Genomic DNA, 72,089 nt, shown 5'->3' with positions numbered 1-72,089 from the left:
AGACCGCTTTGAAATAGACAATAATGCCATCAATGGATATCAATTTTGAAATACTTATAGACATCATTTTAAATTCGTGTTTTAGTAAACACACAGAAAAGGTATATGCTAGAAAGAAATAATAGTATTGAATTGCTTTACATCAAAATATCAAGTGTATACTATAGTATTGGTAACGATAAGCAGTTCGTATGTAGTTAAAAATAACTTATGTAAAGCCAACATCTATCGTTGATGTGTGAAAATAGTTAAATACATAGTGCACATCTTTATAAACAATTCACACGAACACTAGTTGGGAGAACAACAGTTTTATGTTTGTTTACCATACCAACTTACTAACTTCGTGGATGCATATTTGACTTGACGGTTTTACTGTGATGCGTTTTATCTTTTTCACAATATACACTCAGTACACACAATATCAAGTACCCGATGCTGGAAACAGATACGAAATGCATGTGGTGAAATGTCCCGCTTCTAAAATCGAACCATGAAAAGACCCAGTAGTAACCATCAAGTATCATTATGTGTTTTAGAGCAGAGTATATTGGGTGAAAGTGTTCTAACGCAGAGTGTCCTAGCGTAGAATAATATAAATGAGTGACCTTAAGCAGAGTGTACCCTGGAGTAGAGTAATTTATAGTAGAGTTTCCCAAAGCATTTTCTTCTATAGCAGAGTGTGTTCTACATTGCTATGGAATCATTTTGATTCCGGGGGGGGGGGGGGGCCAATGTTCGTGGGAAAGCAAAATTTTGCTGGTTCGTCAGGACGTAATTTCGTGGTAAGCGATACAATGTCACTAAGAAAGATAACTCTACTTGGTTTAAAAAATGTTCTTGGACTTATAAATTCGTGGGTAACAGTGACCCACGAAATCCACGAACATTAACCCCCCACGAACAATGATTCCACAGTAATAATTTGTTTGTTTTTCGTCGCGTCGACAATTTTCCCCTCATATTGTGACGTCACCAGCTCTAAGTGAAGAACCACACATTTATACCCATGCTTAGCGCTCAGGGACGTGGCAGTGAGGGTTTTCTTTAATGTGCCAACGCCTGTCGCAACACGTGGCCTTCGTTTTCAAGTTCATATAAAAAAGACGAAAGATTCTAACTTCCAAATGTCGACCGTTTGGCGAAGGAGCAGTCACTGGCTTTGTTAATATAGGTTTGGAGTGTTCTAGAAGAGTATGTAGAATTGCAGAGTGTTTCAGAGCAGAGCATTCAATTGTATAGTAGACTGCTCTAGAGCAGAATACTATGGAGCAGAGTGTTGTATAGCAGAGTATAGGATTTCAGAATACTGTAAAGTGCCATATGACAGAGTGCTCTAGAGCAGAGTGCTCTAGAACAGTTAGTGTTGGTGCTTTCATATGTCACATGTGTATTGCTGTGACAAGGTCGTTCCAACTCTGCTGTGTGCTGTTCTTGGTCATCAAAATCAAGCCGTAGCACACATTGTTCATATTTTCTACAAAACAGAAAATCGGCCATACAATAATGAATTGAAAGGGCACAGTCCAGCGAAAGTCAATTACAGCCAGGAAAAGTTTTCTTTTTTTTTTAAATTTTTATTAAATCCTAAACTGTTCCTTGTATTAATGAGAAAATCATCGTGTAAATCCGAGAGAGAAATTTTTTCCTTGATGCTAATCAGCCCTAAACATCCAGAGTGTTTGTTTGTTTTTTTTTAAAATAACTGGTTCTAGATCCTATCTTGCACTAACTTAACGAGAAAGAAAAAAAATTCTTCCTTGATTTTAATCGGCTTTCGTACATGTAAGTACATAACAGGTCGTTGCGTGATTGTTTACATGATGAAGCACACGGCTCCTGATCTAACAGGAAACTCCTGGTAAATGTGAATACAATGTATATCGAAACAGAACCCTGCGGCCACCTTCATCATCAGTTATACATGTTTACTATCGCCATAACCAACAATAACAGATAAAGGAGTTTATAAAAATCCTAACCCGATAAATGCCAATAAACAACATTAACTCACCAAAAAACAACAAAAACAACAACAAATAAAAAGACAATGGCGCCATATAAGTATAAAGAACAGTATGCGGGAGTTCCTTAATGACAATATCTTCTTAGTCTTCAGTGACCATGTCTTCAAACAGTGTGTTAGATTTCCCATTGTGAACCTTTGATAGCTGACTTGTTTTTATATTCTTATCAATCAGAGTGTATTCAAAAGCTTCTACCCTAGAAGAAAAATATCTTGGTGTGGCCTTCAATAAGACATTTAGATTCTGGTATATCGACAACGTTTTAACTATTTGCGATAATGATTTTCATTCATATGTCGATTTGATATATATCCCTATAAACTCGATGTAAAAACACCACACAGTCCCCTACAGCAGCGTCTTACTTAGATATTTGATTGAGAATAAATATTAACGGCAAACTAACAACTCAACTTCATGACAAACGGGACAATATCATCCTCTCCATCTTCAACTTCCAATATCCCATTATCACCTGCAGATAGTGTTTCTATCTCTCAACTGATTCGATATGAAAGAGCTTCCTGTGAACATGGTCAGTTTTTAGATACAGGCGGGTTACTGATAAACACGTTGATGTTGCAGGGGTTCCAAAAGTCTCGTTTCACGTCAGCATTTCGCAAATCCTATGGTCGTTATAACGATCTAGCTTGCCAATACAACCTACCATTGGATAAAATGTTTTCTGATGTGTTTCATACCGATTATTAGGCCGTTCTTGGCACACTGAGTTTGACTACGGACTATTCCGGTTACCTGATCAAGATATAGGGCTCACTGCGGATGTGACCGGTCGACAGGGGGTGCTTACACCCCTGGTGTATCCAGGGATCCCTGTTTGCCCACCTTTCTATATTGTGTTCATTATTTTGATAGGAGTTATGAGATTGATCACTGTTCGTTATCTTTACCTTTTATGAACAATAAGAAATAGAAATCTACTGCCACCTTCTAAAATAACAGATAAAAAACTAGTTTCCCTTTCACCAACAATAAGAATTAAAGATCTACTACCACCTTCATAAACAATAGGAAATAGAAAACTACATTTACCTACACCATCACTGGGAATTAGAAGTCTATTATCACCTTTATCAACAATTATAAATAGAAATGTACTGTCACTTTCTCGTTTGTCTTTTTTGGGCATGTTTTAATAGGTATTTGTGTATCAGTTTTCAGTATCTTTTATGCTAAGACTAATGTATTTTCTATAAAGTGCTATATAAATATTATTATTATTAGCATCCTTATGTCTGTAACTCTGACCTCCTAATCCAGTAAATTGGTAGGATTCTTTCATTAACTGCTCCCCAGTGCAGAAAAAGAACTAGTCTAGAGTGTCGGTATTCACTGCGCCATACTTCAGAGGTGGGTTGAACCGCCCCTCGCTCGGTACAAAGAAGTTAATTACATGTCAATCTAATTAAAATCAAATCATTTGATCCGCTCAAGCACATCACTACACAAGGTGTACATGAGTAGATCGAATGATATAATATTGATTGAATTTATTACAGGTGTAAAATGTAAAAGAAGAACAGTGATAAATCAGTATTATAGCAAGGCTAAACCAATTGTAACTGCTGTCTACGGTATAATGCCTTTGCATGATCTTTTTCTTCAGTTTTTTGAAAATGAAATTTTAGATTTTTAGAAAACGTCCATTTAGACAGGTATGCTACCTGTGACGTAATCTCCAGTTACCCTAACCAGATTAAGGGGCGGATTAGATAAGAAAGGTAAAACGTCAAGTCGTCAGTGGTGCTCAAAATCAATGACTAGGCTATCCGTATTATAAAACAATAGATGTATGAAATGATGTGTATACATTTATGAAAATTGTGTTACCTTTAATCTAGTGTTTTATGTTGCATTCTAAATATACAGAATCCACAACATATTTTTTCAATGGTGCGTGTTTTATAGTCAAAGTAAACAGCGATAATTAAACAATAACCAAAGAACGAAGTTTGGCTTTTAGTGTATATGAGTTACAAAATTAGATAGATATGGCGAAAATCAACTCAGTTAGCCTTATTTCTACAGTTCTGGTGCGGGTTCCGGGGGTGTGGCAAGAGAGGATGGTCTCTCAGCGGTCCCTATTCACAATCCCAGTCGGCCAAGCTTCATAAACTAACTATTTATTCAGACCACTATTGTAATCCAAAAATGCTGTTAGCGAAGCTTTGTCAGCTGTCTATTGATTCTGACGATCGTTACATTCTGGGTTTGGATTTTGAATGATGTGGTTTTATAACTCCTCATTAGTACATGTATATAGTCTTTTCTGTGTTACACAGAGTAGAGTCCTGGTGGTAGGGTTCTTTCACCCTTTCAGTAGCCCAGTGTATTTCCCGCTGTCAGAGGATTGTCTGGGAGAGCTGGACATGTTCTAGCACTCACTGTCCGATCTCTTGATGGGTTTGTCAAGTTGTCTGTTATCTTTTGCGGTTTCTCTATTATTAACAAAATGAAAAACAAAGTAAATAGCCCTAGATTCCTCCCCTATGCAAAGTTTAACCACTGCAATTCCAGTTTTGCAATGAAAAATGCTGACTTCTCCAGAACTCTCGGTTTGTTAATTAACTATCAACGGAGTGCGCGTGCATCAATAAAAAAAGAAGATAACGAGCAGTGATTAATCCCAAAACATCAGCCAAGAATGCAAAATTGAGAGTAGGGCAAATACAGACCCCTGGAAATACCAGAAGTGGGATAGGGTACTTAGGGGGATTATGCATCCTCTGTTGACCGACCACACCCGCCGTAAGACCTACATCGTGTATATTTATTAGGTGACGGAGTGATCCGTAGCCAAAACCAGTATACATGCAAAGAGAGGACTAAAAATTGGTAGAAAACAAGTCAGACAGCATGTGACCTAATATCGAGTTGTATTTGAAAATTAGATCATATAATGACCACAGAATTTGCAAAATGCTGACTTTAAACGAGACCGTAGAAATCACTGTAAAATCGACTTATCTGTCTGTAGCTTAAGAATTAATCATTTGCAGAACATGATATCGTGTATGATGAAAAATAATCTTATAGTCTGTATGAGAAAAGAATACATTAAAGACATATATTCTTGCCCGTATTCTTTACTGATTTCTTGAATATGATCTTATAAATCTATTCCAAATTATCTTTATGTAAGTGTAAGACTTTTTATGTTGCACGAAGATATAACGGTGTGAGATATCAATGCACAAAATATAATGGCACGAGGTATCAATGTACGAGATAGACTCCGCCTGGATTGTTTACATTTATCAATACGAAATTACTCCACCCGGATTGTTTACATTCATAAATACGAAATTACTCCGCCCGGATTGTTTACATATATAAATACGAAATTACTCCGCCCGGATTGTTTACATTTATATATACGAAATTACTCCGCCCGGATGATTTACATTTATATACGAAATTACTCCGCCCGGATTGTTTACGTTAGTATACGAGATTACACCAACAATGCTGACGTCTCCATTTGAGTGAAAGATTCTCGAGAGGAACGCTAAACAATATACAATCAATCAAATTACACTACTAGTTAAGTGATTTAATCACTGAGTTAAGGTGATCATTACCTGAAGTATAATAATATTCCTGCAACAAATTTTAAAATCTATTACAGAAATGATATAAGAACTGTTACATGTACATGTAATATTGAGAAGTGAAAAGGATTAATTTCACAACATCGCGTATGACTCTAAAAGGGATTTCCTTTCAATTAACAATGTAATCGGTTATATATCATTTTTTATTTTGTTTCATGAATTTGAAATTGTTGAATTTCCACACATGGCTAATTATATTTTTAGTTGAAAACGCAGGTAATGCTGAGAATTCTACATGCACAGTATGATATCTATATAAGTATTCTTTGTACAGTATTTCTATGTGATTATTCTGCGTACAGTTTATCTATATAATTATTCTGTGTACAATATTTCTATATAATTATTCTATGTTCAGTATATTTATATAATTATTCTATGTACAATATTTCTATATAATTATTCTATGTACAGTATATCTATATAATTATTCTATGTACAATATTTGTATATAATTATTCTATGTACAATGTTTCTAGATAATTATTCTGGGTACAGTATTTCTACATGTATATCATTATTTTCCATACGGTATTTCTATATAATTATTCTGTGTACAGTATTTCTATATAATTATTCTATGTGCAGTATTTGTATATAATTATTTTGTGTTCAATATTTTTATATAATTATTCTATGTACAATATTTGTATATAATTATTATATGTACAATGTTTCTATATAATTATTCTATGTACAGTATTTCTATATAATTATTTTATGTACAGTATTTGTATATACTTATTCTGTGTACATTATTTCTATATAATTATTCTATGTACAGTATATCTATACAATATTCTCTGTACAGTATTTCTATATAGTTATTCTATGTACAGTATTTCTATATAACTATTCTATGTACAATATTTCTATATAATTATTCTGTGTTCAGTATATCTATATAATTATTCAGTGTTCAGTATATATATATAATTATTCTATGTACAGTATTTCTATAATATTATTCTCTGTACAGTATTTGTATATAATTATTCTATATACAATATTTCTATATAATTATTCTATGTACAGTATATCTATATAATTATTCTATGTACAGTATATCTATATAATTATTTTATGTACAATATTTATATATAATTATTCTCTGTACAGTATTTGTATATAATTATTTTGTGTTCAGTATTTCTATATAATTATTCTATGTACAGTATTTGTATATAATTATTCTCTGTACAATATTTCTATATAATTATCTTATGTACAGTATATCTATATAATTATTCTCTGTACAGTATTTCTATATAATTATTCTATGTACAGTATTTCTATATAATTATTCTATGTACAATATTTCTATATAATTATTCTGTGTTCAGTATATCTAATTGATTATTCTGTGTTCAGTATATCTATATAGTTATTCTATGTACAGTATTTGTATATAATTATTCTCTGTACAGCATTTGTATATAATTATTCTATGTACAACATTTCTATATAATTATTCTATGTACAGTGTATCTATAGAATTATTTTATGTACAGTATATCTATATAATTATTCTATGTACAGTATATCTATATAATTATTCTGTATACAGTATTTCTATATAATTATTCTATGTACAATATATATATATATATATATATATATATATATATATATATATATATATATATATATATATATATATATATATATATATATATAATATTCTATGTACAGTATTTTTATATAACTATTCTACGTACAGTATATGTATATAATTATTCTATATACAGTATATCTATATAATTATCTTATGTACAGTATTTCTATATAATTATTCTCTGTACAGTATTTCCATATAATTATTCTATGTACAGTATATCTACATGTATATAACTATTCTATGTACAATATATCTATATAATTTTTTATGTGCAATATATCTATATAATTTTTCTATGTACAGTATATCTATATAATTATGCTATATACAGTATATCTATGTAATTATTCTATGTACTGTATATCTATATAATTAATCTATGTACAGTATATTTATATAATTATTCTATGTACAGTATATCTATATAATTATTCTATGTACAATATTTCTATATAATTGTTTTCTATACATTATTTCTTTATGATTATTCTATGTACAGTATTTCTATATAATTATTATATGTATAGTATATCTATATAATTATTCTATGTACAGTATATCTATATAATTATTCTCTGTACAGTATTTCTATATAATTATTCTATGTACAGTATATCTATATAATTATTCTATGTACAGTATATCTATATAATTATTCTATGTACAGTATTTCTATATAATGATTCTGAGTACAGTATTTCTATATACATGTAATCATTTTTTATACGGTATTTTCATATCATTAAAATACGCACATGCCGTATAATCATTATTTCGTGATCAGGTGTGCTATCATTATTTCGTGATTAGGTGTGCTATCATTATTTCGTGATTAGGTGTGCTATCATTATTTAGGTGTGCAATCATTATTTAGGTGTGCTATCATTATTTCATGATTAGGTGTGCTATAATTATTTCGTGATTAGGTGTGCTATAATTATTTCGTGATTAGGTGTGCTATCATTATTTCGTGATTAGGTGTGCTATCCTCATTTCGTGATTAGGTGTGCTATCACGTGATTAGGTGTGCTATCATTATTTCGTGATTAGGTGTGGTATCATTATTTCGTGATTAGGTGTGCAATCATTATTTAGGTGTACTATCATTATTTCATGATTAGGTGTGCTATCATTATTTTGTGATTAGGTGTGCTATCATTATTTCGTCATTAGGTGTGCTATCATTATTTCGTGATTAGGTGTGGTATCATTATTTCATGATTAGGTGTGCTATCATTATTTAGGTGTGCTATCATTATTTCGTGATTAGGTGTGCTATCATTATTTCGTGATTAGGTGTGTTATCATTATTTCGTGATTAGGTGTGTTATCATTATTTTATGATTAGGTGTGTTATCATTATTTCGTGATTATGTGTGCTATCATTATTTAGGTGTGCTATCATTATTTCGTGATTAGGTGTGTTATCATTATTTCGTGATTAGGTGTGGTATCATTATTTCATGATTAGGTGTGCTATCATTATTTAGGTGTGCTATCATTATTTCGTGATTAGGTGTGCTATCATTATTTAGATGTGCTATCATTATTTAGGTGTGCTATCATTATTTCGTGATTAGGTGTGCTATCATTATTTAGGTGTGCTATCATCATTTCATGATTAGGTGTGCTATCATTATTTAGGTGTGCTATCATCATTTCATGATTAGGTGTGCACTCATTATTTTATGATTAGGTGTGTTATCATTATTTCGTGATTAGGTGTGCTATCATCATTTCGTGATTAGGTGTGCTATCATTATTTAGGTGTGCTATCATTATTTCGTGATTAGGTGTGCTATCATCATTAGCTCTAATCGACAAACCCTAAGGAACAGAAGAAACCATCTGCACGTGTTTTATAGTTTTTATTAACTGTCTAATGTTTCACTATAAGAGTACATGTACATTCTTCCTATCATCTCAAATAGTATACACTGTTCGATGTACATTATATCAGAAATTCAGAAGTTAGATCGACACAGCATTTATTCATTTAATTTTTAGCTTTTTTATTATTTATTTGATTATTTATTTTATATAGGGTCGCCCATGTGCAAATTCATTTATCTTTGTAGTTGCGCAGAGGATTAAAGGAAACAGTTTTTAAATAGATTTCTCAGGTCACTTCTCGGTATGGTGCCTGACTGGACAATCACAGCTTTTCGTGAGCTATGGACCCTAATCTATTTTAAAGTTTTGTAAGATATGCTACTAATCTGGTGTGTCCCAATGACTTAAAATAAAAGTGCGGGCGCGTGCGTGCATGTGTCTGTGCGTTAGTGCATGTATGCGTGCATGAGTGCATGTGTGGAGAGAGAGAGAAAGAGAGAGTAGTAAGAAAATGAAAAGAAAAAATAACGGTAGAAGGAGCCGACTGTCTATCAGCAACTATCAATGTTTCTTATCATATCCTTGCCATTGTCATGCGTGGATGAAACTTCTGGACGCTTCGTAGATGTAACTGCCGCAGGTTAGAGGTCAAATGAATAAGCAAATTACAGTTGCATGTGATTTATGCATTAATGTTCCGAATGCAGTTTACACCAAAGAAAAAAATGATGATCTATCTAATTACACAGTAGCATTCACACGACGACACCCCGCCGTGATCGATCAGGTCTGCTCAGTTAAAGGCGGATTAAACACAGGTAAATATAAACTTACCTGTACTGAATCACACCCCTTAGAATACCCATCCGCGGTACAACACTGAGCCCATTGTGCGACCGGCCATTGTCATCTGATTATTTATCGGTAGCCTTTCGAGGTCCAGGTAGGTACTGCGGTTTGACCTTCGCGGCGTGAATGCTCAGAACTGACTGACCCGCGGGGTCCTGATGTGTAAGCCGATTACATATACTTTCCGTCCTTTGCTTTTTTGTGCGGCGGAATACCACTTATTTTAAAAGAAAGTTTCTACTGAATGAAGGTCTTTTTTTTTTCTTTTTTTTTTTTTTTTTTGCTAAGATGAATTGAATGATGTAAATTGTAATTTTTATTATCATTTTGTTTTACTTTAATTTATTTATTTTGGTGTTTTCTGGTTTAGAAGAAATGTGCACATTTATTAGACAATATGCGAAAGCGACAGCTAACATGGGTTTTGCATTTTTACCCGCAATAGTTATAAATTTGTCCGCAATATCTGAGACCTTCAAATCCCGCTAACAAACCAGAGATTCACATTTTTCTGCATTCGTTTTTTCTTTTCTTTTTAAAATATAAATACTTTCAAGTACGTAAGGTGTAGAGGTTATTGACTTACAAGTAAGTAATTAAACATAACAGCTGAAAATCACATGATTTTCGCCTGTCTCCATATTTGGTATTGTCTTCCATATTTGAATAATGTTAAAGGGAAATAGTCAAAGATGGACAGACTTTAAACACATGAAATAAAGATCATATAACATAGCTAAGCGTTATTCATTGTACTTATTCAAATAGAACGTAAAAAAAAAAGTAGAACAGAAAATATGCTTTCGAACGATTTCAACATGACCGTGAGGTAGGTCGCTGAGTGGAATGCATATATTTACACTCGGACAGACGACGCTAAAAACCCGACACGCGGACAGACGACGCTAAAAACCCGATTTAACTAGACTAAAACACAGTTTATCTTCATATAGTTGCAAATTCCATGCAATGGATATTCAACAGAAATTAAACGGAAAACGCACATTGACTGTAAATATTCAAGAAATAGATTTTCATTTTTGCGAATGCATGAGTGTATCAACTGCGGCGCTTAGCGCCGGTATACTTCATGTATCGAGTTAGTGCATCGTGAAAAATATACCGGCGTGAAATGTTACAGTTCATAATCTCATGTATTTTCATGATTGAAGTTTTTTCTATTTTATTTTTGCATTCTGCTTCATTTCTCCTTTATTATACATGTACTATATGTATCAAGATTCCTACGCCGCGCATTATTTACAACTGCAACGCATTCGTGAGGCAATGGCTATCATATGGTTAAGATATCAAAGCAAAAAACATTGGAAATGTAAATATAGAACAATGATGCTGAAGCAAATATGTAAAAATGAAAAGTAAAACTCGATGAAATAAGAAGTAAGCATCAAGCAAAATGGATCAGACTGGGAATACCTGTTGCTGCTTGTGACCTGTAATGCTGATTTAACAAACGCAAATATCCATTTTTATCGACATAGGGGGAGAGGAAGAAGAGGATATATGAAGATTTGTCGGAGTCGGATCTTGTTCTGCGTCCAGTGGCGGCATTATATGGGGACGCACCCGGCGGCCTCCATCCACTATTTTTTTTAAAGGGTAAACCATGGTCTTTTGTATAGAAAAAAGCGATAAAAGAAGCAATCATTTTCCTTCACTCTCAGAGAAATAAATCAGAGGATCTTTTGATTTATTTTTGCTTTTATTGGGAAAATGATATTTTACTATTTCTAAACTTAAAATTCGTGTGATTTTATCAATATTACCTCATTAACAATGAAAGAAATAGTAAAAAATGATTTTGTAGGAGACATATGTCAAGCCCTATAGACATAATGTCCTGAAGCATCTGGGGATTCGCCCTGGACTGACTGTGCGCCTCAAGGCGGCCTCCAGACCCTGTACTTCAAGCAGTTACGCCCCCTCCCAATTTCAATCCCTGGATCCGCCCTGGCTTTATATCATCACAACAAACACCTGTCATAAAGTGCCTGTGATCCCAATTGAACTCTTGGTGTAGCAGATTTTCTAGCTTTCCGCTGATTTACCCAATATACAACAATACCCCTCCCCCTCAACCGAAAAAATAAATCTAAAGAAAACACCAAAATACAAATAAATAACTGAATGAAAAAAGAAAATCACACACACAAACAAACATACACACATACACACACATTTTTTTAATTTTTGGAATCCCATGCACTACACAGCGAAGAAAATATATCTAATGCATCCCCGGGTATGTTCGTCCAACTAGAAATTATCGTGAATTCAAATTGCAATGATCTTTCTAAAATCCGTACTGTAGTTACATGTATTTAAAAGTCAGTGGTCATCTTGTGTAATTTTTTAAAGGAACAGCAGTCCTTGTCCTGAGCGGATCAGGGGATATTAATTGTTTGATGGTTTCAGCATTCCTAAATCTGCATCAGATTCACATTCCGGACCATGGATTTAGAACGCTTTGATTTTTATCTACTTTAAAATGTAGTCCACCACCCCATGCTTATATTTCATACCTCCCGGATTTTTGTCCCCAATAGTTTGAGTATTGATATCGCAACTTTCATATTTTTAGTTAAACACTTAACAAAAAAACAAGCAGGATTTAAAAAAAAAACCCAAAACAAACAAACAAAACTTAAATACCAATACCCCGTGTTACATGCATATTTTTTTGTACAGGGGTACATCTCAGGTAAGGGATGGACCTTATTTTACAAGTATGATACTCTGTTGATTTCATACTATTCCACCATTGCAAGGGTCTGGAAGACTAACACTTTCACCCCCCCCCCTCTTTTTTTTTTTTTTTTTTTACATCAATCAATCGTATATATCATTGTACTTCTGGAACACCAATAAAGAACAATTATATGTAGGTTTAGGATGACTGAATTGAATTGCTATCTTCACGGACTTTCAATATTAGGTTTAAGATGACTGAATTGAACTGTTATCTTCACGGACTTTCAATATTAGGTTTACGATGACTGAATTGAATTGCTATCTTCACGGACTTTCAATATTAGGTTTAAGATGACTGAATTGAATTGCTCTCTTCACGGACTTTCAATATTAGGTTTAAGATGAGACTGAATTGAATTGCTATCTTCACGGACAGTCAATATTAGGTTTAAGATGAGACTGAATTGAATTGCTATCTTCACGGACTGTCAATATTAGGTTTAAGATGACTGAATTGAATTGCTATCTTCACGGACTTTCAATATTAGGTTTAAGATGACTGAATTGCTTGCTATCTTCATGGACTTTCAATTCCACGTTTTGCTGAATAAATGGAATCTACTTCTTCGGAAATCAAATTTAAAATGATGACGTCAGATGATGAATATTACATTATCAAAGACTAGAATTCCACTCTGTCATTGGATAAGCACTGTAGTCGATCTGCGGTGGAAACATAGACGACAGTGCGTTTGGTTTCTCATTTAAATTCATTTTACACTGCATTGATGCATTCGTAATAGTCATAGCTATGTTTCATAACATATAGTTTTTAATCTAACGTGATTTCAGTTTCCTTCATGACGTCATTTATGTGTTTGTAAACAATTTCATCCAATCATGAAATGAGTACGGTGGGTTTTTTCCGGCTGCGTGCACATGCAGTGGGCGAGGTCTAGGGTGAAATAGGACTCAATAAAAAAAAAAACAAACAGCTTATGTCACCACCTATCGCCTTGATTGTTCCCTATATGTTTGTCAGAAACAGACCTGTCAAATCTAATGACTATTGCTGATTGCTTAACCCTGATCACGTGATACATATAAACAATGGCACAGGTAGTGGTAGATGGGGGAAAAAATGTCGGTACGTACCAGACGAGATTGTAAAAATATATTTATACTTCTTCAAACGTTTGTTTATTTCATATATGATATCTATATTTCCAATGTTTTTGCCTACCATATCGCTACAAATTTCAGTGATAGCCATTTCCTCCTGAATGCGCTGCAGTTCTGAAGAATGTGCGCATGAATCTGGATAAATGTAGTACGTCTATTTTACCGACTGGAGACTCTGGTAGAAAGGGAAAGTAGAATGTATTTGAAAATAGATTTCAGTTTAAAAAATACACGAACGTAAGAACTGCGACGTACCTTTCAGTAAGCGCTAACGTTCTCAATGAAGCACGTGTCACAGTGTACATCATCATGTACATGTATTTTCAAAAAAGAAATTAATTTCCTAAGTGAAACTTTTGGCATTTTCATTAACTATTGAAAATAATATGATACTTTGACTTCTTTGAATAACTATGTAGGACGATAAGTCAACGGCTTCTCCAGTCAATACACATTTCACAGAAAGACGACAGGAATGCATCATTGTTTAAAAATATGTATTTCAACGATTTCATAAATATCAAGAAATTAAGCAACGATATGACACATTTATATAAATAAATAGACGAATAAATTAAATAGCATTGCACATCTGTTTCAAATAGCTGTCACCCTGATAAATTACTAGCACAACGACACACAGAAAAAAGCAACACTTACACACAATGAATGGAACACAGGTAAACTATCTGGTAAAAATAATATCATAAATACATAGCATCATCCTGCATCCTAGCAAGCATCAATTCTCATTGTAAGCACTATCATACACATAGATAATTTTCCTTATAAGCACTGGCACATACACAGATAATTTTCCTTACAAGCACAGGCATATACATATATAATTTTTCTTACCAACAAATGATACATACACAGACAATTTTCCTTACCAACAAATGACACGTCACAGATAATTTTTCTTACAAGCACTGGTACACACATAGATAATTTTCCTTACAAGCACTGGTACACACATAGATAATTTTTCTTACAGGCACCGGCACATACATACATGTAAATGATTTTCCTTACAAGCACCGGCACATACATAGATAATTTTTCTTACAGGCACATACATAAATGCTTTCCTTACAAGCACTGGCACATACCCATATAATTATTCTTACAATGATTGCATAAACATGGATAATTCTCATCAGAAGCATCAACAGATACAGAAATAGTTTTCAGTTTAGTATAATTGTGCGCCATAAAATTTTTGAGTTTATATAATTAAGATCGTATTGAACAAGTTATCTGACGAAAGGAAATGGGGATATATGTGTTGCATTTTTACATAAAATCTACTCGCGTTGTTCATTACTTGAAATACTCGCTGTTCATACGACAAAAAATGTTTCAATACATGTATAGGAGATTGGTGTCCGGAATAAACTTGTTTAACCTTCACTGAAAATAGCACTGAGCTCCATCATAATGCAATTATTTTCCCGCATCTAAACAATTGCAAAAGTCGACTCCATTTATTTGAAACCATAATTGTTTTTACTTGTGAATGTTCGTATAGAATTCAAGTTATCTCGCTTTCATTAGAAAATAAGCATTTAAAAACGTGTATTACTAAAATATAATAAAACTCACGTTAAAACAAAAATAATTAGCGCATGAAATTAAAATAGCAGAAAAGTAGCCGCGGGAAATATGCTGCTAAAAGAAATAGTGACAATGATATTTTCTTTAGAAAATAGAGGATAATAATTTGGAAAGGAAGAAATACTGACAGGTATAGGCGACTGTGATCTGATGAGAAGCATAATGATGGAATGTCATATAAGTATCACATGAATCACACTGCACTGGATGTACGTCTCCTGCCGAGGACCAGCGGATTATGACGAAAACTTCGGACAATGACGACGCACACACGGCTCAAACAGCGGGGGTCACTCAGACACAACAGTCAAAAGCAAAAACGAAACAGCGGGAGTCTGATCCGCACAGAAATAAGAAATCCGCTCGCACTTACTTACATCAATAGAAAACGAGTACATAGTTCATTCAGATTACGTCACGAGGACAAAGCCATGAAAGACAATTTTTGATTGGATAATCATTATCACAGATGCACATTATCATCACATCACCAGCGATGCGATGGGGACTTATTTTAATCTCTGGACACCTGTTTTCTCCTTAATTGTGTCTTTGATCACCTTTGATCAAGTTCTGGTATTAAACATCCCTCAAAATAAGCGCATTTTAGAGAAAGCACCAACTGAACTCCTAAGTATGTCTCCAAATTTTACTTTCTTGAATTCATTAAGTTCTTTATCAGATTGTTGTGTCGTAAAATCTGCAAAAAAAAAAAAAAAAAAAATATATATATATATATATGTGTTATGTCATGCATATCGTTTACATCCTACCTTTTGATGTTTAACTTCGATAAAATCGGTGAACTTATCAGATGAATATCTTCGATTTTAACTGTTACTTTATTTCTCAATATGGATTGAAAAAAAATGAATGCGTTCTGGGTCTGGGTTGGAGGAGTGACAATTTACAGGAGTGGATCCAAAATATTTTCAACGGAAGTTTAATTCATACAACCCAAAAGGGTTCTAAATGTTACAGAATTTCCAACCAAATGGAGAGGAAGTTTATGGTTATGATTACAATTCCCGTACCCCAACCCCCCTGGATCCGCCCCTGCAAAACAATTTTACCAATTCAAGCAGAAAAACGTGGATTGTTGGATATCTATCTTGCTATCGCCGGTACTTACACAGCTAACTAGGACTTTGATGTATTTGGCCTGCACGAACCCGTCGTCATCCATCTTGTTTATTTTACGTAAGAGCTCTGGAAACAAGAATGGAAAAGTCAGCATATATTGCATACAAACGATTTACATGAGACGTCAATGTATTTGCCAAATTACATTGGAATGTCTCAAATCGGAGAAAAGATCTGTTTTAATGTCTCCGTGATTACGCTTAAATGTACATTCCATAAACATTTTAGCTCCTTTTTTAATTCAGTACTGATTTAATACAAAATGCAAATTGCAAACATGTAAGCATATCAAAAATGAAAATCAGCATAAACGAACATCAAAGTGATAATAGTAACAAATATCTTATTTAAAAAGCTTTAAGGCACCCCATAGCCGCTGAGCAGATTGAGCTATAAATGTTTACAAGATATGTAGATCATTCACAAAATATCAAATAATTTAGACATGCCCTTTTTATAATGCATTACTCTGTGTGTCTTTTAAAAATGAACAAAGCTGATGTGACAAGTCTACAGTACGAAAGTGTTCTCTAAATGGCCATCGGAATATTGTAAAGAGGTAACATTATACTAAGGCGTTTTGGTCAAAATCAAAAAATCATGAAATGGTATTTGTTCTTAACGTAATAATAATTGAAGTACAAATTAAAAAAAAATAGCCATCGTAATTTTTTCAATCAAAATATTTTATATCAAAGTGGATAGGCGAAGAGATGACTTGTTATCCTTTAAAACATTGAAATACAAACAAAAAACAACAACATTTAGTTTACGAACACTAAAAAATAACAATTAAGAAACCATTTCTTTTTGTGACATTAATGGCGATATTTAGAGTAGCTAACATTTATCTAAAGTATCTATTAACTATCTATTACTATGGTTTTTTTTTTATCTTGTTTTCATTGTTATATAGGAATTTGTTCCGATGCAAAAATTGATAGTTCGTTTTGTTTCGAGACCGCTGTACATGTAATCGTAAGAAATTATTTGAAACAGGTTGAAAATGAAATATGTTTTTAAAAACATGCACTCTAACAGCTTCACATCATTTGTTTGAGGTGAGAAAATATACAACGTTGATCATAGATGGATGGGTTATTATTTTTCTGATGCAGAAACAAACCCTTTTGTTTTAGAGTGAAACGAAGACAAGAATATCTTTTTTTTTATATTGCAATCGCATAAATGCTCACAGTACATGTAACAGTTCTAATCAATAAATGCTTTTTTTACTTTTGCTTTTATATTTCTGATTGGGAATTTAAAAAAAACAAAAAAACCGGTCCAGTGATGAATAAATTCTGCAGAAACTACCTGTAGACATAATGCTTGCGATTGAATGACAATATTCCGGAAAGTAAATGTCTGTCTTAGTCGTATACGGTGTTTTGTGAAACATAACACTGTGTATTATATACTACAAGTACTTGCCGTGATTGCACGTGTGCGGTCTTGCTAAAACGCTCCCCACCACTAAAACCAAGAACAAAACTCCAGTCTTGAACATTCTCCTGGACAACAAACTCACCCGGTGGTGTGTAGAACTGTCGATTTGATAAATTTGATTTAACTAAATAGGTTACTATCTTCTTTATATATATACTATATGCTGCGCCGCTCCTGTCGCGGTCTAACGTAAAACCACTGTCAGGGGGCGTCTATTTCCACTCGTCTGTGCCTTTCTTTATTCACAGATGGTCAGTTGAAGGTGTAGAAAGTCTTAATGCGCACGCAGTCACTTGTGTCATCTTAATCCAGATTTAAATTACAAAAGAATTGATGACGATAGATTTGAGAAGATCCCTCCTACCCAGCGGAGGTGTTAAACCATTATAGTAAATATCACCACAAATAGCATAAACCATAGCTAAAATCAGCACAAATATCATTTAGTATAGTCCAAATCAGCACAAATATCATAACCATAGCCAAATTCAGCACAAATATCATAAACCATAGTTAAAATCAGCACAAATGTCATAAACCATAGCTATATTCAGCTCAAATATCATATAACATGCATAGTTAAAATCAGCACAAATATCATAAACCATAGCTAAAATCAGAACAATTACCATAAACCGTAATCAAAATCAGCGCACAATATTCATGAAATACAAAATCAGTAAGTGCAAATATAATAAAACATTGTCAACATCAATCAATAGAAATATCATAATCCATAATCAAAATCAATACATCAAAATATCATAATCCATATTCAAAATCAATACACCGATATATCATAATCCATAATCAAAATTAATCAATAGAAATGTCATAATCCATAATCAAAATCAATACATCAAAATATCATAATCCATATTCACAATCAATACACCGATATATCATAATCCATAATTAAAATTAATCAATAGAAATATCATAATCCATAATCAAAATTAACAAATCTAGTATACAAAATAAGCGCGAACACAAATATTATAAACTGACATTGTCCTGTATTCAAACGCCGTTCTATTTCGCTTACCCCTCGTCGCAATTCAGAATATTGATGCAGCAGTCAAGTTTCTAACGCCCAGTATACTGGGAAGTTTGTTTACTTCTATCATTTGGTTCTTGAGCGAATTGAAAATATAATTACCATCTAAAAAGAAACAGCTGAAATGAATACAAATTGTATGACAGTGGTTATTGATACCGATTGATGTAGATATAGGGCTCACGGCGGGTGTAACAGGTCAACACGAGATGGGTACTCCTCCTAGACACCTGGTCTCTGGTATGTCCAGGGGTCATATTTGCGTTATTTGCGTTACTCTTAATTTTGTATTTCTATAGGAATCATGATGTTGATTACTATTCGTAATTTTCGCTTTCTCATTGATATGAATATCAACAACTGACTGACAGGAAAGGAAAATTTTAAAACCAAGAAGTCGATTTCAGGGTAAAATCTTACATTTACAGATGAATGTGCATTTCAACTAGACAGTGCAACCAGTGTAAATGATATGGAAACGTTTCCATAATAAAGAACTACTGTGTTTCCTGCATTTGGAAAACCGGAAGTTGGTAAAGAGTTCATCACCTTCAGGATAAGGCGACAGATCACAAGTGGATTATATATTGATAGAAAGATATTAGACTTAATATTTTAATATTTATTTGCTCATTACCATTATTGTTATTTTTTGATAAGCGGGTGAGTTTGGTAACTTTCTTCAAATGCTCTAAGGCAAAGAAGAAAACAACATCTGAAAAGTGAATGAAAAAGTGAAGATAACGGTCAATAAGAGTTGGGCAAAGACAAATCCCTGAACACATAAGAGGTGGAATCAGACGCCAAGGAGGAGTAAGCATCCCCTGTTCACCAGTCACAATGTAATAAAAGAGCAGAAGATCCGCAAGGTAATTACTGAACATTGTTCAATGGGAATTTAGCTTGCGGAGTGAGATGAAATGCGCACAGCATCCATCTTTATAACGTATTCAAATAAGGAAAACAACAATGGTTCAAAATTTGTGTATTTCAAAAGGATATCAACCGTGGGATTTGAAGACGTCTTTGATGCAAGGTGAAGATAACGAACAGTGATCAATCTCATAACTCCTACAAGCAATACAAAATAGATAGTTGGGCAAACACGGAGCCCTGGACATACCAGAGGTGGGATCAGGTGCCTAGGAGGAGTAAGCATCCCCTGTTGACCGGTCACACCCGCCGTGAGCCCCATATCCTGGTCAGAAAAATAATTCCGATCATTCAAATAATTTTAATTTGATTGTTTTTCTTTTGGTCTCAAATTTTAAAAAAATCAAATTAACCATTAACCATTAATATGACTATCACGAATACATATGTATCTAAAAAACAAAATCATAATTTGAACAATTCCGGAGTATTTATAAATCTAAATTAATTAACCGAGAAAAGGGACGTCTAATGATAATAGATCGAGTGTATCTATGTCTTTTTTTATCATCATGTACTATCCTGTAGTACATATATTCCATTGTTTTATACACCTTCAAAACTATTCCCTCTTCAAATGAGACACCATTTACCTGACATATATAGGGTTCACGGTGGGTGTGACCTGCCACCAGGGGAAGTTTATTCTTCCCAGGCACCTGCTTCCACGTCTGGTGTGTCTGGTCATCTTAATTTGTCCAACTCTTAATTTTGTATTCTTTGCAGGATTTATAATAATGATCACTGTTCGTTATCTTCGCTTTTTCACCCAATACATGTAATGTATGTATAAAGTCTCGTGTAATACATGCACAATGTCTTGGTCAATACCTGCTTAAAGTCCTGTTCAGTAGATGGGAGATCTCCTATAATGCAGCACAAAATGTACATTAATACATTCACAAATTTTGACGAACAAATTCTCTTTCACCATGCACAAAATCACGTCGAAATGCGCATCTGGTGCATCAAAATTGGTACCGTATAAGTTTTACATTGAATGAAAGGTGAAATAAGTTATATATGCACAATATCTACAAATATATACAGATAAAGTATAAATTAATATATATGTACTATATTTACAGATATATACGGATAAAGTATAAATTATGTTTTATATTTACAATGTTTACAGATACATAGAGATAAAGTATAAATTATGTTTTATATTTACAATGTTTACAGATACATAGAGATAAAGTATAAATTATGTTACAATTACATGTACAATATTTACCCAATTTATTGGATATCTATTGAACATATCCAATAAAAGTTATAGATAGCATAGTACAAAATAAATCAATTTATATGATTATAGAAATATGAAATATCTAATGTATTATACTATGCAAATCATGATAAATCTGAGATGTACGCTCAAAGTTGCCATGTTTCACTCATAGTAAATATTCTAATGTCGAATATCAAATAAACATTTGTGTTGTAAGATATAAGCTCTCGTCATTGTGTTCTATGACAGGCAAACAAAACAAGTATGAATGAATGAAAGGAATGTGCACGAGAATTCTCAGAATGGCGGGAATGTGTTCCTTTTAACACCTGCTAGCGGAAATAATATCGTCCTCGCGAAGTCTATTTTTTGATTTTCACTGTTAGATATAATAGGTAAGACCTTCCGGGCTACAGAAAGGTAAAAGACTGCACAGACTTACGATTCAATCAATGATGAATGTACCTACAAATATGTCAACTTCCGTGCTCTTGGTTGTAGAATTCCCCTTGATATGAAGATAAATTGAGGTAACTTTAATTGATTTCTTATTCGTCTGGAATGTCTCCCATGCTAGTAGGTGGTGGGTAGATTATTCAACGACTTCAATAGCATACAACAGGTGAGAAGAAACGGACAGGTGTTCATGATATTTCTTCCTTTAAAATTTATTTAATACTTTTTTTGTCGCTCAATGTAAATTAAAACAGAATTCGATTTGATTTAATGGACACTACTTGTGATCAAATGTTTTTTAACTTTCATTTGCCGTTAAAATAAGGTTGAAATATTTGTGAATATGGGTGTAGGTATTTTAGATTACCTAGTTTCCCCTTCCTGTCAAAATGTTATATCTTGATCTTTTTGAAATGTTTAATTTCTACATTGTGCAAAATTGTTAAGTTTATATGCAAATCCAACTTTTTTGTAAGAAATCAAAGGAATATTTCTATTTATTATGAGCTAAACAGTTTCCTTATAAGTGTGTTTACCTCCCCATTGAAATATCCAAAGACCGCAATCCCAATTAATGTTTACAATCCGTGCAGGAATCTTATTCATCAAATAATATAGTTTAAAACTGGTTATGATTATTTTCGTGTTCAACTAAATAGTTTTCTGAGCAAATATGACAGATCCTTCATTTATCCAACATTGATAACTTGATCGAGTTTTACAAAGTAGAAGCGCAGACAAATCCAACTGTCCAACTGGCCATCACTTTATTTTCGTTGTTGACCAGGTCTCTGGAAATATGAAGATATATCAGATGAGTTTGAAGGCGAGAAATCATTATATTGTCTATGTAGTAAGAAATTACTATATTGCTTTACAAAGTGAAACCGCCATTACACAAATATTAACTTTGAAATGATAGAATGTTAGAAAGCAGACAAGAAGCGGTATAAGCAGGCACTGGGTTACCGAATGTAGTTCACTAGTACCACCGCTGACGTCCGTGGCTTCGTTTCACGTTTCACAAGTACAGTGTATATGTTCATGTCTTTTCCAGAATTGGAGGCCTTGTTAGTTTTGGGTAATTTCCCTACACTATGTGCGTTGCGTCATGCAGAAGCGAGGGGTTGTCTGTATCGTGATGTCGCCCACAGTGACCGACGGGACCTGGGTTTTTGAGGACATCTTAGGAACAGAAACAGTTGCTACGTTCAATTCATGACTGATATCTAAGGCGGACGGTGCTTGATCTCTTGACCCGTGCGCCCGATCTGGAATACAGCGCTCCAGATAAGGCTTTGGAGGTTATCCTTTATCAAATGTACTATTGTCTATTATCATCTATTTTAGTCTACATTGTTTTGTATTTACATGTATGCACAACATCCCACTTTATGTTTAGATTAATTCCTGTACAGTCAATACTTTAATACTATAAAGTCTATGCTTACTGGTAATAAACAATTACTCCAGTCCATCACAGAACACAGCTGTGAAATAGAGTTCCTAATAACAGTGATATTACAGTTTTTGCTATAGTACATGCAACAACAAAGTGTTTGCGTTACATATTCTTTCCTTTTTCACTTTAAAATTCTTACTAAGAGAACTCAAGCTTAATATATCCTTGGCTTTCAACTTTTAAAGCATGCTTGTCACATCGTATGAATACACTTCACTTACAGAGTACAACGCTGTTTATTTGTTAAAATAAAATTTAGATAAATAACATGTAAATAAAAGATATATCTCTCAGTCTTTGAAAGCATATGAGATGATATGAAGAGAATTCCCTCACACTGGAATATATTTCACAGAGTTTTAGCGTACTCTATTGGATATTCCTGGGTGAAGAGTCTCAAAGTGTATTATCTTATATATATATATATATATATATATATATATATATATATATATATAATGAATTAATTTCTTAACTGAATGGTATCAAAGTGTTTTCTGTAGTACATATGCAAATGCCTCGCATGTAACGTTTACGTGAATCACTTTACGCGTGAATATCACGTTAACGACTCACATTCATTCCACGTGAATTTTACAAGAAAAGCAGATATGAAGTGACGAGATCATCATTTATTCCCCCACAACTTTCCATTATTTGTATCTTACTTCTAATTCATCATTTTTATCTTGGAGATAATGTATTTTAAAAAATTAATTTGTTTAATTGCATTATTCTTTAAACCTACAGCACTCTTTTGATTATATCTAGAATGAAGACTTTGAATAAAATAATTTAAAAAAGTATTAAAGTGCTGCAAGACAAAATCACTTTTGGGAGAAACTATCATTTAAGTAGATGTGAAGGATTTGCTCATATCTTGATGTAATTAAATCTTGTTCACTCTTCAATCCAAGAACAGATTCATTAAATCATGATTGCAAATGAATGAAAAAAATCAAAACACAATTTTTACAAAAAAACAAAATTATTACATGAACTAAATTTTATAATGCATTTGAAGTATTCATATAATCATATCAATGGAAAATTACTTTTAATATTGTAAATTATTATCATCCGATTAAGCACTGGGATGACCTACATATGAAATACATTGTTTACGTCTAAAATAAAAGCATGAACTAAATTGTATGTAGCATTGAATATTCATATTATTATATGAGCGAAAAATTTCTTTTAATAAATGAAAATAAGGTAATTCTGAGAAGAGAAAAAAAAATAAGTCCCGCAGAAGCACAGTAACATTTCCGAAATGTATATAAAATATCTGACCACCTCCTGGCAGTCCATAATAAAGATCGTGTATATGATTTGCCATAACTTACCACATGAAACAAATCGTTATACATCTCTGTAGCTTAACAGAATCTTCTTTTCGTCGTGTTTCCAGAGTTTAAATATTTCCATTGCCATGGTTACAAACTTTGGTCATGATAAGGTAAAAATACCGAACAACGATCAACCTCATAACCTGTACGAGTAATGCAAAATAAAGAGTTGGGCAAACACGGATCCATGGGTATACCAGAAGTGGGATGTGATGATGTGGTATATATCTGAATTACGGTCATCTATAAAAGTCAACTCTCGCATCAAAATATCCTGCTGCAAATATTGCCATGACATCTTGATAACAAAACAACAAAGACACAAACAACGAAACAGTCATAACCTATCTTCTTACATGACAAGTGAAGATAACGAACAGTGATCAATGAAATGTGAAGATAACGAACAGTGATCAATGAAATGTGAAGATAACGAACAGTGATCAATGAAATGTGAAGATAACGAACAGTGATCAATGACAAGTGAAGATAACGAACAGTGATCAATGAAATGTGAAGATAACGAACAATGATCAATGAAATGTGAAGATAACGAACAGTGATCAATGAAATGTGAAGATAACGAACAGTGATCAATGAAATGTGAAGATAACGAACAGTGATCAATGAAATGTGAAGATAACGAATACCAATCAATCTCATGACTCCTCTCATAAAGAATACAATATTAAAGTAGGGCAATGCGGATTCCTGGACATACCAAAAGTAATGTGCCTAGGAGGAGTAAGCATCCCCTGTTGATCGCTCACTCCCGCCGTGAGTCCTATATCTTTATCAGGTAAACGTAGTTGTCCGTAGTCAGATTCAGTGTGCCAAGAACGGCCTAACAATGGCTATGAAACACGTCAGACAGCATTTGACCCAATCATAGGTTGTATTGACGAACTAGATCGTTCTAACGACTATAGAATTTGCAAAATGCTGACTTCAATCAAGACTGTTGAAACCCCTGTACCATCAACTTGTTTGTCAGTAGCTTGCCTCGATTTAAAAACTGACCATACACAGAACAACCTCTTGTGTATTGAATCAGGTGAGAGATATAAACACCATATGCAGGTGATAATGGAATATTGCTACATAAATATGGGAAGTTAACGATGGAGAAGCTGAAATCATCTTGTTTGTCATACAGTTGGGTTGTCAGTTTGCCGTTAATGTCTACTTTGAATAAAATATCTAAGTATGATGTAGAAATGGACGACTATGTGGTGTCTTTTAATTCGAGCTCACCGGGATATATCGAATCGACATATGATTGAAAGTTATTATTGTTAATAGATATTGTTAATTGTCGTCGATATATCTAAATGTCGGATTGAAGGTCACATCAAGAGATTTTATCTTATATCGTAGAAGTTTTTGGATAAATTATGCTTCATATGAATATAGAAACAGGTCAGCTAGCAAAGGAGCATAATTCGTGCACATGAGAATTCCAACATACTGTTGGAATACCTGATCACCGAAGACCACGAAGATATTATGAATGAGGAACTCTAGCATATTTTTTATGTCTAAAATAGCAAAAACACGAGAATGGAACACAGATAAAAACTTTTTGCAAACTAAAGACGAGCAAATTCAAATATAAAACATGGATGCTGAGAAATATCTAATGGATTATTATCGCCTTCATTTATGATATGATTTACATAAAGTTGAGATAATCTGGATTGAGTTAAACTACCATATATATACTGTTTCGAATTGACGCTAAATGTTTCAAGTGGTTTAACTTGCCCCAAAATCTTGAAGCGGGTTGAATAACTTCAATTTGAAGAGTTCACCGAATTAATCTAAAATTACAACCTGCATAACCTATCTCTGTTATGTGTTATGAACCTTATTACCTATGAATTACAAAGTACACCAAAGCCTTTATGCCTGCTTTATATGCACACACACACACACACACACACACACACACACACACACACACACACACACACACACAACAACAACAACAACAACAACAATAACAACAACAACCAACAAACCATCAGATATACCGCAAACGTTTATACCGGTAGTCAAGAAATCATCAAATAGACAGCAAAAGATCATGCACACAGCAAACTATAATACAAACTACCATTTCGACTAAAGATCATCGAATGCAGAATAAAGCATTACTGAACAATAAACCAGCATCTTGCACCTCATGAAAACATTAACATATGTGAAGGAGAAACTTCAATCGTACTGTGTCATAACATACATGTATGCCAAAAGTGATGTAAATCAAATGTTGGGTCTAAAACATTCTGAACAACTTTTGGTAAATTTGAAATCGCAAACTTTTTCTCAAATCAACAACATCAAAACAACACTCTACACGATCATTCCTCACGATAAATTAAAGACCAAATTTTTTGACATTATAGACAGTTCCTTCTTCAACACAAATGGAAAAAGGAAATTCCGGTATTCGTATCTAGTGATCAGTCATCCAAAAATCATCTTGTTTAACACAACTCTGATTCCTAGCGCAAATACTCTGAAAGTGAAATGAAAAATATGCAGGAGTTTCTCACGGACAATATTTTCGTGGTCTTTGGAGGTCAGGTCTGTTGAAATTTCCATGTGCACGAATTGTCCTCCGTTTTTACAATGTAGTTGGCCTGCTTTTATATTCTTATCAAGCAGAATATATTCATAAGCTTCTGCATTATATTTATTGATTTTAGTGTTTACATACTGATTCAATATGCAAGAGCTTGTTTTGGATATGGTAAGTTTTTAAATCCAGATTACCCTCAAACAAGTTGATGGTGCAGGGGTTTCAACAATCTCGTTTACAGTCAGCATTTCGCAATTCTATGGTTGATATAACGATCTAGTGTGCCAATACAACATATCACTGCTGTCTGACGTGTTTTATATCAATGGTTAGGCCGTTCTTGGCACACTGATTTTGACTACGGATAACTCCGTTTAACTGATCAAAATATCAAAATATAGAGCTCACGGCGACTGTGACGGTCGACAGGGCATGTGTACTTCTCCTTGGTACCTAACACCACTTCTAGTATATCCAGGGGTTTGAGATTGATCGCTGTTCGTTATTTTTACATTTCATTAGAAGTAAAAGCTCTTGCTGAGACCTTCAATTCGACATTTAGACGTCGTTTTATCTATTAACAATAATCATTTTCATTCATGTGTCGATTCGATATATCCCCGTGAAGTCGAATTAAAAGACACCACTGAGACGTTCATGTCTGCTTTGTAGTTCGATACTTTATTGAAAATGAATGTTAACGGCAAACTAATAACTCAACTTTATGACAAATGGGATGATTTCAGCTTCTCCGTCGTCAACTCCCTTTATCTTTGTAACAATGTTCCATTATCACCTGCATATGACATTTATATCTCTCAACTGATTCGATACGCATGAGCTTATTCTGCGTATGATCTGTTTTTAAATCGAGGCGGGTTACTGAAGAAAATGTTGATGTTACAGGGGTTTCAACGGTTTGGTTTAATATCAGCATTTCGCGCATTTTATGGTCGTTATAATGATCTAGTTTGCAAATATAACATATCATAGGGTCAAATGCTGTCTGACGTATTTATGTAACAATCTTGTTAGATTGTTCTTTGAACACTAATTTTAACTACATATAAGTCCGTTTACCTGATCAAGATATGGGGCTCACGAAGGGTGTGACGGGTCGGCAGGGGATGCTTACTCCTCCTAGGCATCTGATCCCACCTCTGGTATATCCAAATGTCCGTGTTTGTCTAACTCTATTTTGCATTCCTTTTAGCAATTATAGGATTGATAACTGTTCGTGATCTTTTAAATAGATAGCAAACACTTGTACGACGTACAAATAACGCCTTCTTATAGGTAACATACTATCATGTAACACCAAACTAACTAGAGTCGTCCACCTCTGCTTCATACTTAGATATTTTATTGAAAGTAGACATTAACAGCAAAGTGACAACTCAACTGTATGACAAACGAGATGATTTCAGCTTCTCCATCGTCAACTTCCCATATTTGTGTAGCAATATTCCATCATCACCTGTATATTGTGTTTATATATCTCAACTGATTCGATATGCAAGAACTTGTTCTAGGTATAGTCAGTTTTTAAATCGAGGTAAGCTACTGACAAACAAGTTGATGGTATAGGGATTTCAACAGTCTCGATTGAAGTCAGCATTTCGCAAATTCTATGGTCGTTATAACGATCTAGTTCGTCAATACAACCTCGCATTGGGTCAAATGCTGTCTGACGTGTTTCATACCGGTTGTTAAGCCGTTCTTGGCACACTGATTTTGACTGCCCATAACTCCGTTTACCTGATCAGGATATAGGGCTCACGGCGGGTGTGACCGGTCAACAGGGGATGCTTACCCCTCGACACCTGATCCCACCTCTAGTGTGTCCAGGGTCCGTGTTTGCCCAACTATCTATTTTGTATTGCTTATAGGAGTTATGAGATTGATCACTGTTCGTTATCTTCACCCTGCATGGAAGAACATTATGTGGAGGCTATGTACAAAACAAATCGCAATAAAGACAACGAACTACTATTTCAACAACATCTTATTCATAAAACGTATCGAATAGAAAACAAACTGTTATTAACATAACAACACATCATTTGTATGTAAAACAAACGTGAAATAGACAACAAACTGTCATTAACATAATAATGCATCATTTGTATGTAAAACAAACGTTAAACAGACAACAAACTGTCATTAACATAACAACACATCATTTGTATGTAAAACAAACGTGAAATAGACAACAAACTGTCATTAACATAACAACACATAATCTGTATGTAAAACAAACGTGAAATAGACAACAAACTGTCATTAACATAAGAAAGCATCATTTGTATGTAAAATAAACGTGAAATAGAGAAGAATCATCATAAGGACTCAAGAGTAAAATTAAAAAATAAAGCCAATTATGGATATCATAAGAATTTAAAGAATTATAGTGTAACAGTAATGCCCTATCTTAAACGATATGCAAGATAATTATATCCTGTGTGTGAAATAAAATAAGATAAAACATATCACTGTTCGTTATTTTCACCTTTCATAAATGAATCATTAGAATGCACAATCAACAATACGATCATAGTTTTGACAACACCTTTAAACATTGTACCTTTTCATATGTGGAAATACATGTATCTAGTTTCAAAATGCTTTCCGAAATAGTCTCATTTATTCGTAAGAGGCGATTAAATGGAGTGGTTTTTCAGATGAGACCGTAAATACAGAGTTCTGTGTCACAGCAGGTGTGGCACAATAAAGATATCTCCCTACACAAAGGTTTTATGCGTGAGCACAGGCCTAAATTTTGCAGCCCTTCACCGGCAATGATGACGTCCCTATATGAGTAAAATTCTCGAGAGGAACGTTAAACAATATACAATCAATCATTTATTCAAACACGTATTTCACACTCTTTTAAATGAAAGGCGAACTCCTATAAGCAATACAAAATAGAGTGGGGCAAACATGGACCCCTGGGTATACCAGAGTATATATAGGTATGTATAGATATAGCATATTCGTAGTCGATGTTATCTTCTTTAAAGCAATTTGAGAGGTTCATCGTTGTTCATTATCTTCAGTTATGCATAGCATCACTACGCCGTCCATAACGATTTCTTGGGTTTTCAATCGTGCATTGTGACTTTTCGTAGCTGAAAAAAATACTAAGGTCGGTTTCAAGGTCATTTCATATAAACATTTGAAAACTTCCATCAACTGGGTCAAGTATTTCTGTATAACAGCCACTTAGCATAAGTGTACTGCTTATCGTAAAAAAAAAAATCAAACCACTCATGTTTACATTCCTTTGTGCATATTACTTGCATATCATGGTCGTCTAACTTTTTCTGGGAGTGTTATTCAAAATGCGTCAATGTTTTAAACTGGTACACCCTACATTAGGACCTTGTATATTTGTTTTTATGAAAAGCACTGGCTCTTTGTAATTGTAAATTCTGTATATCTAGCTAGTACTCAATTTTATGACATTGCCGTCCAACGTCAATTCTTCGAAGGACATATATGAAGAGGTGAAAATAACGAACAGTAGTCAATATCATAACTACTATAAGGAATACGAAATTAAGAGTAGGATAAACACGTACCCCTGGGTACACCAGAGGTGGGATCAGGTGTCTAGGAGGAGTAAGCATACCTCACACCCGCCATGACTCCTCTACATCTTGATCAGGTGAACGGAGTTATAATTAGGCACAATCAGTGTATCAGGAACGGTCTAGCAATCGGTATGAAACACATCAGACAGCATATGATCCAATAACAGGTTATATTGGCAAACTAGATCGTTATAAAAACCATAGAATTTACAAAATGCTGACTTTAATCGAAACTGTTGGAAATCCTTCACCTTCAACTTCTTTACCAGCAGTCTGCCTCCTTTTTAAAAACTGATCATACTTAGAACAAACCCTTGTGTATCAAATTAGTTGAGATATAAATTTTACTTTTTCGCTATAAATGACAATTAAGTGCATGAAAAAGTGAAGATAAGTCTCAGCTTTGTATACTTTATATAACTTACGAGAGTGGTCACTATTCGTTATTCTCATATTTTTCATTGCCTAAACAGTTTAATGACATTGAATTGTACTAAATAAAAAATGTTCTAGGTGAAAGTCATAGCAAGGGAGTTCGTAAATATGTGCAAACATTTTGGTCAGTGGAGATCAAAATTGGAAACCCAACCTTGCTAGATTTTAGTACTAAACTTATCACTTGTGATACATATAAATATTTGAGTAAGTTTACAGTGTAATTGCTGTTATAAAATTTAAAAATTCATTTCAAAATTAAGGATTATCTCCCTCATGCATAGCTCTTATCCTTGGACGAATTTGGCTCCACTTGTTTGGCACGCTGTTTTTGGCTATATTTAGATCTAAAACTTCATAGTTATTTCGGATTTCAAACATTTCGGTTGAGCATCACTGAATAGACATTATTTGTCGAAATGCGCATCTTGTGCTTCAAAATTGGTACCGTATAAGTTTTACATTTGAAATGAGTAAATGATAAAAGACATCAACGAAATTTAATCCGCATCAGTATGCAAAATTCGTGCATTCAATTTACATAGTCTTCTGATAGAATTCATCAAAATGTTCCCAAATCAGAGTATGGAATTTATACCATTTCGAATCAAATACACTAACACCAAGAGTATTTCACCAAGACAATTTATTGCATACATACAAAAAATAATATGATTTACTGATTGACAAGTTTACTTGACAAAAATTGCACAATAAACGAATAGCAATGTAATCAATAAGAAACAAAGCACCTATAATGTAATGCAATAATGATCATAACCCGATCTTATGTTGGAAATGAGTTTCACCAATAAATAATACTGTTGAGTATTTGGCAGTAAAAACTAAACACGCAAAACAGCAAATAAAAAACCCATCCATCCGGCATTTAGACATCCATCCGTAAGTATGCGTTATTGCTACGGTTTGTTTTTCAAACTCGGCGTCTTCGTAATATTCTTCGAAATATATTGACTTTTTCTGGAGTTTGAAAAACCACATCAACTAAGCGAGATATCTGCAATGTGAAATAAGATATGAATTGATAAATCATTGAAATTCTTATATAAATCTCTCTCTCTCTCTCTCTCTCTCTCTCTCTCTCTCTCTCTCTCTCTCTCTCTCTCTCTCTCAATGAAGAGTCAAAGGAACAAGTAGAATAAACCAATGTGAAGATAACGAACAGTGATCAATCTCATAACTCCTATAAGCAATACAAAATAGACAGTTGGGCAAACACGGACCCCTGGACACACAATGAATTACAGAAGAAATAGAAAATTAAGAGAAAGAACAATTTGGAACCCTGGATACTCCAGGAGTTTAATTAGGTGTATAGGAGGGGTATGCCCCGCTGCTGACCGGTCACACACGAAATAATCACCCCTATAGATATATATTGTTCAGGTGAATTGAGTAATGTATAGTCCAAATCACCATGTGAAGAGAACCTAAGCATCAGACAGCACTCGAAAAAATGACAAATCGTATTTGCAAATATGATTGATGAAAAGATGAAGATAACGAACATTGATTAATCTCATCACTCATATAAATATGAAGATAACGAACATTGATTAATCTCATCACTCCTATAAAGATGAAGATAACGAACATTGATTAATCTCATCACTCCTATAAAGAATACAAAATTAGGAGTAGAGTATGCATGAACAGGCATGCCATCATATATCGTCCGTATGTTAAGTTGTACGTTTCTGTAAACATTATATAACGTCCGTATGTTAAGTTGTACGTTTCTGTAAACATCTATGTTGAATATGTAAAAGACTCTTTAATGTCTTTTAATTCGAATCGAGATATGAAAGATAATGAATATTATAATACTTTCATGTAAAATACTCGAACCTGATTGGTTGAGAAGCATTTGAAAAAACATATTACGCGCCTCAGGGTGATAGTATCTGCAACGGGTAACATTACTTGACAATGGGTGCTATTATAACAAATTATCACATGGGTCAAATTTATGCGCGTACGGTTCGCCGTAGATTGCTAGACGACGTCGTTTGAGCGTTTGTAACAAACGCGAGTACCCGCATCGAAATGCGAAATATTGCATGACAGTGATTGATTAAATGTCAACAGACGTAAGTTTTTCAGCTTTCCAGTTTACATAACATTCAGTATAATAAAACAAATATTGCATTGTCAATGCAATATTCATATATTGTTATTAGATAAGCATTTTGGATGAAAGTTGAAGATAGCGAACAGTGATCAATCTCATAACTCGTTATGGGATCGATTACAAATAGTACTCACACAGTTAGCCATCAATTTAAGGTCATCTGGTCTGACAACATCCCCTCTGGCATTGATTTTCTTTAATTTTGCTGAAAAAAGAAATACCATTTAAATGAGATCCAATGGCTATGATGTACCGTGTTCTATGACAAACTTTAAATTATATCAATGGACAAATGTTATTAAAGACCTGCACTACTTAGAGTACGAGTTTCCCCACTGTATGAGACATACGGGGTCCTACAACTAATGATTACAATTTGTACATTAAAATGTAAACCATTCAATTATGATATAAAATATTTTATAAGCTGCATCACATAAACTACATAATTGCAATATTTAAATTATTTTATCCGGTGTATTCAAACATTGTAAATTCTAATGTTCGTATGACCTTGTACCTTCTACGGAGAGACTTTATATAGACAGTGCCTGCTGTCCAATTCTGGTATGATTTAGCATAATGAAATACTGTTTAGATGAATAAATATACTTTTAAACTTTTCATATTGCATACAACGTTTTTACATATTGTGATTTCACATGCATTATGCAATTACTATACAATAATCATGACAGTAGTAATGATGATATGTGGCTCAGACATCTATATGTTTATCTCTATCATACTTACATATGTTTACCTATCGTTACTTACCTGTGTCGCAGACATCTATATGTTTACCTATCGTTACTTACCTGTGTCGCAGACATATATATGTTTACCTATCGTTACTTACCTGTGTCTCAGACATATATCTGTTTTACCGGTACATATCGTTACTTACCCATGTTACATGATGAACTGATGTGTAATATACACAGAACGACAACAACATAGACCGTTAAAAAGGCTACTTTCATTTCGCTTCTGTTTTAGGAAAAAATTAAATCTCAAAACGTGATCTACCAAGACTGAAACGAAGATTTGATTTTTCCCTGGAGAATCGGAGGTATATATATATATATATATATATTCATGTAAACCTATACATACTTTGACCCTGCGTTGACATGGTAAGAGTATAGAATATTCTTAATGTACACAAACATCGAACTCAATACTGAATGAAGTGATGTACTATGTTGCTATGACAGCAAGACGCTATTCTACAGACATGGTGACTGGAGAAATGACGCATCCCCTGTTTACGAGATGACATATTTATCTTGATATGAGTATGGAGTCACTCAAACACCAGAATGTTCTGCAAACCAGTGAGTACATAAGCATTAATACATTTCCTGCAGTGTATAGTAAATGATTAAGTTGTTTTCTTTAAAAGACACAATCATTAATAGTGTGAGCGTTTCTTCAAAGTCCCCCACTTTTCTTTGTATCGTTGTGTCATTGATGTGGGCAATAATTATTGGTATGTTTAAAGACATTCTATAAATATTATCTTTTTTTTTTTTTACTTTGCCGATTCATGTTCTCGGAATGTATCCATTGTAATATAATTTATCCTCGTCCCCGCTTAATTCATCGTACTGTAATAATTATGTACGTATATTGCATAGAATTTACATACAATACTGTACACTTATATACCTGATACAACTTCAAATATATTTGATATTTTATACAGTTTTTTTTATATATAAATTTTCAATATTCTACAGTGTGTTTATGTGTGTCGTTTTGTACAATATTTATATGTCTAGTATTTTGTACAACTTTAAATATATTTGGTATTTTGTACAGTTTTATAGATATTCATTTTCAATATTAAACAATGATTTCATACCTGTCGTACTGTACAAATTTTATAAGCTTCAGATTTTGTACAGTGTTCTCATGTTTGTACAATTTTTTTTATTCTAGTACTTGATGTTTCAGAATTTCATATGTATATAGATATATTGTACAATTTTTGTATATTTCCCATTAAGCACAATCTTATATACCTCATATTTTTGGTACATTATTTATATATCTAATACATCATATGGATTTTACACACCTGATACATGTATAATGTAGAGTATTAGAAATCATATGCACTGCATAGTTTTAAATATATAATCAATGTACTGCATATTTAAATATATAATCAATATACTGCATATTTTTGTTTTGCATATCTTTTCTTTAGCATTGAATACTTGCTTTATAAGATTGTTTTCCTAGATTATCCTGAACCATAAATATAATTTTTGTTTATTTATTTATTGTTTGATAAAGTCTTGCCGATATTTTACAACGTTGATATATTTTGAGAGAGAATTTTTAAAAAGTCAATATTTGAATTTAATTTCGCAGATTATCGGGTTTTTTTTTTGGGGGGTGGGGGTTCACGATATGAAATTCCTCGGAGTTGCATGTGGCTTACATGAAATTAGTTTACATACATGGGACTTAAATCCGCCGGTATGACTCTACCCGGAGTTAATATGACCTCGGACATTGCTAAAATAAGTACCGGGCATAAAAATGTCCAGGGGTCCGTGTTTGCTCAAACTCTCTATTTTGTATTGATTATAAGAGTTATGAGATTGATCATTGTTCGTTATATTCACCTTTCATGTACGTGTACAGTACGGAAACTGACTCTTATTCTACGTAATTAAGAGGGAGTCGTATAACAGCATCTCGTTATAAAATTACAGGGGAAAAGTCCACGTCTTTTTAGATCTTTTATTCCGTAATTAAACATCGTTATTTTCAGGGGTTCCTTTTTAATTCTTACTATGAATTGAACATATTTTATTGACAAAGGGGTCATTCTTAAAACGTTAGAAAGTCCTGTCTTTAAAGTACTGCTAATATTTACAATAGAATGCTAGTAATCATTTCCTTTATCGATGCTTTTACTCATTCGTTCCTTTTATTTATTCAAACCAGAATGGAAATAGTGTATGAGGTACAATACAAATTTACATGTATTTGATACAAGTAACGTCAGAGGAATGTATCCAGGTATTCAAACCAAAAATATCGTGGTGAAATATGTACAAAAAAGTGGTGAAATATGTACAAAAAATAAATGTACAAAAAATATGATTTTTTTAAAGGAAACCATTCTAATTTATAATCTTTAAGGTGGTTGACATAATTATTAGAATAACTTGTTTATCTAGTGACCTCGAGTTCCTGTATGCACATTCTTATTGGTTGATTCACTTTGTGATCTGGCAGTTTCCCATTCATAAAATTTAAATGGATAACTCATCTTCATTCACAAAACATTTAAAAACCCTGTGAATGAATGACCGAATAATCAAGTCAAGTTTTTAACAAATCAATGTAAACGTGACGAGAGAGAGAGAGAGAGAGAGAGAGAGAGAGAGAGAGAGAGAGAGAGAGAGAGAGAGAGAGAGAGAGAGAGAGACTAAATCTACAAACGTATTTACACTACAAATTAAATGTTTAGTGATTTGGCTTGCTAATCAATGTTTTCTGGGGAACGAATTAGGACACATTTATTGGGTGGATACATTGTATTGGGTGGATACATGTATATGAACTGATCTCCATGTGATAAATTTGTCCATAAGATTCTATTGTAGAATCTTTAAATAATGATGGAGACGGTCCCGCTTGAAGGGTTTCCTACACTATATATCAATGAATTTGAGGCTAGTGTTAATCATCATAATCTCCATGGGGGATGTAAATAGACGAGACTGAACTTGTATATGATAGTAATCTGCAAACATTTGATGCACGAATTCCAAAGTCATATTTCATCCGCTCTGACTCACAATTTGGTTAATTATTTTTCTATATTTCTATTCGAACAACCATTTCTTAAAAACTAATCTATATCGTTCATTGCTGATTATGAATGCACAATGCAATGGTGGAATTGCAAGGAGGAAACTGTTCTTATCTGATTCATCCTTTTCAAAAGTCGTCATATGTTGATTTAGTTGAATATATTATGATATTATCGGTGCCAATAATTAAGTATATATCGGCGTCTGTGTCTCCACACAATGCGGGACGACAGATAATAAATTTTTGAAACGTTCTTTAATAAATAGACTGTGTCAAGAAATGTACAATCAAATATGGAGGCCGACAAGTGGTAGAACTTGTTTGTTAATTATCGTAATACATTTTTTCTTTCTTTTAACAACATTAAACATTATTTAAACAATACAGAACATTATATCAAATGGTGGACTTCCCTTGAGTAAATCGTTTTCGTACGTTAATATTAATGATAATGATGTTTTTAAGGTAGATCTTTACACCAAAATTTCATTTAACTGCTCACTAAAACAACTCTTATTAAAATATGATTTCATCATCGAAAGAACGATAAAAGCTTTCAAATCAAAGCAAAATCTGTACCATAGAATCTCTTATTTGCAAATAAAACACATTTTGTTATCATTCCGGAAAAAAAAATCACAAAAGAAACACAGAATAACTCAAACCTTATACTACTTATTCGATGGTGAAATCATGCTTCATATGAAGTGCTTAAACGAACCATAAGATAACATTTTAATTTCGATTAGCCACCTTAAGAAGTTCGTGCAAACGCTATTCTTCCCCAAGAGCCTTCTGTCAATAAATATATATTCAAAACATAGATATGGTCATGTATGCATTTAATCACATTTTCTTTTTTTAAAAATATTTCAACTTCCTGCTTGAAAACATTCAGTGACGGTGAAATTTTTATATGTAGAGGTAACTCATTCCATATAAAATGACAGAAGAGTATTGAAAAGAGTTGACATTTGCAGGGTGGCACACACAAGTGAAAGTTCGACTCCGATCGGCACAAGGAATTTGAGACACAGCTATTCCAACTTTTACCATGAAAACATAGTCTAACAACAGAATAAAAAAAATTATGTCATAACCCACGACAATCTTGATAAAGTCTTGCACACAGAGATACATTATCTGGAAATTGCATGAACTCATGGGTTGTCTTGCTCTTAGATGATAAACGTTATAGGAGTTAGGAGATTGATTACTCTTCGTTGTCTTCACCTTTCATCACGTTATAGGAATACTATAAAACTAAGATAGATCTATCATATTCCATATATTACAGCAAGAGATCGATACCTTTTTTTTAAAACTAATTCAGTTAATTAATTTAAGATTGCATCAATTCTTAATGATTTGGAAGGTAGGTAAAAGAATTGGTCATAGGGATAGGCATTTCAAGCATCAATATAATCAATTATTATTATCATCGCTATTATTATTATTATTATCATCGCTATTATTATTATTATTATTATTCGATGCCACCATACGCAAATCATCGAAGTTATTTTAGTGCTTAGACACAAATGACATTTTTAAACAAAATGTATTTTGTTCCGAAGTGATGTATGCCTGACGAATGTGCATTAAAAAAGAAAATAGCAGAAATATTATTTATGAAACAACTATTATATGTTTTGTGTTTGTTTAAGTATGGGATGGGAAAAAGAAAAAACCGCGGCCGTCCAAGTCGATGGATAAGGTGCATGTACACCTATCGTTTTACACACCAAATATATACCGTTTTACACACTAAATACCAACCGTTTTACACACTAAATATCTATCGTTTTACACACTAAATATACACCGTTTTACAAACCAAATACGTCGTTTTACACACACACAAAATAAGCCGTATTATATTGTATTGTTTATTACCAAGAACCATTCAGTTCATAGGTTTAACGTTTTTACATAGAATAAATAAACATAAATATAAACAAAAGTTATACATAAAGTGAATACAATGCAGGTTAGGTAAATGGACACAATCATTCAATATGTAGATCATTGATGTCTGTGAAATAGTACAACAACACAATAAATCGTTTTATGCAGTAAAAGTAAACATTTTATACAGTAAAAGTAAACATTTTATACAGTAAAAGTAAACATTTTATACAGTAAAAGTAAACATTTTATACAGTAAAAGTAAACATTTTACAAAGCAAACAAACAATTTCACACACCAAAATTAAACATTTTACACAGCAAATCAACCGTTTTAAACACCCAATATAAGCCATTTGACACAACAAATATTTACCGTTATTCACAGGTTTACACACTTTTGTAGAGTCTGACGCACCTCGACTCAGTAACATCAGAAATGATCGCATGATAGGCAGGTGATATCTTTAGTGGATGAAAAACATATATTTTGAAACTATTTAGTTTTGTCTAAAACAGATAATATACAGGCATGTCGGATAGCATTATGTTAATGTACATTACATGAAAAGTTCACAGTGATTCATCAAGAGGACAAAATCTGTTGAAAGGTACAATTTTAAGGAATGTCACAGTGATAAAAAGTCTACGTTTGTCTCCCAATTGAATAAATTAAAGCGATCTATCATTTGATATTTACATTTCTTCATTTATTGTTATTGATTGTTCTTTATTGTTTCAATGATATAGTTATCGATAAAAGATTTAAATTATATACAAATATTAAATACTTAGACCTGATTACACAGATTAAATGTCTAGTTTGTGTATGTAGAGGGAGGGGTTATTTCATGACAGCATGGGGTAAATTCTTCATATTGATTTAAACAGAACAGTTACATAGGTTTTTTTTTAGATTCCTTCACGAACTGAAGAAACTCATTGATACTGTATTCTAGACTAGTAAACACAGGCTCGGAAGGATCCCCTCCCCAATCATTGACATCGTCATTAGCTTACTGGGGATTGAGACTAAAATAAATTCCCCGGAGCGTGTGAAGTGTTCCAGTTAAATTTACGAGGCAAGATGCTTTGTTCAGTGTTTTTTTTTTTAGAACGGGGTCCTTGAATGGCATACCGCGCCTACTCAGTCGTATCCATAAATGGCTTTATTGATATCAAGTTACAAACTACAGTGCCTGGCCTAGAGCCCTTTAACGAGATGATTACAGAAATCCTGTGTATATCTACGTAATTTATCATCGTAATCTCGAATAATCTAACCAAAAAAAAAAACTCGTATATTGTACACAAATCTATAAATAAATGTATGCTGTACAAACATTGTTGGCTATAATAGCTTCATTGTTATTTCGGATTTCAAACATTTCGATTGAGCATCACTGAAGAGACATTATTTGTCGAAATGCGCATCTGGTGCATCAAAATTGGTCCGTATAAGTTTTATATACAGAAATATGTACTCTACACAAATACATATCCTATGCACAAATACATATACCGTACAGAAATATATACTGTACACAGATATATACTGTACACAAATACATATACTGTACACAAATACATATACTGTACACAGATACATATACTGTACACAGATACATATACTGTACACAAATATATACATGTATACGGTACTAAAATATATAATGTACACATATATACATATAAAAGATATACTGTACACAAATACATACTGTGTACAAATATATACTATACACAAATATATACTGTACGAAAATACATACTGTGCAAATCCTGTGGGGATCCTGGTTAAAATAGGTCCTCAGTATCCCCTTGCTTGTCGTAAGAGGCGACTAAATGGGGCGGTCCTTCGGATGAGACCGCAAAAACCGAGATCATTTGTCACAGCAGGTGTGGCACGATAAAAATCCCTTACTGCTCAATGACCATAAGCGCCGAGCATAGGCCTAAATTTTGCAGCCCTTCATGTGATGTTATAGGTTTTTGCAAAATCTTTATTCAATCAAACTTTGCACATGATAGAAATATATCAGGATTGGCTTGACCGGCCAACAGGGGATGTTTACTCCTAAACATCCGTTTCCACTCCGGTGTTTCTAAGTCTTGTCCTGTTTTGATTTTATATTCTTTGTAGGACTTTTTTTTCACGTTTTCGTGTAATATTTTAATTTCATCATTTCACAGAAATGAAATAACACATCTTGAAAATATATGTATATTCAATTGCTGTCATAAAATTTAGAAATTCATTTCAAAATTAAGGATTATCTCCCTCATGCATAGCTCTTATCCTTGGACGAATTTGGCTCCACTTTTTTGGCACGCTTTTTTTTTGTGCTATATTTAGCTCCAAAACTTCATAGTTATTTCGGATTTCAAACATTTCGGTTGAGCATCACTGAAGAGACATTATTTGTCGAAATGCGCATCCGGTGCATCAAAATTGGTACCGTATAAGTTTTACATCTATTACAGTGTTTCAAATATGAATAGTCGAGGTCTGTTAAAATTCGAAATAACCGCGGTCCTATTATCCGCATTTTGGCGGGTTACTGATTATTGCGGAATAGTGTTATACAAGAAGGTTTGGATGTTGTTATCGTTTCAAAAATATGCCAGAATAACATGAAAGGTGAAGATAACGAACAGTGATGAATCTCATAACTCCTGTAAGCAATAGAAATATAGACATGGGCAAACACGGACCCCTAGATAAACCAGACATGGGATCAGGTGCCTAGGAGTAAACATCCCTTGTCGACCGGTCACATCCACCGTGAGTCCTATATCTTGATTAGGTAAACGGAGTTATCCGTAGTCAAAATCAGCGTGCCAAGAACGGCCGAACAATCGGTATGAAACACGTCAGACAGGATTTAACCCAATGATAGGTTGTATTGGCAAACTATATCATTATAAGGACCATAGAATTTACGAAATGCTGACTGTTGAATCCCCTGCATCATCAACTTGTTTGTCAGTAGCCTGCCACAATTTATGAACTAACCATACGCAGAACAAGCTTTTACATATCGTATATCAACACCATATGCAGGTGATAATGGAATATTGCTACACATAGATATGGGAAGTTGACGATGGAGAAGCTGAAATCGTTCCGTTTGCCATAAAATTTAGTTGTTAGTTTGCCGTTTATATCCACTTTCAATAAAATATTTAAGTATGAAGGTGAAATGGACGACTCTGTGGTGTCTTTTATTTCGACTTCACTGGGATATATCGAATCGACATATGAATGAAAATTATTATTGTTGATAGATAAAACGTCGTCGATATATCTAAATGTCGAATTGAAGGCCACAACATGATATTTTTTTCTTCTCATGTAGAAGTTTTGAATAAATTCTGCTTCATAGGAATATAAAACAGGTTAGCTAACAAAGGAGCACAATTCGTGCCAATGGATTCTAGCAAACTGTTGGAAGACATGATCACCAAAGACTGCGAAGATACTGTCAATGGGGAACCCCAGCATATTTTATTTTATTTCAACTTCACAGTGTGAAATCAGAATGGTGTTCAACAGAGTAACTGTTTGGATGACTGATCACTAGATATGAATAAAGGCGTTTTCCATCTTGGTCGAAGAAGCAACTGTCTAGGATGTCAAAAAGTTTAGTCTTTGATTTAACGTGTGGAATGGTAGTGTAAAGTGTTGAAAAATCACACGTATTTGAGAGAAATTTTGCGATTTCAAGTTTACTAAAAGTTCATTAGAATTGTTTAGAATCTACATTTGATTTACACCACTTCTGGCACATGTAGTCGCAAAGTACGTTTGAAGTTTCTTCTTCGCAGATGTTAATATTTTCGTGATAAGCAAAGATAAGGGTTTGGTAGATCACTTACCGGATTCAGCAATGTTTCTCTGTTTGTACAAGTTTTTATGAAATTTTAGACTCCAGTATATGCACGGTAACTGATATTCATCCGACCCATTGACTGAGATATTAAATGTGTCTAAAACTGAAGCATGGTTTTAAAAAAAAATCATCTTTTGAAATGGCAGTTTAATGCAGAATTTTAATATTCCTCCTATACTTTTAATCCAAGCTGACAAGGTATCAAGTTTCTCCTTTTCATATTCAGTCCATTTTCTGACACAATCTTCAACATAATTCATAACAGAGATGAGGTTCTGTCGCCAATTGAAAAACTGGGGTTCTCTGTATTTAGGAAGTTTTAAATTAAGTGATTTACGGTTCTCATTTTCAAATACATCAACATCACCAGTAATGACATGTCCAGCTGGACTATAGCTGACAGAAGATAAAGAACAAGAACACCTAGGTGGATTAAGTATAAGATGGTCTATGCACTGCAAAGTTTGTTTATAATTAAAAAGTGTGGATGCAATAGTAGAAGTATATTTGTAGGAACTACTGGGTGTAGACTTGAACATGAAATAAGTTGGAATACACGACTGAACTCTTTTATGACGCAGAATGTTGCTTTTGTTGACAGCATCTATTCCTTTATTTGTAAATTTGAGCTTAAGGAACTGGCGGCATGATTTGGAAGGAATGTCGTTCATGACCCATGGTGGTTTCAATCTATTGCAGTATTTCAAAAATAAATGGTCGAGGTTGGTTTAAATTAAACAATAAAATGCTATTTTTGGTTGCTTGATCGGGTAATGAAAGTTGCTAAGTATTGCAGAAAAAATACGTAACCTGCGTAACCGGGATATTCAATTTTATATGCAATGGTTGCTACCTCCATTACCAAAAGAAACAACAAAGAAAGACTTTTTATTGTTTATATTTGTATCTTTCTGCATTGTTTTAGAATATAAACTAGATTTAATTACTACAATATCATAGGGTTGACTCATTCGTTACGTTAAACGGAACAGTCAATGCACCCTTTGACCTTGATGATGCTCCATATTTGATTATGATTACAAAGACAGGTGGTACTAAAAACCAAAGAGAACTAGTTTGCAACAAAAATGCAATTATTGTGGCAGATGAAAGCAGTATCAATTTCAATAGAAATATAAGATAAAAGATTGAATGTAAATGAAAGGTGAAGATAACGAACAGTGATAAAATTCCTATAAGTAATACAATATAGATAAATGGGCAAACACGGACCCCTGGACACACCAGAGGTGGGATCAGGTGCCTAGGAGGAGTAAGCATCCCCTGTCGACCGGTCACACCCGCCGTGAGCCCTATATCCTGATCAGGTAAACGGAGTTATCTGTAGTCAAAATCAGTGTACCAAGACCGGACTAACAATCAGTATGAAACACGTCAGACAGCATTTGACCCAATGATAGATTGTATTGGCAAGCTAGATCGTCCTTATCCGATCTTTTGGTGGGTTATTGCTTACTGTGGGATACTGTTATACAAGAAAGTTTGGATGTTGTTATCATTTCAAAACTATACCGAAATAACAGTGCCGTACTTGTATAATGAAGTTTTTTAAAATCTATCCGTGGCGGTTTACACTAATGAATGTTTGAATTTATTATAGTTATGGAATGCGAGTAGAGTTATCAGCGAATCGTGTGCAATGTGACTCCGACAACATAAAGTGATATAAACACAACACTAACCGTTTTATCTAGAAATCCTTGAGTCATGATATCACGAACAACAACAACAACAAACTAAACCACCAATTTCAAATGACCTGGCATGAATATGTTAATTTATCTATAGACCGTAGTGCCACTGTGGCGGAGGTCTACATCTGATATTTTAACCAGTCAATGATGGATCTATGTAGGCGGGTTAAGCAATGCTATTTTGTAGCCTTGTTCGATAGCGGGCTTTTTATTGGGGGTAGAAACAGCGCCATCTCACGGCTCAATCCCTCTTTCCGAGTGTTTTGGATAACGATGAACGTATCACCTTGGTAACCATATACATATCAATTGCTACATGTATATTTTTGCTCTGTAGTATTTCTCATGGTCAATCTCAGTTCACATAGCAAACATCTTTGTTAATCAGAATCAGATATGGTGGTTAATCAAAGTTAAACATAGTTATTAATCAGAGTTTGAAATGGTGGTTAATCAGAGTTAAACATAATGATTAATCCGAGTTTAAAATGGTGGTTAATCAGAGTTAAACATAATGATTAATCAGAGTTTGAAATGGTGGTTAATCAGAGTTAAACATAATGATTAATCAGAGTTTGAAATGGTGGTTAATCAGAGTTAAACATAATGATTAATCAGAGTTTGAAATGGTGGTTAATCAGAGTTAAACATAGTGATTAATCAGAGTTTGAAATGGTGGTAAATCAGAGTTAAACATAGTGATTAATCAGAGTTTGAAATGGTGGTAAATCAGAGTTAAACATAATGATTAATCAGAGTTTGAAATGGTGGTTAATCAGAGTTAAACATAGTGATTAATCGGAGTTTAAAATGGTGGTTAATCAGAGTTAAACATCATGATTAATCCGAGTTTGAAATGGTGGTTAATCAGAGTTAAACATAGTGATTAGTCAGAGTTTGAAATGGTGGTTAATCAGAGTTAAACATAGTAATTAATCAGAGTTTAAAATGATGGTTAATCAGAGTTAAACATAATGATTAATCCGAGTTTGAAATGGTGGTTAATCAGAGTTAAACATAGTGATTAATCAGAGTTTGAAATGGTGGTTAATCAGAGTTAAACATAGTGATTAATCCGAGTTTGAAATGGTGGTTAATCAGAGTTAAACATAGTGATTAATCGGAGTTTAAAATGGTGGTTAATCAGAGTTAAACATCATGATTAATCCGAGTTTGAAATGGTGGTTAATCAGAGTTAAACATAGTGATTAGTCAGAGTTTGAAATGGTGGTTAATCAGAGTTAAACATAGTAATTAATCAGAGTTTGAAATGATGGTTAATCAGAGTTAAACATAATGATTAATCCGAGTTTGAAATGGTGGTTAATCAGAGTTAAACATAGTGATTAATCAGAGTTTGAAATGGTGGTTAATCAGAGTTAAACATAGTGATTAATCCGAGTTTGAAATGGTGGTTAATCAGAGTTAAACATAGTGATTAATCCGAGTTTGAAATGGTGGTTAATCAGAGTTAAACATAGTGATTAATCAGAGTTTGAAATGGTGGTTAATCAGAGTTAAACATAATGATTAATCAGAGTTTAAAATGGTGGTTAATCAGAGTTAAGAGTTAGATACACTACACACATTAAAACATATCAACACATCTTCACAATATGAAATGTTCGTATCATTGCAGCTGTATAAAAGATAATGACATGGAGTACCATGTAAACCCCCTCCCATATCTCCATTGATTGTATAGCATTCATAAGAAACAGCCTGGACATTTCTATCCTATAACTACTGCACATGTAATTGGATTTGGAAAAGAAACGTCTTTCACTTTTTGAAATCCTTTGCGATGATAACGCTTCAGCCCCTGCACAGGACCCGTATATAATTCCTGGAGTGCGCCCTTTCTTTACACGTATTGAAAGACAATAATGAACTGCCATAAAAAAAAAACGTCAGACGCATTGTACTGCAACACATGATGAAGCTGAAGAGTCCTGTGTTTTTTATTTGGTCATATTTGATGCAATCAGGAATATACTGCATTAACATATTAATACTTATTTTTCCAATCATCAAACAAATAACTACTGTCATTTTTATGTAGAATATTGTTGAACAAATCAAATCACATTATTGACTATTTTTCATTACATTTTTACTTGATAAAATCAATACCATCTCTGTATAAATGGAAATAGAATTTCGCCATCGAAATTGGACGCCACTTTAATGTAACTAAAGAAAAGCAGTATTGTTTGTTTCTTCAATAAAGAATGTAAAAGAAAGAAATGCTCATATCTAGTGATCAGTCAACCCAAAAATCACTTTGTTAAACACCACTAGTACTCTGATGTTGATATCAAATCTAAGCTGGGATTCCTCATTGACAATATCTTCGTAGTCTTTAGTGGTCAGGTCTTCCAACAGTCTGTTGGAATTCCATGGGCAGGAATTGTGCTCCTTTATTAGCTGACCTATTTCTTTTTATTTTCTTATGAGGTATGATTTATTCAAAAGCTTCTAAATGAGAAGAAAAAATAGTTTGCAGTAACCTTCAAGTCGGCATTTAAATATATTGACAACGTCTTATTCATTTACAATGATATTTTTATTCATATGTCGATTTGATTTATCCCAGTGAATTCGAAATTCACATCTTTTTCGTACTTAGATATTTCATTCAATTTAGATATTAATGGCAAACTAACATCTCCACTTTATGACAAATGGTATGGCTTCAGCTATATTTATCCAAATTTCAGTATTTATGCAGCAGTAGTCCATCATCTACTGCATGTGGTCTTTTTCTCTCAAATGATTCGAATGCGCAAACATGTTCTGCGCATGTTCTTTTTTTTAAATCGAGGCAATCTACCAACAAATAACTTGATGTCACTGGGCTTCAATGGTATCGTTTAAATTCAACACTTTTCAATCTCTTTGATAATGATGTAATCTGAAAATACAACTTGTCTTAAAATCGAATTCTGTCTGGCGAGCTTCATACCAATTGTAAGACCATTCTTTACATGCTAATTTGCATTACCGCGGCCAGTTTAATCTGTTTTTGTGGTCAGAATTTAGGGCTCTGGGCGGGTGCTTAATCCAGTCAGATCTCGTGTATCCAGGGGTCCATCTTACTGTTAATTTTATTCTTTATAGTATTGCTCACAGTTCATTATCTTCGCCAAGTATTCTAATTACATTGTACTCATTAGGTCAGGTGTATTCATCCGCAGTGCTTAGCCTATTTCGAAAGTTGAAAGTTTATGTAATATTAACCTTCAGTTACGAGTGGAAAACGTTGTTAACACAAATATTGTCATTTGACCTATTCATGTCGAATGGAAAGGTCAGTTATTTTATCAGGAAATATAATGCATTAATTTCAAACAGCATGGGAATATCACCAATAAATGTTATGGCATACGTGGTCCGCTGTCTTTCGTGTATTAGTTACTGGCCAAAGCAATCACATTGCGGGAGGTGTCAAATGTACTCTAAGGTGATGATAAATTCGGACCACAGCGATATATTTTCCCTATGATCACTGCTAGTAAAATGTTCCTCTGCAGATTTTTTAAAGATCTTTAACTGACCCCATTCTTTGGATGTCAGTGGAATGCCTGTCATGTCGTTGGGGGTTCATCAAGTGCGCGTTCTACAGATATGACTTCTTACTATGAATGGGTTTACACAATCGCATCGGGATTTTTATCAATGAAACTATTTTTTAAAATATCTGTAAGCGCTTCGTGGTTTTTATCAATGAAACTTTCTAACTTTTAAGTGCATGTAAGAGACGTTCCGGATGTTTTGTAATTTAAACAGAGTGGGGGAATAAAATGTTAAACAAACGATGCAAACATACACTATATTTGCTTTTAATATATTCCCGACCGTCGAAGAATTGCATAATGTGTGGGTGATTATCTAATTTCTACTTTTGCAAAAATGTAAATGAAGTTGCTTTTAAAACCTATATCATGGAGGGATTGTTAAACTTTAAAGCAAAGTTCTAGAATATTGACCTCGGTTCCTAGAGGAATTCACCGCGGGTCACAAGTACTCAAAGGTCAATCTGTTTAGATCTGGTGAAAAGTATGCACAAAACCGTTCACTTGGTGCAGGAAGACTTTTTGTACAGGTACCTGAGACGTACTACAGGTGCCATGATAAAATATCAGTGCTTTATTTGACCTTGTATCCAGTTGTGGATCCAACACTGGTAGGTGCCGGGTGTTGTTGTAACTATTAGAGACCACAGCATAAAGAGATAGGTTCCGGTTGTTGTAACTATCAGAGACCACAACATAAAGAGGTTTATCCTCCACATACCAATAAACATGTTTTCTATATCATTTGAGACGCATGTTTTATTTCGTGTTTACAAATTGTTATCATAACTTGTTGACGGCTTCCTCCTTTATGTTATAATTGTAATATATGTTCTCTGTAACCTATAAATCCGGGTTAGAATAGGTTTCAAGTACCACTTGCTTGTCGTAAGAGGTGACTAAATGGGGCGATGTTTTAGATGACACCACAAAAACCAAGGTCGCAGCAGGTGTGGTAGGATTAAGATCCCTCATTGTTCAAAGGACGTAAGCGCTGAGTATAGGCCTAAATTCTGTAGCCTTTCACCGGCAATGTTGACGTCTTCATAGAAGTGGAAAATTCTCAAAGGGACGTTAAACAATATACAAGCAATCAACAATTGTAACCTATAACAGAAATGTTTTTGGAAATAAACAATATAATATTTATATATATACATTATGTCATAAGGCATGACCATCGACACGATCAATATGAAATCGTCAAAAATTTCGGGCGGGGCTTCCCCTTAAACTGGACGATATTGAAATTACCTCGTGTTACATAGAGCAATGAAAAAAATTGTTATACCAAAGAACGGGTTAACTAATCAGTATGTTTAATTAAGGGGTTCATCAACTCATTCCACTGACGGATCTTTATAAATATTTCGAATCTGGCGGTGTGGAGCTAACTCTAGCGTAGAACAGTGATGAAAAACAGTAAGATAAATATATACTGCTGTTGAAGTATAATGATAAAGTGTATAGAAAAAAGTCAGGGGATTGAATATAAATATCTTCTTTTTCTTTTTTTTAAAACGAAACTATAAATTAGAAAATTATGTACAGATTGACTGCTAATGATGGTTTTGTTAAAGAAAGTACACAGCAAATTGAAAGTATAAAACAGATTGAACATGTCATACATCGTATAAAGAAAACGCAGATTTTGTTGGAAGAAGCGAATGTCTTTATCATTTATGGAGTCCGTTCGTAGATTCTCTTAATAAATTAAAAAAAAAAAAAAAAAAAGTAACGCACACTGAAATTGTAAATGAATCATTTTTAATTTCATTTTCATTTTTTTTAAAATTATTATTATCATTATTATTTTGGTTAATTCATTCATTTGATTTTTGATTTGTTGAAAATAAGCCCGTTAAATCTTTCATCTACTTTTTATGTTTATACAAATAAAGTTTCTAGAACGTCCCCACTATCACATTGAAATCGCACGCTTCAAAAGGATCCATTTCCTATTTCAATGATTGTTGTATGGATTACAGAAATGGAGGTGGGTGGAATGCAGCTACAACAGTACGTAGAGTATTTTAACACATTACAGAATCCTACCGCGCGGTTCAGTGATTCAGCGTAATTCCCCCGTTTCGGGGTTATCCCCCGTTGTCAGCGTGACATCAGTGTAACATCGGAAATTCCGAAAGAATTTGAAGGCGAGGCCAGAAATGTGTGGATGCGGAGAGTACAGATTCGGAATAAAAAGCTCTGTCATGTCTTACGTAGTCAGCCTAATGCATTAAAAAAAAAAATCAAATCAAAATCGGACCAGTATCTCCAAACCTCCTCAGCACCACCTCCCCTCGGTTAGCAATTGCATACACACCATAACTTTAAGAAATAGCAGGTGCGCGTTCGGAAAATACTCAATAAACCTATACACTTTCAATGTCGTGTGCTTTTAAAGTTTCAGTTTGGTAGTATTATAAGGGGAAGTGGGTTGAACAATAAAAAAAGAGTTAGCGATACACCTATATCCCATGAAATATAGCATACGATATACTTAATTTAAGTAGTTTATTCATATCCCATAGAATACATTCATGTTACGCATTTATTTCGTGTATTTAATTTTTTCTCTCACTTTAGATATGGCGTCGAGTTATCTAGAAGACCATTCACAGATCGAAGTTAGAAAATAGAAAAAAGAAAGGCTGTGAAACAGTCAATATCAACCTGTATCGCATGTTAGGTCAATATGATTACGTCGAAAAGAACAAACCGATTTCTAACTTAGTTCCGGTTCATCGGTCACTGGAAGAGTTTGTTTTCAAAACAAGGTAATGTTTTAAAACACCCCCTGCTTGCTGTCTGGGACTCCCCTTTCCGTGCAGTCGCTCCTTGATACGAAAAAAATTTAAATACTTTTGGAAATTCAAAAATTATCGTATTTGAAATCATCAAAGAAAGACTTTCCCCAGCAGGTTTATCTAGTACAGAATTTGTGTATTGCATTAAATTTGAAATTCAAAAAGAAATGTTTGATGTCTTGTCTTGTCTTCTTTACTGGAAAGTGTATCTGCAATAGTAACCTGTTGTCATCTCATACTCAGTTTTCTAAAAGAGACTCTCCATAAGAAACGCTAAACCTTTGCTATTCATTTCAAGCGCACTACGTGACACTCGAAACTATATTGCTGTTTTACCACGTGCTGGACAAATCTCAACAATCTCGTATTAAGACTTTAGAATAATTAGTCTTGTTTTCACTTAACAGTGTGATTCATGTACCATGATGTAGCTTTCTGTTCTTTTTCAATATTCGGAATTCATAAAACAAATGAAACGTTTCACCATTTTTTGCATTCTTTTACTCCGATTTTAATCCGAATTTACTTCAACATAAAATGATAAAAAGGAAATGCAACAAAAATAGCAAGTTAACTTTGTAGTAAATACCTTAAGACATTGGACATTTCATATATTCATCACATCTATATAGCAAAAGCACGTCTTTCAATTTTTAATAAAACTTGCAATGGCTCCTTTTTTTTTTTCTTTTGTTGTTGTTGTTGTTGTTGTTGTTTGTTTGTTTTGTTATTATGATGATTTCAATATTTTGCATGTGTGTCAATATTACGCGTCAGATACACCAAGAGTAGATTTACTCATATGTAAAAGTTAATTTGCAGTAGGCGGCTTTGTCCGCATGCGCTCTTAATTTGATAATTGGTGTAAATTTTACCCTTAGTTTGTAAATGCAATTTTTGTGATTACGCCTGTACTAGCAAGCGGTGTGTAATTCAATATTGAGTTAGTTATTTCCAAGTGATGTGGATGCATTTTGAAGACAAAGAATAAGATTGATTATATTTCCTTATTATGAAACTATAGATTTTGTCATTTCCTGTTCAAAGGCTAAACAATAATAATATTTAAACTTACTGACACAGCAGAAAGTCACAGCTGTTTCTAATATAAGAATGCAATTTCGAAAACACAATGCAATGTTTGGTAGAAAATTTCAATATTTTGCACGTGTGAGTAATTTTTTCACAAGGTTAAAATTATACTAGTAGTAATTTTCTCACATATAAAAGTTAATTTTCACCTACTCTGACTAGATGCTATTTTGCACTAACAGTAAAATTACTTGTGTACAAATATCTCTTACATCCCCACCCCACCCCATAACATGCACTCGGGTGTTAAGTTTTAGTATATGTAAAACATGCTCAATGTGTGTAAAAACGTACATGTGAGCAGGGCTGTAAACCCCATTCATATGTACCTTGTTACAGTAGTAGTAACTATGTAGAATATTGTAAAATCAGAACCAATCAAACACGTGTTTGCAGAATGTTGTAAAATTACAACCAATCAAATGCGTCTTTGTAGAATTTATAAAATCAGAACCAAACAAACACACCATTGCAGAATTTTATAAAATCAGAACCAATGAAACACAGCTTTGCAAAATGTAATAAAACCAGAAAGAATGAAACACGATTTTTGCAGAATGTTGTACAATTCAAAAAAATTTGAAGCAGTTATAGAAATTGTGCAAAATATATTCATAATTCTAATGTCAGTTTTAAAAGCGCACCAGTCATCTTTTACTGTAAAAAAAAAATTCAAAATCTACACAAATAAGAAAATGGCAATCTTCTGAATAAAGACAAAAATTTAAACCCTGCCAATCAAGTATAAAGGCATTAAAAGCAATTAGTACTATAAAATTGAAAAATTTGTAATGCTAAAAATTATATATTCCAGTAAGTTTAACTATAGTATTTCAAATTGCATTGAACAAGACATGGGATAACTTATGGTTACATTTGCACATAATAGGGACGTACCCATCCTCTGTTTTAATCCTCTTCAAACTTCGTCCACATTGATTGGAAATCGCCAATGGTGATTTAATCGTTTGCTAGTGCACGTGAACGCATGGTGAAAATTACATTAGCAAAATGTCTATATGTGTAACATTTACACCTTTTAGTAAACGGACGAATTTGGTCAGGTTTAGTGCCGGAATAGAGAATCTAACACTAGCTAAGGATCTGTAATTCGCTGGGGAAATATTGTGACCCCACCCCACCCATCTTCTGATCTGTCCCAATATTTTCCCCAAGAGAGCTACGGATCTGCAGCTAACCCAACACAGCACCCTCTAGTCGTGATGCGATCGCCATTAGAAATCATAGACAATGACCTGAAGCGACAATACGGGATCTGGCCCACTGACGGACTAAAAATACACTTTAAAAAACACAACTGATCAAGAGAGGCTGTTATAATCATTTTATTGTTTTCATGATAATTTCAAAAATATTGTTTAATTAATCACCATAGTTCGACGACACATCATTCTGAAAGCAGTATTTGAAATTTTATTTCACAATAATCCCTAAATAATTCACCTGTAATATTTACCTATAGTGTAGATCAGGCACGCAGATGGGAGAGGGGAGGGTAGTTAACTTCACATTTGTCTAAAATTCAGGACAAGCAAAAATCTGTTCTGTCAAAAATATCCGAAACCAAACAACATGTTTTCTATGTTCTTTTTTCTTCTTTATTTTAAATTTTAAATCGCGGATCTAAAATTGTGGGAGGGGGCATCTTATATCGCAATGTTTGATTCATCAGTTCAACCTTACATTCTTACCATTCAATACACAAGCGGAGTGGGTGTCACCCGCATCTCCCACTTTGCATATGACAATAACTAAAAACAATACCACAACATCAACACCCCCCCCCCCTTAATTCTACGTGCCAGTATATAACAGTTTCTTTAACTACAGCTGGTATTAAGAAATAAATTGATTAACTAAATGCTACGAAAAATGTATATGCACACATATAGATATATATCAATGTTATACATGTACATGAATTAGCCAGCGAGATACAAATGCAATTACTGCTTATCTAATGAAATACTATTGAAGCTCTATACAAAATATTTTCGCATTTTGAATGTATTTAATAATATCTGCAACTGCGAATATACATTGTATATATACATAGATTGCTGAACTCGATGGAAGGGGGGAAACTCTAACAAACTTTCAGAACATATAGCCCAAAGTCGTCAGAATCGAATGGATAGAAGATTACACACAGGTCGATGGACGTGGTTTACGTGGGGTGGGGGTGAGGATAGGGGCTAATACAAAGATATGTAAAATTGAGATGCACTAAAATATTTACAATAAAGATATAAGGGCGCTTTAGAATTTGATATCTTATAAAATCAGACCAAAATCGGTCTGAAATATCCAGGAAACAACTAGGAAACGTTGTTTTCATAACTACATTTCACAGAAATGTGTTGATACGGGATTTTAATTTATGTGCAAAGAAATAGAGAGGCTTCCTGTTTGTAGTTCAGGTAAACCGTCCTAAGTGAGGATACATATATATGAATACTTTAATAGGTGCACTTCAGCTTTCTGCGCATGTGTCATTCATCAATATGATGCAATATAAAGGAAGGCAATGAGAAGTGGACGGCGAGATTCTGTGGTTTATTTCTTGTCGCTGATCGTTACACCGTTTGCTACTGACGTCAAAGCGGTGTCTTCTGTCAGAGGTTGTGACGCCTCCGTGACGTCAATCCGCAAAATATCTTTTGTTTGACTGTAAAAAAAAAAGAAAAGTCAGATACATACTTTTAATTAATTTACTTTTATCTTTATTCAATGAGGATTGATTTTTCATAGAATGACACTTACTCCGTGTATTGTACCGAATCTTTTATAGATTCCGGTAGGTGGCGCCCTTTTGTTTCCGGCAGTGTCAACGCCAACAATCCAGCAACAAACGCAAATAATCCAAACACCAACAATGGCATGGCGACACCTAGGTCTCCGCCTACAACCTGGTTCTGAAAGAGCGGGAAATTCAGAATTTTAGAAATCTAAGGAAAATTCGGTTAATAAGATAGACACAACGTAATACTCCGAGGCCAGTACTTACGATCACAGCAATATACGGAGATACCATTCCACCAATCCTTGCGCATAGAGAACTGGTACCCATGGCGGAGTTTCGGACGACGGTCGGGAAGAGTTCCGCAGAGAACAAGTAAATGGTGGCAAAAGCGGTCGACGACCCGATCTTCCCGATGACGGATAAACCAATCACACTCCAATGCACACCTGGAAATAAAATGTTGGAACTTTGTAAAATATGTCTGTTTCGTTTTGAAAAGACAAATAATTAATTTAATTGCTTCTCGTCCCATTGGAGAACTTCCACACATGTAGAGACGTCACCAGTTTCAGATGAAGTGCCACAAATTTTGACCCATGCATGGCGCCGGCACTTATGGCCGTACTAGTGAGTACATTTTACTGTTCCAACATCTAATGTAACACGGGTTCTCCATTTTCAGGTAATATCCGAAAAATCAGTGATTTCTATCACCGAGAGCTTGACGAAGGAACAGTGACTACCTATGGTAAACGTACCAGGTTTCTACAATCTAAATGGCCTGCATGTATCATTCGACACTTTCACTCTCTGACGTTTGTGCTAAACGTGAAGCGATTAACGCGCAAATAGAATGTAACATTACAAAAATGTTCACCATAAGAACACAATTTTTAAACATTACGGCAAAAATGATTAAAGATCATTCTTGTGGTTGATACACAGATCACCTAGAATTAAAAAGAAATCAATGATTGATTGATGGTTTGTTCTACTAAAATCTCGTCGTAAATACTGAAATATTTCCAAAACGGTGTATAGTCATAATCAATCAATCTACTAAAATCTTATACTTACTGGCGTCACCGTAAAGGACCGGGAATATCGTCAGGATACAAGCAGCGCCACCTATTAGGAGGGAACCAACGTAAACCGGTTTCCTTCCTAAACTTTTGAGCGCGATCAGTGGAATACCATATCCAACAACTTCCGCTAGACTTTGTAACAGGAAATTAAGGTAGATGTCGCCACCGAGGTTCCCAACATTCAACGACAGACCAAAAAACAGCATGCTGACTACCATCCTAAAATGAAGAAAAACGTTCACCCTAAGATTTAATTCTGGTCAGACAAAATGAAGAAAAACGTTTCTCCCTAAGATTTAATCTTAGTCAGGCAAAATGAAGAAAAACGATGTATTGTACTATAGTATACAAAAGCTACATGAAGCTTTTATAACTTCAAATCATCATCCAATCGTTTACAGATCTATAAAGATTAAAGATTCTGGTTACCAGTTAAAGAATATAATGACAGATCTGAAGAGAAGTTTCGGGTTAACGCAGAGCTGCAACACAGGAATACACGCATCATCTTCGAACACGTCTTCGTAATCGAAGAGCTTTTCCGGTAGTTTCCTCTTGTTGACTCGACCAGCCTGCCTAAGAATATCTTCCGCTTCTTTTTCCCGCCCTCTGGACAGAAGCCACCGAGAGGATTCTGGGATAATGCTGCAGAAAAATTATTAAATCAGTTCAAGTCTGTGTAAATCTGGAAAAAAAAAAACCCTCTCTAACAAAACCCATCAAATATTGATGGATCAATCAACCTGAAAATCAAAGACATTGTTTATTTTAAATCTAGTAGAACATGGAGTCTATAGTTTTTCCTTTTATAAGCAGTCATTTACATATTGTATCCTTCAAGCCAGTATACCTAAATAATAAATTCATTGATAAATATATCAGATTCCAATACTAGAATTCTATCTATAATCATGAATTAATGACGTCACAAATGCATGTACGTGTATTTTTGAAATTCTCTCTAAAGAGTTTAAAAACACACAGACTAAGATATTGGATACAGACACGGAGTTGCATTGGAATCACAACAAAATTTAATGTAAGTTGACTCTTATGCCATAATATTTCAAATACATGAAATAGTATTAGTCCATGCATGGTGTCCATCAAAGTCTGTCATTGTATTAATATCTGCATGTGGTGTTTATGTCTTTGTAATCGAGAGCAGTACCCCGGGAGTCGTGATGTGCACGGGCGTGACTATACACTACATGATTGGCATATTAATTACAACCGTACCATTTCTCCAATGTTCTTGGATATATATCCACCCATTGAAATAGGTTGATTGGTTGATTGATTTATGTTTTCCGCCACATTCAACAATTTTTCAGTTATCTGATGGCGGCCTGATTTTATTGGTGGAAGAGAAAACCCAGATACAATGTAGCTGGGAAGAGACCACCGACCTTCCGAAAGTAAACTGGGAAACGTTCTCACTTACCGGCGCGAGCAGGATTCGAACCCGCGCCGACAGAGGTACCCATTTCCTCACGAATGTGAAAGATGTGCGTATGAATCTTGATAAATGCAATACGACTCTTTTAACAGAAATGAAAGTAGAATGTGAATATATAAGAAATGAATTTCATCTTTGAAAATGAACCGCAACATCTTATGACGGCTTACCTTTCATGACGCGCTAATGCGCATCATAAAGTATACAGGCATAAAGCGTTGCATACCCTCATGTATATTTCAAACATGAATAATAATTTCATAAAAACGTATAACATATCCCTATGTAAATTTGTAAACCCCCCATGTGTAAATTTATAAATCCCCAATGTGTAAATTTGTAAACCCTCAATGTGTAAATTTGTAAACCCTCAATGTGCAAATTTGTAAACCCCCTATGTGTAAATTTGTTAACCTCCAATGTGTAAATTTGTAAACTCCCAATGTGTAAATTTGTATTAAAAAACCCACCAAAAAAAAAAAAAAAAAAAAAAAACTAAAACAAAAAAAAAAAAATTTGTAAACCCTCAAAGTGTAAATTTGTAAACCCCCAATGTGTAAATTTGTAAACCTTCAATGTGTAAATTTGTAAACCCCAAATGTGTAAATTTGTTAACCCCCAATGTGTAAATTTGTAAACCCCCAATGTGTAAATTTGTAAACCCCCAATGTGTAAATTTGTAAACCTTCAATGTGTAAATTTGTAAACCCCCAATGTGTAAATTTGTAACCCCCAATGTGTAAATTTGTTAACCCCAAATGTGTAAATTTGTAAACCCCCAATGTGTAAATTTGTAAACCCCCAATGTGTAAATTTGTTAACCCCAATGTGTAAATTTGTTAACCCCCAATGTGTAAATTTGTAAACCCCCAATGTGTAAATTTGTAGACCCCCAATGTGTAAATTTGTAGACCCCCAATGTGTAAATTTGTAGACCCCCAATGTGTAAATTTGTAAACCCCATGTGGCCCCGTCCGTCTGGAGTGCCGGTGAGAGTGAAGTGAAATCCAAACTTATAATATGAGGATGTTTGCATATCCATTTGACAAACTGTGCCCTTGTGAATTTTATGAAGAGTTGTAAATCATTTTCTTACTTGTCTATAAAACATCCAACTCTATTGTCCCGCCCTGGCTTCCGAGATTGTAGTTTGAGTAGAACTGATACGTGATTATGTCAGGAAGAGTTCTGGCCAGTCAGACCCGGCGATTGGAGGGAAGTTATTTTACAACATACTAACTTCTTTCTGTTATTTCGTAAGCATTTTCGTGTGAAGACATTTGATACAAATTCCCCTAAAATGCTTTGTGTCGTTGCAAATAGCCATCAAAAATGTGAAGTTTACAGACAGACAGACGGACGACCGACGGACAATTTACGACCAGTACCTTCAGCACATGTGACCTAAAATTTACATCTTCCATACTGATGTAACATATATGTTGACATAAGGTTACAAGGTCGTTTGCTTTTCTAGATCTGTGTAATCTAATCTGTAACACGTGATGCGAGATCCCTTACCATATATAAGGTATGAACAATAGGGCCGGAAGTGACACGGCCAGGTTCAGATAACGCCAGTCTCTAATCAGGTACGCAAGCAGCGCGAGGATCAATGCGCCAACCGCCCAGAATTGCTCCAATGCGATCCCGGCCATCATCCGGTAGGACGGACCCACAAGCTCCATTACTGAAGTTGTATAAAAATGAAATTAGAATATAAACATGAAATATGGCAATCCCTACCCAGAATTATCGTTCTTTACACTTACATGTGAGAGCAAGGAACAACAACTCTTGGTAGAGATTGGATATGTGATCAACCTCAAGTTGAAGAAATCATCAAACTTGCGACTTCATTAATCATAAATACATTGTTTTTAATTACAGATGTGCGAAAAAGAAATGTGGGATATCCAGAACTTTATTCCGTGGTCTAGATTTCCTGGGCTCCACAGTCCAATTTCGTAAGCACCCATCTGTGTAAAAGCCTATTTATGTACATTTTTATTTATATTACATCTGAGAAAATTTCATATTAATTAGTCCCTGATATAAAAACAATAATTCCGCTCTCAATAATTTTACGGTTTAAGTAATTTAATTTTGGAAAACTTTTGATCAAATTCAGATAATACATGACATGAAAACATATCACACGTGATATTGAATCTGTTTTATTTCATTCTACCCAATTACAAATTCTCTGTAACCTAAACAGGTGTTGTAACATTTATCTTGTTTACACGTAATATTGATACGCGGTGATTTTGTACTTTCTGTTGTTGAGGAAGTAAGGAATCAAAATCACCAATGTACATTTCATAACTACAATGTTCCAATATCATTTATATCCAATGAGAAGTCCCGTGGGGATCCGGGTTAGATTAGGTCCTCAGTACCCCTTGCTTGTCGTAAGAGGCGATTAAATCCTTCGGATGAGACCGCTAAAACCGAGGTCCCGTGTCACAGCAGGTGTGGCATGATAAAGATCCCTCCCTGCTCAATGGCCATAAGTGCCGAGGTTAGGCCTAAATTTTGTTCGAATATCATGTATATCCAATGAGTATGCTCCATTTGATTGATAAGATAAAAATGACGAGGTTGATATGGAATTTATTGTTTTTTTTAAAACTCAATAAATCTGTTGAAAAAGAGATTATAATATTAAATATAAATGATATTTACTGAGGAAATAAGCAAACAGAAATTTTAAAAACTGTTTGACGAGAAATCGATTGGTTTGCATTGTCCTACACACTGATATCGATGAGAGCAAATACAATATTTCAAATATATCTCAAGGTCCTAAGATACCCAATATCATCTATACCAGGATACCAAGCTCATCTACTAGGATACCCAAGATTTTGAACTCATCAAATGTAGTAGGATTTTGTTGTGTTTATGCGGGATTTTCCATTATTTGATCAAATGATAATGTAAATGGGTCATCAAAACATGAAACGTATATATAATAAAAAGACGATTTTGAATTTTGAAGTGTTTCAATTTTTGGGGTAATGTCTCTCCATTGAATTTTCCAGTAAAGATTTGTGAATGTTGCAAAAATAAAATCGGCAATATGTGACTTTTTTGTGTGGTAATCATGGATTATCAGCAATATTAAAACAACATGGCTTGCAAATTTCAAAAGAAAGAATTTACGCATCGTTGTCAAAATATCAAAGGAATTCCAAAATATGAAGCAAACTACCAAGTCCATATTATAACACAGAATACGAAAACTTACTCATTGTGAATGACACCGCTAACAGACCGCCGACTGATGCCCCCGCCAGGAACCGTAAACACATAAAGGTCAAAAGGTCAGTGGCAAAGGTCACAATGATGTTTGGGATGATATGCAGAGCCAGACTGAGCAACAGACCTTTCTTGCGTCCTAGCCTACAATAAAGAAACAGGAATAGTCCTGATATCATCCTCGTATTTCTGTACCTAAGACAAAAAGTAAATTTTATGTAACGCTCATAATATTTATTAATCACAATCAGATCAATCTAACACAGAAAAATAGGATTAAGATTAAATCTGATGAATGTTGATTAAAAAAAAGATGTTTTCTCGCAGTGTTATAAAATTCAAGATCGAAATGTAACAATGGCGGATACAGAATTTTTTCTAAAAGTGAGGGAGGCTGCGAATTTGTCCCTATCTAGCCTAAGAGGAAGAAGGGATGAAGTCCTCAAAATGGCAAAATATTACCCTATTTCAAAATCTAATCAAAGAGATGATACAGCCTATGTAATCTCCTATCTAAACTCGCCAATGATTAATTCAACAATTCAAAGATTGTAAATAAAGTTCTTACGAGTCAGCGACGACACCGGAAACGAGAGCTCCGACCATAAATCCCGCCATGAATGACATCACTGTGTGTGTGACGTAAGATTTTTTGTGGCATACCAGGTCATCCTGAAAACATGATTATATATAGAATCTAGTGACTTTGTAAGAGAAGCGTATTTTCTATCTGACATTTTATGAACAACGAACTCCTATAAGCAATATAAAATAGAGGGTCCGGCAAACACAGACCCCTGGGTATACCAGAGGTGGGATCAGGTGCATAGGAGAAGTAAGCATCCCCTGTCGACATGCCACACCCACCGTGAGATCTAAATCTAGATCAGGTAAACGGAACTATCCGTTGTGAAAATCAGTGTACCAAGAACGGCGTAACAATCGGTATCAACATCTCAGACACATTTGACCAAATGATAGGTTGCATTGACAAACTAGATTGTTATAACGACCATAGAATTTACGAAATGCTTATTTTAAATGAGACTGTTGAATCCCTTACACCATCAGCTTGTTTGTCAGTAGCCTGCTTCGATTTAAAAACTGATCATTCGCAGAACAAGCTCTTGGGTATCGAATTAGTTGAGATATATACACCATATGCGGGTGATAATGGAATATTCCTACATAAATATGGGAAGTTGTCGATGGAGAAGCTGAAATCATCCCGTTTGTCATAAAGTTGAGTAGTTAGTTTGCCGTTAATGTCTACTTTCAATGAAATATCTAAGTATGAAGCAAAAGTAGACAACTCTGTGGTGTCTTTTATTTCAAGTTCACTGGGATATATCGAATCGACATATCAATGAAAAGTATTATTGTTGATAAATAGATAAAACGTCATCAATATATCTAAATGTCGATTTGAAGGCCACAGCAAGAGATCTTTTCTTTCTCACGTAGAAGGTTTTGAATAAGTTCTGCTTAATGATAATATAAAAACAACAAGGAGAACAATTCGTGCCCATGGGAATTCCAACAGACTGTTGGAAAATCTGATCACCAAAGACTACGAAGATATTGTCAAGGGGAAACTCCGGCATATTTTTTTCTTAAATTTCAACTTCAGAGTGCTTGTGCGTGAAATCAGAGTGATGTTTCACAAAGTAACTTTTAGGATGAATGATCACTAGATATGGATATTTCCATTTTCCATTTTTGTTGAAGAAGCAACTGTCTATGATGTCAAAAAAAAAGTGTCGTGAGGAATGGTCATGTAAAATGTTGAACAATCATGCGTTTTGATGTTGTTGATTTGAGAAAAATATTGCGATTTCAAATTTACTAAAAGTTCTTTAGAATTTTTTTAGAATCCACATTTTATTTACACCACTTCTTGCATATGTAGTCGCACAGTACGTTTGAGGCTTCTCCTTCACAATTGTTAATATGTACGGGTTTTTATTATTATTATTATTATTCAGGTTAGTTCATCCAAAAGGAAAAGTCGGTTTTGGATTAATTTCACAATAACTAAGCAGATTTTGGTTAAAGATTACATGAAACAATATCAAAGGTGAAAGCAGTAACTCTTGAGCAAGCGTTTCGGAGTTTGTTGGCAAACTCTGTTCATTAATAAGCACAGATCCCAAGGAATCTATAAAAACTTTCGAGCATTATTTTGGTAAACATTCCAAGATTATTTTTTTTTTATTTCTAAGGTATTCCAAGGTAGTGAGTTCCTTTATATAAAAAGATATGATTATTTTTAATAACTAATTGAGAATGTCATGTAAGAGTTGTCTGTTTTTGTTTTTAAAAAATCAAAGGGGGTGGAGGGGTGGGGGGTGAAATGTTATCCAATTTGGCTCAGTTACCCACATATACCGTCTCCGTAGAAATCAATGAAAAATTAGTTTCTGCGTATTTTTTACTGTTTGCATCACCTCTCCTAGATTCGGGAACATCATGGTTCATAAGTGTCAATACAAACGTTCAGAAGCCGCCAATCAACATATTACTATCATCATTATCATTATTATTTTTGAAGTTCTGTGACAGTTTTTAAACGTTTTATTTCCTGTTCCTTTAAATTGATACATGTACTCTGTCTTTTTTTTTTTTTAGTATCAGAATGAATTGATAAAAAAAATATTTTGCATTCCTTTTACTTATATCACCTAGTTTTTCAGACATATTACGCCACTGAAAATAGAGCCTATTGTTGTGAAGCAATAATTCATTAAAGAACATTATCATGCTATACGATAGATAAAGCACTATAAAAATATGTTACACTTTATACAATAGTACTGATTGTAAAAAGGTCCCATGCAGTGTAATATGAAATACAATATGACATAAGTGTATTGCACTACTTCTTGCACACCACGTGCACACTCTGAGTTTACTTTCACCCTTGACATTTTGTTAAGCGAGAATGTCTCATATCGGATGATTATAAATAGCGATCTTTCACAACCAATTTGTTTTACCACAGTAACAAATGCACTAGCTTACCTCAGTCACAAATGTACTATGAAAGTCTGTCTTTTCGTAAACCCATTTCGAACACTTTCGGATAAATCTGGAGTCCTCGGGATTTGAATCGTTGTTGCTATGGTAACTATAAAGATTGCATTTAGAGTACGGCGACAACAGAGGAAATTCGCCCGGCGGCACACTTCTGTTGACCATGAGTTGGTGTTGAGGACTCTGAATAGCAAAGGTATCATTCTCGGAGACAGCACACCTACAAATCACACAATAAACATATAAATCACACAGTAACATGATATGTAGAATGTACCATCAGTTCAACGGGCGTGTGGACCCAAACCTCAGTTCAACGGGCGTGTGGACCCAAACCTCAGGGGTCTGTGCTCAGGGTCGGATTACCACGTTTGATTTCGTGTTTCGGCTCATGCGCAAAAAGACAAAACCAACCATACATGTCTGACGAGGGTAGCACGAAGAAAAATTATACCAATCAATCGACAAGGGTAATCAGTAGAAAACAAAATCATCCAAGCGTGTCCGATGTTCAAAAGTTGAAAAATGAAATCAACCAAGCGTGTCTGACGAAAGTGATTAGTATCTAGTTTCAACCCCATCCCAATTTTTATACTCTTAGAGTAAATGATATTTAGTATGGTGCTCGGTTAGAGTACATGATATTTAGTATGGTGCTCGATAAGAGTACTTGCTTTTTAATTTGCTAGCTCTTTGTGTATGACTTACATTTATCATTGGATAAGCTAAATTTTGGAAGTCCATTGAAATCCCTCGTCTTGATCCTAAAAACATTTCAAAGATTTTGTTGTTGTTGATTTTTTTTTTTTATCAATTCATTTATTTTCATTTATTTGTGTGGATTTTTTTTATGAAGGAAATTTTCCACATCAAAAACTGTAAAATCCAATGATCCGCCAAAGGTACATCTATCCTCTTGTTAGTACTCGTTGACATCGTAACAGTTTTCACTTTCTGGCTATTTTGCCAAATTGGCGCTACAGGTCTCAGCATTCCTGTGTATTACAGGTGCCTCCTCTGCGGATTAATGGGGTGAAGGTCCCCTCCTTACTACGCAGTGTAGAATGCAAGGAATCACGGTATCAGTCCACAATATGAGCATGTTTTGCCGGGTCCCTTCAGAAAGTCAGTAACATTTCACGAGGGCAAAAATCAAAAAGGGGATACTAGAAGGGTAAGGGGTCACGAATCAAGTTTGTAACTTTACCGCACTCAAAAAGGAAGGTTAACGATCCCAAAACGGCAAACAAATGACCTGGTTTATTTGAAATGTTCAACCAAATGGGGATGTATTCCCCATATTTCCCCTCTAGATCCGCCACTGTTTCACCAACCCACCCCTCTAGATCCTCCACTGTTTCACCTGCCCACTCCTCTAGATCCGCCACTGTTTACCAGCCCACCCCTCTAGATCCGCCACTGTTTCACCTGCCCACCCCTCTAGATCCGCCACTGTTTCCCTAGCCCACCCCTCTACATCCGCCACTGTTTCACCAGTCCACCCCTCTAGATCTGCCACTGTTTCACTAGCCCACCCCTCTACATCCGCCACTGTTTCACCAGTTCACCCCTTTAGATCCGCCACTGTTTCACCAGCCCACCCCTCTAGGTCTGCCACTATTTCACCAACCCATCCCTCTAGATCCGCCACTGTTTCACCAGCCCACCCCTCTAGATCCGCCACTATTTCACCAGCCCAACCCCTTTAGATCCGCCACTGTTACATCAGCCCATAGATCTGTTATTGAACGCTTTGTTGCTAGCAACACTGGTCCATCGTATTTGGTGTCTCGGATTTAAACCACGGTTTAATCAGAGACTGTCTCTTTAACATGTACGCTGTGCCCCACGTCCCAGGGACTTTAGGTTAAATTAACACACCCCTCTATGGTAAATATGTAGAGCTCTTTCTTCTGGATTCTCTCCTGAAATCAAATCCTTGATACATGCCCAAATATAAACTCGGATACATGTACCCCTGAGGTCCGTACAGATAGGAAGTAATAAACCAATTATTCATTTATCAATTGATCTATTTACTTATTCATTTGCTGAATTACGGTAAAGGTTGTTATTTACGCGTAGAGGAACGGGGGGATTTACACTAATTACGCGGACACGTAATTAATAAGCACGTAAATCCCCCAACGCGTATAGATATATATATATATATATATATATATATATATATATATATATATATAATATAGTATCGTATTCAATCACCGCGTACCCCACCCCCTTTGCACGCGTAGTTTTTGACGTGGAAAATTGCGTGCTTAACCACCACTTTTACAGTAAGTCCAGGAAAATAGAGAATTTTTTTATGAGTCGGGCACGGAATCCTGTTTACTGATTATCAATATATCAGGTGATCATGATTTCTTTCGCCACACACAAGTTCAATCTTACCAGACGTATATCTTTCTAGGTCACCTATATAGCTATCGTCCGCCAAAACCCCAACTACTGCCAAACAATCTCACAAGATCACTGCTAACAGGAAGCAGAAGCATAAATCTTATACTCACATGCAAATATACACGATTTCTTGACAGATTCGATAATCACCATGGATGTTAAAGAGGAAAATGTGACTGGTGAGGTCAAATGCTAAGGCTTCATTGGCATGGGGTTACAGGCAGCTTAGTAGGTATTTAGTTAATTAGTATCATCACCACGAGTTTTCAAGATCTCCGTTGGTGCCCCCAAATTAGAATTTACCCCCCCCCCTTCTGAATAATATCCTCGCGTTACAGTCGACTGAATGTCATAAAATGTTCACATATTTCTTAATTTCCTTATTCATTAAACCATGTGGTGTATTAGAGATCAATTTAATAAGAATTCGACCGGTATAACCCGCTCCTCTATAATGCACTTCCATTGAAAGTAGTGAAGCGGAATAATTATTTAAGATTAAATCATGCATATGCAGCGGTAACTGACATGCAGTAGATTGCTGACGTAACTATAAACACATACTTATAAACAGATTATGTATCGTTGTCACTGCCTATCATTTATCTCCAGAAGCGAGGAACTGTATAAAAAAAAGTGTGCTCTATGCACAGCCCTGGACCGTTTTGAGAAGTTGATAGATCTACGAGTTTAATACACTCAGTCTTGGGTTTGCAAAAAGATATTTCTTGAAATAGAACATTTTTCCTGATTTATGCAATGGCTTAAGTCTATGAATCTAGATATGCTTGGTTTGACTTGTGTTTCTCAGTGATAATTTGAAACATGCGTGTACATCTCCATTTGATACCGATGTCCAAGCACTGACCGTGTGTCCATTAATTAGTGTCCATTAATTAGTGATTTGTTATCATGTTACAAACATGCATGCCATTGTATTTTCTAAAAGAAATTTCGTATGTTGGGAATTGTGATTTACAGGTAATTTGTTAATAGAGAGACGTTTGTTTTGGTACATATAATAAAGGGGAAAAAACCTAAGGATATTTCAGAATAATCAAATTCAAATTAGATTCAAATACATCACCGTGTTGGTATTCAGTCGAAAACAAATTTAAAATACGACAAATTCACAAGATTCTCAACTTTTCAGAGATGATGACTGACTTACAGGATTAAGGATTTCTCCCTGTGAATCAGCTGTGCAGTTAATAAATCGCCACACCTACATCAATGCAACATACTCCGGGCAGTAACGCAAAAAATGTATTTTAATAATTTACTTATCTAAAAAAGTTTTGATGATTTACTTTTTAAACAAAGTTTTGATAATTTACTTTTTAAACAAACTTTTGATAATTTATTTATTTAACGAACTTTTGATAATTTACTTAGTTAACAAACTCTTTTAATAACTTACTTGTTTAACAAACTTTTGATAATTTACTTATCTAATAAATTCTTTTAATGATTTATTTATCTTACAAAATTTTAATGATTTACTTATCTAACAAATTATTTTAATACATAATTTCCTTATTTTACTAATTTAATAAACTATTGATGATTTACTTATTTAACAAATTCTTTTCATAATTTACTTATCTAACACACTATTAATAATTTACTTATTTAACAAACTCTTTTACTGTATTTCAAATACACATAGTCTTGAGGAGATCCGGTTAGAATAGGTCCTCAGTACCCCTTGCTTGTCGTTAGAGGCGACGAAATGGGGTTGTCCTTCGGATGAAATAGTAAAAACCGAAACCCCTCGTCACAGCAGGTGTGACACCATAAATATCCCCCCCCCCCCCCCCACACACACACAAGGCCGTAAGCGTCGAGCATTAAGCCTAAAAAAAATTCTTTTTTTTTTTTTGCAGCCCTTCACCGGCAATGTTGACGTCTCCATTTGAGTGAAAAATTATCTAGTGGGATGTTAAACAATACACAATACACAACCAACCACATTACATAGCTGATATTTTGTTAACACAGTTTACGTACACGACGGGAGACGTATTGGACTTTATCATCACACATCAGCGAAAAGACTAAAAAGAATATTTTTCCATCCTTTGGCACAAAGAAAGAATTAAAATGTCAAGATAGGGTCAGTTTATTTTCTTAGGCTATAAACATGCGAGTAATACATATAGTTCACAAAGTCCACTCCACAATGTTAGAAAACTGTCCGAGTACAAAGATGAAAAATTAATGCTACTTATGTATAATTGTAGTGTAGGTTGTGAATATACGAAATAAATCTAAAGTGTTTGATCAAGTTACCACACTCATGTTATTGGCACTCCGCAGTGTTGTAGAAAACTCGAAAAAGTATACCTTTTTCCCTTTTATTTGCAAAAAATACTGGTCATAACCTGTTTTGAGAATTAATTAGATTATACAAATTTCATGTTATTGATATCCATTTTTCACTTTGTAGCAGTGAACATCTGTCATGTAATGTAAGCAGCATTTTTTTCTACTGTCCCTAAATCATACATTCATTTCTGATTTAACAAAGTTTGATAAGTTGTTTAATATTCAATCTTTTTTCAGTGCATGATTGACCTATATCGTGATTATTCAGTGCGTGATTGAAATGTTATGAGTATATAAGTAAGCTTTTGGGAACTACATAAGTGATTTATACAATTTTATGAAATATTTTCAAACCACACAAAATATGTACTGTGAAGGTCGCACTACAAATATTTTCAATAGAAACCTGCAATCCCATGTATTCTTGTTATACCAATACAACTACCCGAATGTAATGTAAATTTTACGATTTCTTTCTACTTACAGTTACATGTAGCCTGCGTTGATCTTAAACTTTTCCTACATATAAAGATATCTTAAACTCATGTCGAATTTGAATAGGCCTATTTCCATGTGAATGAGAGAGAGAGAGAGAGAGAGAGAGAGAGAGAGAGAGAGAGAGAGAGAGAGAGAGCATAATCTAAAATCATTTTATATGGTACTGGACAATTCTATCATTTGAATGAATGTGGTATTTTACATTTGTATAATGAATATATCCCATAATGACAATATATAACATGCAAAATATAAATTGATTTAAAATATCAGGGTCAAGGTTGCACGTGCTTTCTTTAAGTACAACACAGTACTATTGTACTAGTTTACAGATCGGCGCTATATATTCTCAGCATATGAACTTGGATGAATGACCTATTTTTCGCCCGCATTCTTTGTGAGACTGCACGGTGAATGCACGTACGATCAGCAAAAGGAGTTGTATATATATATATCACCTTGTACTCTTATTACACAAAAACTCTCACTTCTCACACACACACACTCTCTCTCTTAGTCATGCGAGTGCGAGCTCTGGTAGTGGGGGGGGGGGGGGGGGGGGGATTAATCAATGACACACATTTTCAATACAAATTAATGTGTAAGCTTTTTTTTCAGTTTAAGGGAACTTAATATTAATGACCTGATTACAGAACAAGGTTGCACTATATATCGGACAATCTCTCTCTCTCTCTCTCTCTCTCTCTCTCTCTCTCTCTCTCTCTCTCGTTCTCGCTCATTTTCGCTTCATCACTCTTTCGCTTTCTCTCCCCCAATAAACTTGCATTGCAGATCCCACAACCTCTTGTTCTTTCTCTCTATCAACATGCCATGTTGACCAAACTTTGACACCTGTCAAACACTTAACTTGTTATCAGACTGACCTTCATTATATCATATCAAATATCCTTCACCCAAATTAAACCAAAGGTGTTTTCCTTCGTTAACATGCTGGGCAAATGAACACATGTGCATAGTCACTGTAAGAAATACTTTTAATTCATATTTACAAAAGTAATTCAATTTGTTTGACTCACACCAAGCATTCTTCATTTGAGTTTTTTTTTTAACGAAGTGGTTGAAAATAAAGAAATTTCCCTGTACCCTCAAATATGAGGAATGTTTAATGCAACGAATAATCAATAAAGAATAATTAATAAAGACAATGAGGACATGGTTTCATTCTTACAGAAAAAAAACATCATTCTAAAATATATATTTTATTCATTTGAAAGAGACAAAACCTGCATTTTTCCGTAAGGTTACGTGTATTCACTTTAAGAAATAAAAATATGGGTTTTTTTTTAATATTCAGAGCACCCTGGAAGAATGCTAATTAATGGGTTTCATCCAGGGGTGAGACTGCACACTAAGCTGGCATCGGGTACACTTGGCTGGGGTGTAAAAACTGACCAGCTGTGATCGGGCACATCCCCCGGGGGGTGAAGTTAGAATTAAACACTGACCTGTGATCGGGTACTCCGAGGATGAAGACGGTGACCATGACCTGCATGGCGCAGGTGATGAAGGGCAGACATAGGAGCACATACAGTCGTTTCTGATACGTCCCAAACTCTCCCACCTGTCGCAGAGCGCTGTCGTATGTCATCTCGCCTCACAGATAGATCGTGGCGATCGTAAAGTAAAGTTTTCCAATTCAATCTCAAAGATATTATTTGTTCTCCAACAATTTTTTCTCTCTCTCTCTCTGTCTTCGCTCTCAAACGTGTTGCGCTCTACTGTACCCTGAGCGGGGATGCCCCTGTCTATTTATAGACAATGAGGCCACCGGCCTTCTTTCTATGGAAAATTTTGCCATCTATTGCGAGTGTCTACAGTTTGGCAAAATTGCGTATTTACTTTGTATTATAAACACTTGAAAGACTATCATCCTAAGTGTGATTACTGATTCACCTCACCGTTTTATTTACGAGGTTGGGAAATTGTCACTTTATCAGGTGGAGTAAAATCTATATGGTCAATTATTGATTAATGTAAATCTCTCTCTCATTCTCTCTGGTTAAGTATCTAAAAGCGTTTCAAAAGGTTAAAGATATATCTCTCTTCAATATCAGAAAACGTGTGACCCATAGGAGACGCCGGCACTGTACGTAACCACGTGTTGTCGGCATGAACAGCAGTGAATGAAAGACAGTCGGTCGTGAATGAGAGACGAGAATATGTAAAACAAGAACGACATATACGGCTTTAGACGTCGGTAGCAGGGGACAGGTTTTATTTTTTAAATTTATTTTTTATTCTTGTTCTGAAACCTGTGGGTAGGAGGTATACATCAAGTCAGGTTAAGACAGGATGATGAAAATCCCTACTTTCCTTTTATCTTGATACTTGTATTCATGTTAAATTATATCTAATTCATAGATACTGGTGCACAAAAACATGCACAAAACATGTTCCGAACAGGAGCCCCTTTCTCACTTTGATTTTCTTTCGTGTGGGCTAAATCCTTACCACCCATACACAATCAGAGTACCGTGCAAGAGGAATTGGACACTTTGTATAATGGAGAACACTGTCTGCTAAAATTCTACCCGCCCTTCTCTCTCAGCTACAGACTTTATGCTGGACCTTGTAGGTTTCAATATCAATTTCTTCAGCAAGTGACCACGTGTCTTAGTTTCGTATTTGCGCCTTTATTCTAAGACTTACCTGTGTATTGCATACCATTTTTTTTTTTATTATCAAGCACTCGACTACATCTGACATGTATTCTAGAATTATTCCACAGTTTTACACGTGTGATATCACTGAACAAACATGGGATATTTTCATTGTTAAAGAAATTTATGGGTCTACAGTTCGAAACTATCTCCTATCTTCTACTATGTATATTCCGCCTTTCAATCGCACATTTTTGGGCCTTTCCGTCGCACACTCGAAAAATTACGAGATCTGCGAGTGTTTTCCGAGCTTGCAGTAGAGACCCAAGAAGTTGCGATTGTTCCGCCTTGGTGTTATTTAAGGTAGACCGACTCTCATGTGATGTCACAGGTTTTGGCTAATTTTTTACTTGATTAAACTTCGTTCATGTTGAAAATATATCATTTGGGGGAATTT

The 72,089-nt window shown here is 34.3% G+C and overlaps 1 protein-coding gene and 1 long non-coding RNA gene across 2 annotated transcripts; both read right to left on the bottom strand.

Moving 5' to 3' along the window:
• Positions 1 to 14,339: 14,339 nt before the first annotated feature.
• LOC130052954 (uncharacterized) lies at positions 14,340 to 17,610 on the bottom strand. Its single transcript, XR_008801337.1, has 2 exons — positions 16,606 to 17,610; positions 14,340 to 16,173 (listed from the first exon to the last, which is right to left on the bottom strand). It is a non-coding gene; the product is annotated as an uncharacterized LOC130052954 (long non-coding RNA).
• Positions 17,611 to 53,488: 35,878 nt separating this feature from the next.
• On the bottom strand, positions 53,489 to 71,148 carry LOC125673914 (organic cation transporter protein-like). Its single transcript, XM_048910869.2, has 10 exons — positions 70,478 to 71,148; positions 63,753 to 63,984; positions 61,300 to 61,403; positions 60,721 to 60,875; positions 58,989 to 59,157; positions 56,438 to 56,653; positions 56,001 to 56,227; positions 55,188 to 55,369; positions 54,944 to 55,095; positions 53,489 to 54,848 (listed from the first exon to the last, which is right to left on the bottom strand). The coding sequence occupies exons 1-10, from the start codon at positions 70,618 to 70,620 to the stop codon at positions 54,737 to 54,739; spliced, it is 1,692 nt and encodes a 563-aa protein (XP_048766826.2). The 5' UTR covers positions 70,621 to 71,148; the 3' UTR covers positions 53,489 to 54,736.
• Between the last annotated feature and the right edge of the window lie 941 nt (positions 71,149 to 72,089).

This window comes from Ostrea edulis, chromosome 3 (assembly GCF_947568905.1).
Source record: "Ostrea edulis chromosome 3, xbOstEdul1.1, whole genome shotgun sequence".
NCBI lineage: Eukaryota > Metazoa > Mollusca > Bivalvia > Ostreida > Ostreidae > Ostrea > Ostrea edulis.
Note: the sequence above shows the minus strand (reverse complement) of the source record. Positions and strands in the feature narration are given on the sequence as shown.

Excerpts from the sequence above, each read along its gene's own strand:
- LOC125673914 (XM_048910869.2), bottom strand. The coding sequence starts at position 70,620 with ATGACATACGACAGCGCTCTGCGACAGGTGGGAGAGTTTGGGACGTAT. Across the intron at positions 60,876-61,299 it reads TCCGGTGTCGTCGCTGACTC|GCTAGGACGCAAGAAAGGTC; the intron begins GTAAGAACTTTA and ends TCTTTATTGTAG. Across the intron at positions 56,654-58,988 it reads TTGTTCATACCTTATATATG|CATTATCCCAGAATCCTCTC; the intron begins GTAAGGGATCTC and ends ATTTTTCTGCAG.